Source organism: Indicator indicator, chromosome 10, assembly GCF_027791375.1.
Source record: "Indicator indicator isolate 239-I01 chromosome 10, UM_Iind_1.1, whole genome shotgun sequence".
NCBI lineage: Eukaryota > Metazoa > Chordata > Aves > Piciformes > Indicatoridae > Indicator > Indicator indicator.
In genome coordinates, this window is record NC_072019.1 from 22,262,918 (window position 1) to 22,330,543 (window position 67,626).

Genomic DNA, 67,626 nt, shown 5'->3' on the forward strand with positions numbered 1-67,626 from the left:
TTTTTTTTGTATAAAGTAACATTTTCCAGCTGCCAAGGTTGGGGGCTTTTTTGCCTTGTTTTCTACTCCAAGTGGAGGAAGGAGTTATTTCACAGATCACAGAATGATTGAAGTTGTAAGGGACCTCAAGGCCATATTGTCTAACACTCATGCTCAAAAGCAAGGTCACCTAGACCTGACTGTCAAGGACCATAACCAGATGGTTTTTGAGTCTATCCAAGACAGAGATAGACATTGGCTGAGACAAGAGGGGTTTGCAACAACGCCCAGTGAAATAAACTGCCTGGCCAGAGATCTGCAGGAAGACACAGAAGCTCACTTAACTGTCCCACTTACAATATTCCAACTGAGAAGATGGCAAGAGTCAGACTACCTGCAAATGCAGCTGTTGAACCAGTCTCATGTGTCACTTCACTGTGGTGCCCCTTCCTCAAATAAACAGAGCAGTGACAAGAAAAACTGTACTCTGCCTGAATCAGGGAAGAAAACCCTACTTGTGCTGTGAAAGAAATCTTACTGGGCAGGGGCTGAACTGCTTAGTTCAAGCTGATGGGTTTTGTGCTGCTCCTGTGTCCATCACATGACACTGATGTAGTCAGCAAAGGCCTGTGAGGAGTCCCACGAGTCGTTGACCACACTGCACACAGCTTTGAGACGCCGAAGTGCTTCTTGAGCTGTTTCAGCATCCTGGTCCAGCCAATTTTGGAAGAGGCGGAGGTGTGTGAATTGAATCTGCCCCCCTCTCTGCTGGATGTGGCCCTCCAGCTTCTTTGTGAACTCCAGGAGCCCATCAGGCTTGATGCAATTTGAGCTTTCCAGGGAAAGGAGGATACACAAACACACACCCCAAAAAAAAAAAAAAAAAAAAAAAAAAGGCATTATGAAGGGCCTGGAAACTTTTTCATACAAAGATGGTAACCACTGTCAAGTTAAACTTGTTATCCTGGCCTCCTTACTACTGACTTAAGTAGATGTATCTATGGCCTTAAAATGTTGCTGGACCCAGGTGGCTGCTAAGCAGTGCCAGGAGCACTTCTGTCTCATAGCAGCTGCCAACTGCCCAGCCCAACCTATAGGTCTCAGTGCAAGCCTCACCAGTAAGTGATCATTTATCTCTTCCTTCTGGGAAAATCTGGACAGCATGTGTCAAGTCCTGGTATCTGACACAAAAAGGTCATTTCCCCTGCACAAATGTGTAAATAAATATGAAGTTGCATGCTGGACTTCATCCTGTAAGAGGCACCATAGCAATCAAGATTGAAGGCTGCTGAAGCAGTAGCTATGGTTAAATAAATTGGCAAGCCTGTGTACTCTTAGCAACCTGAGCCATTCAGATGTAAAGAAGGGGGGGGGGAAAAAAATCAAACAAAACTATCAATAGTATTGCAGAAATGTCACCTTCCATGTGCTTCATGAAGGTCACTGCCTATCAGGCTCAAGAAGAGAGCAGCATTTCACAGGATCTGATGGGGCAGTGACAGCATTCTATCACTATGCAGGGGCAGTGGGAACAGTGCTGGTCACACTGAGGTCTAAGACTAAATGTACACAGGGGTGTCCTAACTTGCTGGAAGTCTCTGAGAGAGAGCAGCAGAATACCTGACATCCAGCTGGCAAAGAGCAGAGGTGGAATCTTCAGAGAAAATGTCTGCAAGGGCAACCAGCCTGTGATTCCCTAAGAGGGAAGAAATGCACCTGTTAGATGCAAATTGAGAACTGTCTTAAACATTTAAATTGCCACAGGGCTGGCATCATGGTGCAGAAAGGAGGCTGTGAACATGTGGATACAGCACAAAGGGCTCATCTCTGCACCCTCAGTGGCCTAAAGCAAATGCACCCTGATGAGCATAGCATTCAAGGCAATGGAAATCTGACAGTGCAGTCCTGGGTTCGAGAATTCAATGGCCAACAGTAAAAGTCTAAACTCAAGCCTTGGAAATCAGGTGTATTTTAGGTAATCCCAAGCCTTCCCATTTAATTAACAGAACAGAAAACTGTATTCTGGATTTACCTGAAATTCGTTTCTCAGACATTTCTACATTTGTGATCCAAAAAGCCTATAATTTTTGTAAATTCAGTTTCATGTCTTTGACACAAACCTTCCTTTACTTATCCCCATCACTCTAGTGGCTGCCAAGAGCTTTTAAGGCACAAAATCCCCAAATTCAGGCAAGATCTGTGCCTCGGGGTAAGAGGCACTGCATTTGCTCCTGGATCTTTTCCTGTTAAAGAGGCTGAAGCAGATCAGTGTTCAGTCAAACCTGGAATCCTGCTGATACCTGCTTTTGCTGCAGAGAAAAGCAATCATAATGCTCATACAGCACCCAGGCTCTTGGTACACTGGAGAACATTGCTGAAATTGCGCCTTAAAAAAATTAACTCTGTTCTGATTTTTGTGAGCTAAATCCACTCTGTTCATCCATGTGTTTAGTTCACCTGCCAGCAATGGTCCTAACTGCAACCCTCAAAGTTATGCCCAAGGGAGCTGGTCTGAGGCCAAGGTCTCACAGCAAGGTACCCACCAAGGCGATTCCCAGGCAGTTTGAGGCTCTTCAAAGATGAATTTCTTTTCACTGCATTGATTATTTCTGACAAAAACTCATTAGTAGAGCTTTCAAACAGTCGGCAGAAGGAAAATGTGATTTCTGCAGAAGAAATAGATTGAGAATACGCATTAGTACTCCCTGCACACTTCATTGTTCCACAATTACATCTTACAGGCAACTCTAGACCTTAGTCTGTGTGCAAGAACAAAGCCTCCCCATCAGTAGATTTCATACAACAGCTCTGCCCTTCTGTCACAGGAAGAGAGCAGAGATCACACCCAGGGAAGTAGCTTTGCCAGCTGACCCAATTAAAGACTGATGTGCTCTGCAGGTTAGAAACCTGTGTTTTACAGCCAAGACCATGGACTCTGCAGCATACACCAGGTTTGCAGCTGCTCCTCTCTGCCCTGCTGACACAAAGAACCAGACATGTTCCCTCTCTGCCAACAGCTACAGATCTGCTCCAGGGACAGTGACGTTTGGCTGAAACTTACACCTCCGAAGATCACCTCTTAACCGTCAGCCAGCCAAAAGCAACCACCTGCAGCACCTTTCAAGGCATCAGCACCCAGGAGTTTGCTGTACCTTGCAGGACAGGATCCTGAAGCAAAAGCAGAACTTCTTTCTGATGCTCAGCCAGGTTCACATCATGAAAGCTCAGTTTCTTCAGACTTGGATTACACTCTAAAAGCAAAACAAGTTGTCAGGTAAAGTGCTGTACATCCCTGGGATAAAAAGACCTTTACCCACCTACCAGCTAATGCCCAGAAACTGAGTTGGACTGGATAATTTGTGCTGGATTGTAGGTAATTAAAAGGAACCATCCTGCTGTGCAGGATCACTCACATACTCAGCACAGAAAGTGGGGTAGCTGACACCCATTTCCTTTTCTCAGATGATTGCAAGGATGCCCACATTGAAGAACTGGACCTACCTAAGCTGGTTTAGGATGGAGGATCACAGCAAGGAAGCTACTCTGTGTGTCCTAGTGATGCTACCTATCTACAGGGTAGCAGAGTACCTTTGATTGCCTCCAGAAGGAGCCCAAGCTCCTGAGAACAGGGCAGTGTGGCACTGTCAAGGGACAGCTGCTGGAGGAACTTTGATGCCTTGAGCACTGGCAGCAGGAGCTTGGTGTGCAGAGGTTCCCTGGGGAATCTGATCTCCAGCTGCTCCAAGCAGCTCTCTAAGGGAAGAAAAACAGAACAATGAAATAACTCAGTCTGAAGTGCCCATCTTCAACATAGCTAGGTCCCAGAGCAAGCAAGAAGTCTCTACGCCTGACATGACTGTTGTTTAAGTTGGTAGAAAGTGTCTGTGTGATGCACCCTTCCCCACAGAGCTCAGGCAACTCAGACCTATGGTAATGTAAAGCACTTAAGGCTTGTTTCAGGACTCCTGCCACATCACAGCCACTGATTTCTGCTTTGTTCTGACAGTGAAACAACAGTTGACAAAAGGTCACCCTTTATGCACAAACCAGTCTGTTTGCCCACAGCACAGAAACTCTCTGACCCTACTCCATACTCACTCAAACTTTGCTTGCTGCTTTTCTGGCCATTCAAGGGTTAGTCAGGGTCATGAGAAACCTGTGAGCTGAGAGCGTGCTGCTCTGTCTCCCAGACTGTAATCCAGAGACTTGGACACTGCTTTGCCATGATCTGTGGTATTGTGATGATCAAGAGATACCTTTCCTCTGCTTAAGGGTCTAAAAGCTTAGAGCCTCACAGACAATAGGCTGGACAATGCAGAAGCTCCCAACCAGCTGACAGATCTGGTGGGATATGCTCCCAGCAGGCTCTGATGACAGTCACTGCTAGCAGATTATGACTGGCATTGTACAGGGCTGATGCTGCAGCAGGCTGGCATACAGCAATAAAATGCTTTGTCCAAGATTCAGACTTCACTGAGCACATGAGACTGGAAATGACAAACTTCCACACCATCTAAATCAGAAAGCTGAGGCTGTAATTGCTCAGTTACACATCACTGTAACAATCAAGTTCAAATGTGCATGCCAGGCCTTTACAGCTCTATCTGCCCGCCGCATCCTGTCAATCACTTAGAATAATGATTCCTACCTGGGATTTCTACCTCGCTGCAGCTTGGATTCCCCTCTGGTCTGTTTCCCTCCAGCTGGTTTTTGAGGTCGAAGCTGACTGAGAGCGTGTGGAGCTGGGGAAAGGCGCCCAGGATGCAGTGAACAAGCTCCATGCAAGGCATGTGGGAGAAGACGTCGCTGACGCGCACCACGCGGAGGTGGCAGTCTGAGCGGCGGGAGAGGGCCCGGAGCCCAGACAGGATGCAGAAGATGTTAGCACCCAGGCCTAGAACAGCATTTGTATAGAGAGGTGTTAGCTGTGCCTGTACAGACACTCACACGTGCAGCTGGAGCTGTGCCAAGGACCCTAAGTCAAAGGCTAAACTCACAGACTGCATTATCCACACATTAAGCTAGACTCTGTATATGGGAGATGGGAGATCTGGCTCTTCCCTTTCCCTCTCTGCATGGCATTTAACCATAAGGCCAGTGGCTGTTCCGAGGCAGAAAGGCCCCATTCTCACCTACAAAGAAGTCCTCACACTCATTAAACATCTCTATGGGTGACATTCTCAAGAGTTATGCTCTTACAACGCCCATTACATTAAACAAAATCAAGGTAAAGCTGAGTAGTCTGGAAGGAAGCAACCTGTTTACACCACTAACCATTATAAGACAGCACCAAGTTTTCTAAAGACACCCAGGAGCTCAGCAGGTTACTCAAAGTCCGACATGTCTCCCCAGTCAAAGGAATGGAAAACAATTCCAGTGTGGACACACTTCGGAAGCGGCGAGCAGCTTTCAGAGAAAAGATCCCAGCAGATCCTCCTCTTTTCTTAGAGCCAGCATGGCCAGCGCACAGAGACCCTGGGGAGGAGCTGGTCCAGTTATCAGCATTTTCTCCCTCTGTGGCACTGTTTTTGTCAAGTAACCCTGAATTATCCTCTTTAGCAACAGTAAAAACAAAATCATACAGATCTTCTGGGTCAGCATACGGTCCCCTGCTTCGTCTGAGGCAGCGACGTCTCTTCCCCAGGGCAGATTTCACCCGCCTGCGTGTCTTTCGAAGAATGGAGCCACAGGACAGCTGGCTTGAGATGCAACGAGAATATCCCCCCTGAATGCCAGTATGATCACAGGGCACATTGCTGCTACCATCCTTGCATGCTTGGTTTTGCAGAGGAGGACTTCTTGGTCTGGAGAGGACAGAGTTCAGGCAAGCATCAGCCCCGTATCTATTCACCTCTGCATTGGCCTCCTCTGGGGCCCTGGGGGATCCTACCTGGTTCTCACCATCACTCTGCTCCCTCTCATCATAACAGCCCCTTTCTGCTCGCTCTTGTGCTGACTCCTGGCTTTGGGCTTTGTCCTCCTCTCTGCAAAGGCCACATGGGCTGCTGTGATAAGCAAGGGCATTTCCTGAACGCCAAAATCCAGCACTCATGCTCAAAATGAGAACAAGAAGAACTGTATCAGGAACAGGCCAGGAATACATGGACACTTGGCTGACAGAGCCGTGGTGAATCAGCCGGTGAAGAAGAAGAACCAGGGAATGCCTGATGGACTGGTCAGAGGAGAGGAGATGCTGGAACTTCAGGATCTGCAGGGAGCTAGCCAAGTTTTCAAGCACTTTCTGGTTGTGCTCAGCAGTGAGCTCCACCGCACCCTGCAGCATGTTGCAGAGGGTAAGCTGGGAAACATGTGGGGAGCTGTGGAGCAGAGGTGAAAAGTGATGGTCGTTGAGACGCCAGTCAGAGGAAATATCCAAGACACCATGAAGAACGTTTGAGAAGAAAGTTTCAAGGAACTTCTTCCTCCAACAGGTTATATTCTGCAATTAAGCAACAGGAATGTATTAATAAAAAGCCAGACAAAAAAAATCTTTTTCTTAAGTTAAATTATTATTATCTGCTACCCTTGTAAATGCAGTGTCCTAAAGAAACTACTGTGAGCACAACTCAGACTGCCTTGCCAGTTCTCAGCATCCTTCCTCAGTTTTTGTATATTGAAACACTGAGTTACTCAAATCTCTTTCTTCATCCTGCTTCTGGCCTAATTAAAACACATTCAGTCATTTGAAGCTAACTCATGGTTTTGCCTATTAAACACCACGTCATTGGGAATTTTCTTCCCGAGCAGGTACTTAGAGGCTATGATTAAGTTGTCTGTTGACAATTCTTTTGTGATGCTGAATCAGTGCAGCTGCTTCAGTTTTCTTAAAACCATTCTTTCAAAGTCACTGTCTTAAGTATTTTTCTCGCACTTTCTAAGATACCAGCACATTTTTTTGCCAGCATAGGTGTAAGCATGACATAAGATACTGTTTTTATCCTCTCTTCCCCTAAGAATTACATCTCTTAGGAGAGGATTTATTCTTTCAGCAAACTCACTGTTGTGAGACAAAGAGTGTGGCTGTACACCACAGTTCTTTTCATGAACCCTGTTTCCCAAAATGATCGTACTACTAGGGTCATGCCTCAGTCTGGAGCTGTAGAAGTGCTTGTAAACAAGCACACAAAGGTGCCCAGCAGCCCCAGCAAGCTTAGGGAGAAGGTGGCAGAAACAGAGTGGCTCTGTCATGCTCCTTCTCCCTCTGGCAGTGTCCCCTCACCTCTGAGTTGGGTGGCCTGGTTTTCATCACATCATCCCACAGCTTGCGCCAGATGGGCTGTGTTGAGAGGCCTGGGGGTAAAAAAATAATCATCTGGGATTATTAATCAGCTGGGGACTCCTGTCCTGAATCTCACAGGGCCACTGGGCAGACAAGGGGCAGCACTGGGGGGCAGGGACCCAGAACCCTTCAGCAAAAGGATGGTGCTTTGCAGTGAAGATGCCATCTTTTAATAGAATGGCTTAGGTTGGAAGGGATTTTCAAGATCATCTACTCTAACCTCCCCACCATGGGTAGGGATGCCTCTCTGCTAGATTTGCCTGTTCAAGGACTGTTTAAACCTGGCCTTAAACACCCCCAGAGAGGAGGCATCCCTGGGCAGCCCATTACCAGAGTCCTACCACCCTTGTCCTGAAGAACTCCTTCCTAAGATCCAGTCTACCTTCCCTCAGCTTAAAACCATTCACTATTGCTAGACACCCTTATGAAAAGTCCCTCTCCAGCCTTACTGTAGGATCCCTTCAGGTATTGGAAGGCACCTCTAAGGTCCTCCTGGAGTCTTCTCTTAGCCGCTAATCAACCTCAGCTCCCTCAGCCTGTCCTCATAGCAGAGGTGTTCCAGCCCTTGGGATCGTTTTTGTGGCTCTCCTCTGGACTTGCTCCAACTGCTCAGAGGCCTTCTTGTGGTGGGGCTGAAAATGGGCTAGGAAATGGCCGGTTTTATTGGTCCTCAAAAGGAGCAAGATGCATGAATGCATGTCCCCTGGCTGTGGGACAGGGCTCAAGGTTTTGAATGCAGGGTAGCGTTCAAGCCTCGGTGTCAGAGACTGTGCTCCGGGGGGTGTCGCCGTCGCAGGGTGTCATGTCCCACACCCTCACAGAGAAGCTGACCCCGCCAGTCCAGGGCTCCCATCTCCAACCGGCGGAGGTTCGTCCCTCCAGCGGGGGTTCCTCTCTCTAGCTGGGGGGGCCTCCTGCGTCGGGCTCACCTCTCCAGGTCTACGTGTATGCCCTCGTTATGGGTGGAGTTTGTCTACCCCATCAGTTTCGGAGGGCTCGTCCCTCCCTCGTGGGGGTCCCCCCGATGGTTTGTCGCCATCCCCGCCGGTGTCACCTGCTCTCCGCGCGGCGTCCTCGGCCCGCTCGAGGCGGAAGACGGAGAGAAGCGGCAGGAGTCCCCGCAGGAGGTGCCCGGGCAGCGCTGCGGGGAGAGCCAGAGGGAGACGGTGGCAGGGTGCGGGCAGGCCCCAGGCCCCGCGTCCTGCCGCCCCGCGCCGCCCCGCTCCTTACCCCAGACGTCCTGCTCCAGGGCTCCCATGCTGCAGCTCACCGCGGCCGCGCTCAGCGCGAACAGGCTCCGTGGACCTTCCGCCGCCATTGCCGCGCTCAGCACCGCCTCCGCGCCGCCGCCATCTTGGGAAGGGACACACCCCCCCTTACCTCCCTCGCCCCGCCGCCGCCATCTTGTGAGGAGGCTGGAGCGAGCGGCCATCTTGGGGAGGTCACGGCAAGTGACATACTTTCCAAGCGGGGCCGGTCAGGCCGACAGCGATAGCCACAGTAAGCCGGCTTCCAGGTTGCGATCCCTGGGAAGAAGGGCGTAAAGAAAGCAGAGAAAAGAACGGTAGACATCTTGAGACGGCCACAGATCCTTTTTTGGGGAGAGACGCGCCCAGTGCCTAATCACCGCCCCTTGCAGGGGCGACCATAACGCACTGCGAGCGCATTTCCGCTTCTGGGGAGAACAGCGGCGCTTCCGGCGGGTGACCCTGTCGAGTCCTTCTGGGTGGCGGGAGCGGAGCGATGGGGCTGCACGATAGTGTCGTTCACGCCGGGGAGCCCGAGGTGAGCTGGGCTGGACTGGGCTGAGGTCGGCCGGCGGGGCCCGCGACGGATCCCCGCGTGACGTGGGCAGATCGGTAACTGTGTGTTCTCTGTTTTTTTATTTTCCCTAGGAAGAGGAAGAAGAGCTGGTGGTAAGTCGAGAGGCCTTGGGCCGCCACTGCTGGGGGAGGTAGTGGCCTCGGCGGCGGCGGGGACGGCTGGGGCTCCCTGCAAGGGCTGGATGACCCGATGTCTTCAGGCAGTGACAAGCTTGTAGGGAACTGGGTCCCCATCACTATCCTGTGCTGTCGGTCCAAAGCTTAGTGAGGAGCCAGCTTGAATCCGGGCTTCGGCGTAGATTGTAGAACCATAAAAAGGCTTGGGTTGGACATAAAGGTCATCTAGTTCCAATCCCTTTGCCATGAGCAGAGACACCTTTCACTAAGTGCAGACTGCACAAAGCCCCATCCAGCCTGGCCTTGATCACTTAGGAGGTTGAGGCATCCACAGGCTGTAAGAGCAACAGATCCCAATACCCCACCACTCCCACAGTAAAGAATAAATTTATTCCTTATGTTTAAATCTACTCTCTGTCAGTTTAAAACCATTAGCCCTTGTCTTATCACTGCACTCCCTGATAAAGTGTCTCCCAGTCTTACTTGTAGGTCCCTCTAGAGTACTGGAAGGCCTGTAATAAGGTCTTCTCAGAGCCTTCTGTTGTACAGGCTGAACAATCTCAACTTTCTCAACCTGTCCTCATAGGGAGGGTGTTCCAGCCTTATGATAATTTTTGTGGCCCTTCTCAGGACCTGCTCAAGCAGGTCCATGTCTTTCTTAAACTGGGGCCCCCAGAACTCCACACTACTTCAAGTAGGGTCTCAGGAGGATGGAACAGAGGGGATGAATCACCTCCCTCCACCTCCTAACCACACTTGTTTTGAAGCAGCCCAGGATATGGCTGGCTGCCTGTGCTGTGAGAGTGTGTTTTAAGCTCATGTACAGCTTTTCATCCACCACTACCCCCAAGTCCTCTGCAGAGCTGCTCTCAATCTTTTCACACAGCCCCCAGACTGTAATTTCTGCTTGGGATTGCCTCAATCCGTGTACAGAACTTTGTACTTGGCCTTGTTGAACTTCATGATGTTGTTGTGGGCCCACTTCTCAAGCCTGTCCAGGTCTTCCTGGATGTTCGTCTAGCATGCTATCTGTGCAGTATATGACTCACTCTTAAAGCAGTGGGTCTTGGGGTGAAGCAGCTTTGGAATCTCCCAGTTTTCACAGCAGCCCTGTTTCTGCAGGACCCTTTAGAAACAATCCGGGAGCAGTGTGAGCAGACGGAGAAATGCGTGAAGGCACGGGAGCAGCTGGAGCTGTGTGATGCACGGGTGTCCTCCAGGTCCCAGACAGAAGAGCAGTGCACAGAGGAGCTTTTTGATTTCCTGCATGCCAGGGACCACTGTGTAAGTGCAGCACCTGTGGGTGCTACTGGGAGCCCAGCTGCCTTTAGCTGCCCTTCTGAGAGTGCAGACAGTTGAAGTGTGAGGTATGGCAGCTCTTTAGTCACAGTGAGCTCTGAAGAACTGTGAGCCCTGATGTTTTTTCTGTTAAATATTTGGTTCCTCCTTGTACAACAGTTCAGCAAGTTGGTAGGTTATTAGATTAAGTCATAAATCAAACGTTTCTGCCTGCAATTGACCCTTCTGCTGTTTCAGTTTTGTGTTTGTCCTTTTAAGGTTAGAATTTCTTAATCTGAGGTAAAACTCCATGAGAAATCTCCACTTGTTAGTTGTCTGGAGTGACTTGCTGCCAAGCAGTGAGCAGAGTGGAGGGCTGAGGGGCCAGCTGTGTTAGTGGCCCAGAAGACCACAATGCAGGTGGTAACACTGCTGTTTTCCAGCCCTAAACTACACATTGCTGTATTCTCTTCTTTTCAGGTTGCTCACAAACTCTTCAAGAGCCTGAAGTGAAGGTGGGTATGATTGTCCATCTGCTTCCACAGCCAGTGTTGGCAGTTCCTGGATCCACAGTACTGCTTCCTGCCTGTTCATGCTCCATGCCCAGTATAAACAAAATGGCTTCCTGGCAGTGACAGAGTGTCAACGTGTCACTGCATCTGTTCTCCTGGAAGAAGATGTGCAGCTACACAAAAAATGTGTTGATGTTCTGTGATTTTCCATAGTAAACATTGAGAATTCACATGGAAATATCCTCTGTTTATTTCCTCATCCCTGTGTTTCTGATTTATACTGGATGAAGATGAAATTAGTGAGGGTCAGAACCCAGTCTGAGGGGCAGACTTTTTCTCACTTGTGTGGGAATGTCCTTTATGTGCAGCCTGATCCCACAGGGAAGAATCTGTCTCCTGGAGCCGCAAGCCCCACAAAGCCCATATTGTTTAAGCAGTAAGCTCTAACTCAATGAAAGGGAGTGAGCCTTTTCCAGGAGAGAAATTTCCCCCCCCACCTTGGAGGAGGACTGTTAGCTGTCCTTTGCTGCCAGCAGCTGGAAGGAACCTTTGTGTTCTTGCCCAGAGCAATGGATCATGTGGCTGCAGACTGGCAGGGTGGTGGTTCCACCTGCTCAAACCCCAAGTAGAGTATTGAAGGGTCATCTGAGGCAGCTAAAGCCTGCCTATGTGAGTCAATAGCCCCTTCTGCTGGCCTGGGACTGTCCTGTGGCAAGGTCAAGTTCATCCTCTTTCTGTCTTCAAGTAGGATTTTTTTACGAGTAGGAAACCTGGTGTTTCGCAGTGTAGCAAACCCTTTCTCAACCAGCATTAAAAATGTGTGGGGGGAGGGAATCACTTTTTAAATGTGACTGTACTGTATTAATGTAGCAGTCCATAAGCCTTTTGCTGGTGGATTTCCAGTTTAATCCCTGGTGGGCTTAAGTGAAGCTTTTCTGGGGTACGTGTAGCATGTCAATTTCGGAGGTTTTGGTTGTTGGTTGGATGGGTTTGGTGTTTGTTTTTTTTTTCCCCTTGAGGCACACTGAAGCCGCGCGTGTGTTCCTCCCGCCGCAAGCCTCTGGTTTCCAGCCGCAGATGCCCAAACCCGGTTCTCCAGACCCCAATGACCGCATGCAGGGTTTACTCGCCCAGGCGGGGGCGGTGCAGAGCTCCGCGGGGGCTGCTCCGGCGGCGGAGCGGTGCCGGTGCTAGTGCCGGTCCCGCCCCGGAAGGCGAGCGACGGCGGCGGCGCAGAGCGATGGCGGCGCTGGGCGGCTGCGGGCGGGTAGCGGCAGCACTGCTGCGGCGGGGGCCGCCGCCGGCGCTGGCGCCGGGGCCTCGTCGGCACCGCTACAAGGAGAAGTGGGTGAGCGGGTCCGGAGTGGGTCCCTGCCCTGCGGGCGCCGACCCCGCCGCCGGGGCTCGCCCGCATCGCGCTGCTCCCCCGCTTCTGTCCCCGTTAACCCTTTTGTACTCCACTGGTCTTCCCGTTTCACCCCCGCGGCTCTCTGCGCTCTGTAATACTCCCTTACCTGTCACACCGCTGCGCACACAGGCGGGCCCCTCCGTGCATGCTCGCCTCGGGTCCCCAGCGGTTCCCGGCGCCACCAGCTAGCCCATGGGTGCCAGGAGCGCAGTAAGGCTCTGGGGCTGCAGAAAGGCCCCAGGGACTTTCAGCAGTGCAGAACTTGGCAATGAATTCCCATTGGAAAATCGTTGAGGCTGGGGGGACTCTTGGGCTGTGGAGGTATTTTGTCCTTTAACAGGGGAGGTTTAGGCTGGAGGTGAGGAGAAAGTTCTTCACAGAGAGAGTGGTTGGCCATTGGAATGGGCTGCCCAGGGAGGTGGTGGAGTCACCATCCCTGGAGGTGTTCAAGAGGGGATTGGACGTGGCACTTGGTGCCATGGTTTAGATAGTCATGAGGTTTAGGGTGACAGGTTGGACTCAATGATCTTTGAGGTCTCTTCCAACCTTCTTGATTCTATGATTCTATGATCTCTGATACTTTTTTCCCCCAAGGCTGCCACGGCTCCCCGCATCCCCTCGACACGCCTGGCCCTGCACCACTTTGATGTGAACTACAGCCTGCACCTGAAGGACTTGTGGCCCTCTGTCCGCATTGGCCTGCTCTGTGAGCAGAAGTATGGTGCCCTCATCAACAACTTCTCTTCTGCTGACCATGTCACCCAAGAGCTGGAGCTACTGAATGCCACTGATTTTGTTTCTGAAGCCCCCCAAAAGGAGAAGGTTGCAGCTGTGGAAGAGACGGAGAGAGGGAAAAGTAGGTCGCAGGAGGGGTCTGGCGAAGGCAGGACAGTGATGCAGGCAGAGATGATGACACAGGCAGAGATGTCACCACCGCTCCGTGCCTCCATCCGCTCCAACATCAAGTGTTACACCTTCCCCAGGGGTGACATCACACGCTTTCGCCCTGCACGGTGAGACATCCCTGGCACAGACTGCATGCTCTCATTGCCATCCATGGGAGCTGCATGTGTGTGAGCACTTGCTGCTTCTCTGCGCTCCCATCCTCATTTCTAACTGCTGTTTTCCCTTCGCATGTTTGCTTTATCCATGCAAACTGATGATTTCCAGGCCAGACATTCTGGGACTCTTTGACTATTATCTCCTGGATGCAGCATCTCTCCTGCCTGTCCTGGCACTCAACGTGCAGCCAGGTGACTGCGTCCTTGACCTCTGTGCTGCTCCAGGCGGCAAGACTCTGGCTCTGCTGCAGACCGGTGTTTGTGGTAAGTGGAGGTGGGTGTTTCCTGTCCCCATGCATAAAAGGGGGCTGGAAGAGTGTGCTGTGCCCATTGATGTCTGATCATTAATCACTTCTGGGCATCAGGTGTGTTTTTGCAAGTGACTCTCACAGGGTGCCTGTTTTGTCCTTTCAGGGCATCTGGCAGCCAACGACGTTTCCGTTTCCCGGACAAAGAGGCTGTGCCAGGTTCTCCGTAACTATGTTCCCAAAGAAATCAGGGAAACTGTGAGTGTCACATCTTATGATGGAAGGGACTGGCAGCAGGTGGAAGGTGGCACTTTCCATAAGGTAGGTGGTTTGGAACTGGTGAAGATAAACTCATTTAGGTGAATTTCTTCCTGTTTCAGAGGAAGACAGCAGCTTATCCTGCAGTGTAATTGTGTAGTTTTCCATAATCTTAAATGGCAGAGAAAGAGAGAAAACTAAGCCATATCTAGAGTAATCCATCCTCCTGCTATGCCCTTTCTGCAGAATCTGGTGCATATGGGCATCTGTAGTTGTACCTTTGTTTACCTGTGTAATAGCCCCTAAACCCCCTGTTTTAATCCTTCACCTGGAGGAGGTTAAATGTGAAGATTAAACAATTCTTGTTCCTCAGCCATGTCCAGTTGTGGGACCTGGGGTTGTTAGTCTGGGAGGTTTCACTGCAGGAGCTCTGGCCATGTATGATTGTGGATGTAGGTGCTGCATTAACACCTACCAGGAAGACACATGGAGTCTTAATGTTAAATGAGGACACATGAGTGTGGCGTTGTCCACCTTTTCTGTGTCTGTGTGCACATTCCCAAATGCAAAAGCAGCCAGATGAGTTACAGGCTAGTGTGGGTTCACACCTGTGCTCAGGCAGCTTCAGCATGGCAAGGAACCAAGAGCTGCTTGGTATGTGCCAAGGGTGGAGGAGTTGGGTAAGGGGCAGGCTGTTCTGGGAGGTTTGCTGGGCGTGTCCTGGGCTCAGAACTGAAGCAGGAGCTCTGCTGCTGCAGGTCCTGGTGGATGTACCCTGCACAACAGACAGGCACTCTGTCATGGAGAATGAGAACAACATCTTCCACAAGATGCGAACCAAGGAGCGTCAGATGTTGCCCATGCTGCAGCTGCAGTTGCTGGTGTAAGTGAACTTGATGTTGTGGTTTGGTGCTCTTTGTGTTACAGTAGCAGCTCTCCATGGCCAGCAATGAAACCTCTTGGTGCTCTGTGTGTCCCTGACTGGGAAATGTGGAAATTGTGACTAGTTTTCTGGAATGGCAGCAGTTGAATACATCAAAGGTGTTCAGCCATTAACATAAGCATAAGAAGGTGCAATTGGTTTTGGTCAAATCAAATGTCCTTCTGGACCCCAGCAGCAGCCATAGGAGGTAGGGAGGAGGGTCTAAGGCACAGGATGGGTACAGCGTTGTCCTTTGGTGTGATGATCTCCAGTCAGCCCTGGAGGATTCCTAAATGTGCTCTCCCAGCACACAGGAAGACATGGAGGTGCTTCATCACCCCATTTTGCTGGGAAGTCTGAATGGGCTGTGAGCTGGGACAATAAGGAAGCAGATTAGAGAGAGACCCATGGTAGTGCCTGAACTGTGAGAGCCTCTTCCCCTGTACATACTCTTAGCCCATTCCTTTGAAGGTGAGTGTACATTACTCCCTCCAGCTGCTCTCCAGTAGCATCTCCCCCATGTTAAGTACTTTATCAATCTAAGAATCTGTTTTACCCATACTGCCCTGGTCTAAAACAGTCAAGTTGCAGTGACACAGTGAGATTGCTGAGCCTGCAGAGTTTAAGGAGATTTCTCTCTCACCTCCTATGAGTTACACACTGGTTTCCCAGTTGTGGTGGTTGGGAATGCTGATGTCCCTCACAGCCCTCTGCTTCCTGTGATGGGGTGTGTGTGTTCATCTTGCCTGCAGGGCTGGGATCCTCGCCACCAAGCCAGGAGGAGAGGTGGTGTATTCTACGTGCTCCCTCTCCCCGCTGCAGAACGAGTACGTGATTGAGAGAGCAGCAGAAATTGTAGAAACCCAGTTTAACATCAGTGTCCAGGTGGAGGACTTGAGCCCCTTCCGGACGCTCTTCCAAGACACGTTTTCCTTCTTCTCGGAGTGCCGGCTGGGAGAGCTTGTGCTGCCTCACCTCACAGCCAACTTTGGACCTACCTATTTCTGCAAATTACGGCGCCGCTAGAAGCAGCAACAGACTCCTGTCTGCTGGCTGTCAGGAAATGCCTTGAATTTCCAGGGAAAGCAAAACTGCTGCTTTGTATTTATTTTTCTTTTCAAAAGTGTCTCAGAGGAAGTCTGCTTTTTTTTCCTGCAGACACAGAGAATAAATGAGAAAGACCTGCTGTGGAGTCTTCTGACTGTTTATCTGCTTGAGACTGAGGTGTTTAATCTAGGAAAGAGAAGGTGGTCTTAATAGAGTGATCTATCCATCCATCTTGGGATGGAGTAAATGCTCTTGTGTGGATCCTGCTCTCTCCCTCCTGTCTGACTGCTTTGATCCTACATGAGCAAGTTTGGGTTAACAAACACCACCTGGAGATCTCAGCCTTTATGTCCCTAATCTCACCATCTCCATAATTGAGTTGCATTTGTCTCTTCTTATCTCCTACCTTCAGAAAGAGCAGAATGAGGTCCTGAAATAAGAATAAGAATGCTTGTGCTGTGACATTGGAAATGGGCTTGGGCTGCTTGATATCTGGTGGTGGAAAGAGCATGGTGCTGTGGAAAGGTCAGTGACTGTGGCATCCCTTGCAGACAGGAAAGCTGTGGTTGAGAGGGAAGGTGTGAACACTCCCATGCTAGACACCATTTAATGCCTGAGGGGAAGGTGATTGTATGATTTTAAGTATTAACTGTGGATTCATACAATCTTAGCCATCAGTGAGAGATTGATGGAGTTTATGGTGAGTTGCTTAATAACTAGATTTTTATTTTTGTGAGCAAAATAGGGTGAGGGGGAGGGCAGACATGGCTCTGTTCCCTACAGGGCAGTCCACAGTTACATCCGTATGAAGTTACACCAGTGTCAGCAACAAAATACTGACCTTTTGTAATCCTTTTCTTTCAGCATCACCCTTTCTACAAGAGGCAACATAGATGAAAATGAGGGTGAACGCCCACACATGTCCATCCTTCCAGGAAGGTGCAGTTCATGGGTTTGTCATCACTTAAACCCAGTTTAAGCCAGTCCCGCCCTCTAGGTGGCATCTTGCTTCCTTACAGGATTCGTGCTCGTTGGCAAGAATCACAGAAGGGGTGTCAGGAAATGAATTTTCTTTCCTCCTTTCCTCCTTGCTGTAATGTGATTGCAGAACAGAAGTCCTTTTGCCTCACCCCTGGTCCTGCAGAGCATGGGACTGTAGAAGCTATGCTGCTCTCTTCTTACGGCTGAGGGTCTCCACCTCCTTCATCAGCCGCAGGCACAGCTCCTCCTGCCATGGCAAGGCCACACACTGCACTGCCACTGGCAGCCCCACAGCTCCTGCCACAGCCTGCAGTGGGAACACAGGTGGTGAGGGCTTACCTGGGGGGGCTCAGATCTCCAGTAGCTTTTGGGAGCTTGGTTGAGGCATGTGGCTTGTTCTGGGGAGTAGGGGAGGTTAAAAGCTGAGCCCTGCCCTTCAAGCAGTGTTAGCGTGCTGGAGCAGAAGGCAGGCTCTTGCTGTTCTTGGGGTAGAAATGGTTGTCAGCTCTGGCTAGTGCATTCAAGATGTTCCCACCCAACTCTGCTTTGAGATCGCTCTTGCAGCCAGATCCCTTTTCCTTCAGTGTGCTCATTCCTGATCCATTCTCTACTGATGGCCTGGGCCTAGTGAAGGTGTCACAAAGCAGAAGGAACGTGCAGCACAGTGCTGTCAGCTGTGGCTGTCACAAGGACCTACTCAAAGAAGCTTTGCTGCATGGCTCCTTTTTGGTTTCAGCCTGTAATCCAGCCTTGGGGTGCTAACCCAGTCCCCTCAAAACTAAGTGACTTATGTTTCTGGGGGACTTGAGATAAAAGGGAGTTGCAAGGTGTATGCAAAGTAGAGGTGCAATCTTTTGCATTGTGCCCATATTGATGGAGATGTTTATGAGGCCCTGATTTCAGTGAAACTGAGTTGAACATCCTTCAGCGGTCTTGCTCCACCACTTTCCATATCAAATACCTGTTTCAGCATTTGGTCCCAGGGGTCACCACAGCATCCTTGGTAGAGCTTTAGCTCTTCCTCATCAGCTTCTGTCACCGTGCTGACCGGTACAACCCCAGCAGGGAAGTTCAAGACATTGTACAGCATTGTGGAGGAGATGGCCGCTGAGAGAAGCAGAAGAAAGAATGTAGATAGATAGATAGCTACAGCCTCTTGTCTTCAAGGTTACACATTACACATTCAGTAAATCCCCTGAGAACAAGAGGAAATATTGCACAGGGCTGGTCCTCTGCAGGCTCAGGTTCAGCACGGAACAAGTGCCACCAGATCACATAATCCACGTTTGACTCTGTCGGCTCACATGCCTTCATGGTAGTTATTTCTTTTCCTAATGCCCATAAAATGCCAGGTGGGCCATGAAGCTTCACAGTGGTGGATGTTTCTGTCCAGTCTCAAACACTTGTGGTCCTTTACTCTCCCAGGAAGGCCCCAGACCTACTTACTGAGGAGTTTCCCAGGGTATCCTGTGGTGAAGGCAGGCCCCAGGACAGGGCACAGCACAACATCCAGCTGCAGTTCCCTCCACCGGCTGATGAATTCAGTGCGGTACACCTTGGGGAGGGAAGAGGAGGCGACATGGAGGTCATGTAGATACCTGGAGCATCTTGGCTTCTCCAGGGTATACACCAGGCTCTAGCATGGGGCTAAGGAGGCAGCAGCAGGCAGCTGTATTCAAGAGAAAAGGCAAGGGAGCGGGTGTCTGCCTATTCAGCACGTGGCCAGACTGTGGCCAGGAGCTGGGAAGAATCCTCATTAGTCATTCCCACTCCCAGTGTAGCCTTTGTTGTGCTGGGATTGTTGAATGTGGGTGTTTGAGCTTGAGCAAAGTGGGTAACCAACAAAGTCCTGGTAAGGTTGACTGAAAAGCCCATCTACCCCATTCTTACCTCTCTTTTGTGTCTTTGTCCTGTCTCCTCCCCAGCACAGCCCCTTTCCTAACTCACGACCCTCCAACCTGACACACCCTCAACTTTTAGCATAATGCTGGAGTGATAAGTCCTCGAAACATACCTCTATCTGATGGTGGTGATTCCACATCTCCTTCACTGACCTGGAGGTGGAAATCATAGTAACATTTTTAAACTTGAGGAGGAATTGCTAGGTAATCCTCCAGGTTGATAAGATGCCATGATTTTAGCAATGGCTTAAAACAAGACATCTTTCACAGTTTGTTTGAAGTTTCCTTTGGCATATGGCCAAGCACCAAATGTCTAGAAGTGGTGGAAGGTTTCTCCTGTGAGGTTGGATTTAGTGCTCATCCACCACAGGCTTCCTGTATGACCTGATTCATCTAAGTCACTCAATCCTTTCACGACGACACTAGGGGCAGTGCAAGACAAGGAAGATGTTTTCCTGAAGGCTGAAGCCATGTCCAAAGTGGTGGGACAGCCTCTGCAGAGAGCAGAGCAGAGCCTGTTGTGAATGCAGTCCTCCTCACCATGGACACTTAGAGGCACTGGTGCCATCTTACCGCATTCCGGCCAAAGCGCTCAGGTAGTCAGCCAGGCGGGGAAACTGGGGAGGCAAGAGGTTCCTGTTAGGGACATGATGCAGGGGGGCAGTAACTTGTGTCATCCCAGGAACCCCCTGGTCCTGTCCTGCCTGTGTCCCAAGGGATGCTGCACTGAAGGTGAAGGATGGTGACGATTAAAAACATTCCTTGTGATTCTGAATTGATCTTGCTTCCAACTCCTGGGTGTTGGTTCCCAATTAGTTTCTCCCATCCCAGTATTTCCTGCACATGGAGGAATGCTCTGACTTGAACCATGTTGCCTTCCATTATTTTCAGTAAATCAAACATTTTTTTTAGCTTGGTATCAACACAGAAACAAGACCTCTGGAAGTGATTTGATTGCCTCTGACTTGTTGCTACCTTTTCCATCCTGTCAGCTGAGAACTCAACTGGACAGAGAAGCAGAGAAAATGGAGGATGATGGAGAGAAGCCCTGAACAAGGATGCTCAGTTGGCAAAATGGGTACAGTGAGGACCAGCCTTTACTAATCACCAGGAATTCCCATGAAGGTGTGATCTTTGGGAGGCTTCCTGCACAGTGATAGAGCTTCAACCTGAAGTCCATCTGCTGCAGTAATCCCAGTGCATGAATCTGTAGGAAACTGGGCACTGCTAGGTTTAGCATATGAAGAACCACTTGCTATGGGCTCTGCATGAATCTTTTTTCAGCTTTTATCTGGTCCTTCTCTCCTTTCCCTTTGTGCTGGACAAATCCCAGCAGGGGTCTAGAACAGACTTTCCAAAGTGCTAGCTTGTGTCTTGGCCTGAAATTCCAGTCTTGCTAGTTAAAAGTGTCTCTCAGTACCACCACTGGGGTTTCAGGCATCTCATGGTCTTCCTGACACCACTCTGCTTCAAGTCTGAGGCCAGGGACTCACCAGAGGTTTAAGAATCAGACCCAGCAGCTTCTTCCCCAGCCTTGGGATCTTGCAGTAAATCACCTGTGGTTTCAAGCATGGATCTACAATATCTCCTGTGCTGAGAGATGACAAGAGAAGGGGAATCAAGCCAGAGAAGCTGTTTGCCCTTTCTCAGAAACCTCAGTATTTGGGATGGGAGAGGGGAGCTTGTTTTGCCTGTGTGCTGTGCTCATGGGTATGGGGATGGAGGTGTTTCACAGCGCTCCTGCCAGAGGGCTCCTACTTACAACACATCCAACCAGGCACGGCCTCCATCAGCAAAAAAGGTCTTCAAAAACAGTTCGTTCATGACATAGTGGATCCGAGGTGGAGAAAAAGGAACCAGCTGCACCAGAACACAAGATTATGTGGCAGCCTGGGGTTGTGAATAATTTCCAGGGCTCAACTGTGGCTATACCTCAAAGACAGAGCAGCACCACCCTTGGTTCCACATTCCAACAGAACCCGCAGCTCAATTCTTTACTAGCCCAGGCACCTCTCCCTGGGATTATTCCTCCCTGACTGCTGTTTGGCTCAGCTCTGAGGTCTCTCCAGAGCTGTCTCCTCCTCCATCCTGCTCCAAGCAGTCACTGGGCCAGAAACTGCACCAGGTTCCCACCCATGCCAGCAGAATTGACACCTGCTCAGCCATGGATTCCCTTTGCTATAAAAAGCACCCCGGCACATTTCCACATGCCACCCCATTTCCCATAGTCCTTTTCCCTCAGTGGTCCAAGAAGGATAGAAGTCTCCATGGACATCGGGGAAGAAGGGGCAAAACACCTGTGAAAGCCCTCCTGAGGAACAACAGACCTAAAAAATGCCAGAACAACATTCCAGAGCCAAATGCAGCATTTTATGGATGCTGCTGTCTGGAGTAGACCACAGTCACCAGGTCAGAGATGGATTTGTTTTACCCCTGTCCCCTTGAATCACAGAACTGATCAAGAAAAAACTTTAAGATCAAGTCCAACCATCAACCTGGCACTGCTAAGTCCATCACTAAACTACATCATAAGCACCACAGCTATGTGTCTGTTAAATATTTCCAGGGCCAGTGACTCCACTGCTTTCCTGGCCAACACTTGACAACCCTTTTGATGAAGACTTCTTTTTTTAATGCCCGATCTAAACCTCTCCTGGTGGAACTTGAGGCCATTTTTTCTTGTCCTATCACTTGTTACTTGAGAGGAGAGACCAACACCCTGCTCACTACAACCTCCTTTCAGATAATTGTAGAGAGCAAGAAGGTCTCCTGTGAGCCTCCTTTTCTCCAGGCTAAATAACCCCAGTTCTCTCAGCCACTCTTCCTAAGACCTGTTCTCTAGACCCCTCATCAGCTTTGTTGCCTTTCTTTTGACACACTCCAGCCCCTCATGTCCTTCTTGTAGCAAGGGGCCCAAAACTGAGCACAGTATGTGAGGTGCAGCCACACCAGTGCTGAGTACAGTTTAAAAAGGTACCAGCTTGCTAACTGCCTGTGCTATTTCCCTAGGACTTGCACTGCCAGCCAGGGTAGGCAGAGTGTCTGCATTGTGTGCGTGGCTGGAGTAACTTCATCCCTTATCTCTGGTAGCTCATTTATCCCACAGCTAGGCTTGGGGTCTGTGTCTGGTTTCTGAAGGGTGATTTCAGCAGCAAGGGGCAAAGCTGGGGACACCTGGGGGAGAAGAGGGTGGGGTGGCTGTGCTCACCTGGTGCCCAGCTGCCTGCAGAGCCGCCCTGGTTTCCTGCACTGCCCGCCGCATGCAGGGGGGCAGCGGGAAGTAGCCGTCCGTGTCGTAGTACCCGACCCGCAGGGGAGCAGAGCTGGAGTACACCTGGAGCAAAGAGCCACCAAGGAAGCATTTCTAACCCTGCTGGCAGCAGGACTGTCCCCACGCTGAAGCCCAGTGTGGAAGGGGACAAAAGGTCCAGATATTAAGAAGTAACTAATTTTCTGGCTTGCTGTTTGTAGGTTACCCTTTCCTTCACCCTTGCCTTTTTCACCAGCCTCCCCTTCCTCCCTCCCTTCAGATAGATTCAACTCTTGCTAAAAAAGATGGAGGTGGAAAAAAAACTCCTGAAGTTCATCTGCTGCAAAAGGAAAAGACATGAATTGTCAGGAGTGTGCTGCAGGAGTTTCTGATCCTGTCTCATCTTCTCCTTAAAATCTCCAACTTTTTACTCCTGGTATTGCTTTCCTCCTCACTCTTTTCTGGGGTCCCTCAATCTGATAAACTACATGTCAGCTGGGAAGGCAGAAAGGATATCTACTTATTAACCTCTTTTTTTTTCCTAATGATTATGAATTATGCCCTCAAAAAGAGTTAACAAGTTGCTGGGAACCAGCACTGTAAAGGTAACTGGCCCCTTATAAAACACGTGTGGAGCATGAAGCACCCTTAGAAGAACCAGGGCCCTTAAGGACTTACCTCCTCATTAAAGGGCATGGGAGGCACAGTGGGGTCCAGCTGGAACATCTCCTGGCAGAGCAGTGCCTTCATGCACAGGGCCAGGCTGTCCACATCCCTTGCCATTGGACCCAGAGCACAAGAAACTGGAGTGGGATGAGAGCAAATGTCTACACTGAGAAAATGTGTGCATCAAACATGGGTTTACCCCTCTGCACAGCCATGCTGGCTGCAAGGGATGACCAGGCAGTGAAGTGGGATGTTTCAGAGGGACTCCAGATGTATCTTGGTTGTCTTAAGTCTAGAGGAGGACATAGGACTCCTCACAGCATCTAGAGAAAAGCAATGAAAAATTCATATACCTGCCAGGATCCCATTGATTGGGCCACCCACTCCAGACAAGCTGTGGGAAAAGAAAAAGAAGTATATTGGCCTCTCAGTAATGGTGAGATGCTCCTGATGCCTTTGAATAGCACAGTGAGGTCTTTGCTTCAGGACCCAAGCCAGAAGGGATAAAATGTTGGTCAAAATGAAAACTAAACCAAACCAAGAAATCTTTGTTCCATTTTGGCATAACGTAACCACCTTAGACCCCTTTCCCCTTTTAACTCCAGGCCACATTTACAAGGAAAACCTGGCCACTTCCCCACAAATCCTAACAACACTGCCTCTTGGGAGATGAGCACAGTAAGCCAGCCTTTAAGAGACTGTCCTCTCTTTTGCCCCCAGGTACTCACTGAGTACCTTGCCCCTTCTGCTGAGTTTAATACTTGGCAGGCTCCTTGCAGAGTGGGAAAGGCAGACCCCAGCACCTACCTGAGCCTTTGGGCTGTGGGTTTGAGCCCACAAAGCCCACAGAAGCTGGATGGCAAGCGGATGCTGCCACCAGAGTCTGAGCCAATGCCCAGAATGGAGCCTCCTGCTGCGATCAGAGCTCCCTCTCCTCCTGAGGAGCCCCCGGAGCTCTTCTGGTGGTTGAAAGGGTTCAAGGTCTTGCCAAAGATGGGATTGCTGCAGTCATAGCTGGGGAGAAGAAAACCAAACAAGTGGGTGATCTAATGTTTAACACCTTGAGCTTGTTGGCTCTTCTTTGCAGTGAGCTTATGTGGCAGAGCCAGCCCCATCCTGCCTTCCTGTAAATCCCTCAGGACACAGCTCTTTCCCATGAGCCTCAGCTCCCCCTCCCATGCACAAGTGCACTTGATTTCTCTTGTCTTGGTAGGGTTTGGGGTTTTTTCCTTTTAATCTTATCTTAAATCTATATGCAGTTGAACTGAGATTGTTGGCAGCTGTTGGAAGAGGCACTCATCTTAGGAGACAGGAATGAAGAATCCTGTCTCAGGACCTACAGGCTGGGGTTTAACTTCAGGAGCACAACCAGGGGAAGATTTTCTAATGACATATATTACCAGAAGAGGGTTTGTGGCACATTGGTCATTGCAAATGGGATGGCTCCCTGTTTCTTCAGAACCTTGACTAGGACGCTGTCATCCTGCACTGGAGTGCCCAGGCATTGCACGAGCCCACAGGTTAACAGATGCCCCTGCAGAGAGGAAAAGTGACAATGGACACAGCCAGTGCAGCTGTCCTGCAGTTTTGGAAGGCTGATTTGGTGTCCCCTTTTTGGGAGAGGGGTTGGTACTAACCCACTCCCTTTTGCAAGCTCTTCGCAAAGGACCAAGTCCTCTCCCTCCTTTAATCCTTGACAGAGGGCTGCCAAGAACTCACAGGGTTAAGGCTTGGGCTGAAGCTGTCCTTGCTCATTTCTATGCTATTTCTCTCCCCTGACCCATGTGCAACTCCATAGAAAGTTCAGGATCAAGCCAGGTCTTTGTTCATGCATTCAAGAAGAAACTACACATTCCAGGCAAACACAGTGTGATCCTTTTCAGGTAGCCTTGGTGTCTGGGACTTGCTTTGGGCTTACAGCACTCTAGACAGTGTTGGTAAAGCAAACATAGAATCATAGAATCAGTCAGGGTTGGAAGGGACCACAAGGATCAGCCAGTTCCAACCCCCCTGCCATGGCCAGGGACACCTCACACTACAGCAGGCTGGCCACAGCCTCATCCAGCCTGGCCTTAAACACCTCCAGGGATGGGGCCTCAACCACCTCCCTGCACAACCCATTCCAGGCTCTCACCACTCTCATGGGGAAGAACTTCTTCCTCATGTCCAGCCTGAATCTCCCCACTTCCATCTTGATTCCATTCCCCCTAGTCCTGTCACTCCCTGATAGCCTAAAAAGTCCCTCCCCAGCTTTCTTGTAGCCCCCTTCAGATATTGGAAGGCCACAAGAAGGTCACCTCAGAGCCTTCTCTTCTCCAGACTGAACAGCCCCAACTCTTTCAGTCTGTCCTCATAGCAGAGGTGCTCCAGCCCTCTGCTCATCCTGGTGGCCCTTCTCTGGACACCTTCCAGCATGTCCAGATCCCTCTTGTAATAGGGGCTCCAGAACTGGATGCAGTACTCCAGGTGGGGTCTCAGCAGAGCTGAGCAGAGGGGGAGAATCACCTCCCTTGACCTGCTGGCCACACTTCTCCTGATGCAGCCCAGGCTCTAGTTGGCTTTCTGGGCTGCAAGTGCACATTGACAGCTCATGGTGAGCTTCTCATCCACCAGCACCCCCAAGTCCCTCTCCTCAGGGCTGCTTTCCAGCCAGTCACTGCCCAGCCTGGATTTGTGCTTGGGATTGCCTCGACCCAGCTGCAGGACCCTGCCCTTGGTCTTGTTGAACCTCCTGAGGTTGGCTTGTGCTCACCTCTCCAGCCTGGAGGAGACTGCCTAACAAATTCAGCTCATGTGTGATCAGCCCTCATGAGGGCTTGTCTGTGAGGTGGTCCCTGGTGCATCTCATGCACAGGCCCCTGTCTAAGGGGCTCAGTGGCAAGGCTACAGCACAAGAGGTTTTTGAGGTTAACAGTTCCTGCTACTAATGACTTTCTAGAAGCTGAGTCATGTTCTTACCCTTGATACTGCAAACCTCAGAGCAGAAGCCTGAGTTACAGATTAAATGACCATGTAGCCCAGCTTGTGCTGCCTCCCAGGAGCAATCATTTGGGTGCATAACTATTCATTCCCTGTTGTTTGGTGGAAGATGGCTTCTAAATGCCAGGCTTTGAGCTGCAATGAGATGTGGGGCCATAGCCTCTGACCCACCCAGGCTTCCCATAGTGCAAGCAGAGAGGGATTGGGCCCCTTCCCCATTTTCTGTGTCCCACCACCTCAGTACCCAGCCCAGAGGGTACCTTGTGGCCGATGTGATCCTTGATGCTGATGGGGATGCCATAGAGCAGCCCTTTCTCCTTCTGCTGTTCTATTTTCTGGAGCTGCTCCTCACACTCTGGGATAAAATGTCGCAAGCAGTTTGTTTGCTGGGTCACTTCCAGAGCCTTTTCAGACACATGGGGAACGAGGTATTAGTTGAGAACAGCACTGTGACACAGCTGCATTCAGTAGCTACCTGGGTCTTCAAAACAAGAGCTGGTGGCTTGGCATGAATGGTAACCTCATTCCCAGAGCATTCCAACTCAAGCCTTCTCAAAGATCTGCCCAGTGATGGGTCAGACCCAGGAGACAGACTGATCCTTGCCTCTTTGTATCTTTCTCCTGCTATCTGATAAATACTGAAGACTTGTCATAATCACCAGCTCCAACAAGCATCCTCAGCCACCACACCACACATCATGGCATGGAGAGCACAAGTGATTTGCCCACCACACTGCAAAAAGGCACTCACCTTCTCTAGGTAGGTGTAGAGGACAGTCCTGGGGGACAGAGACCCTTCCTGCAGTCTCCCAGCGAGTTCCAGCAGGGGCAGGGACAGGATAGCATCTGTCTGGACACTAGGGATCTGCAAGGGAAGGTGAAGAGGGTGTCAGAACAGCAGCTCCAGTTAGCCTTTGGCTCAGAGGGTGTCTTAAGCTTTGCCAACGTTATCAACAGAGCTTGATGGAAAGGCAGACCCTGCATGTGAGGGTTCAAACCTTGAGCTGCTGAGTGTTTCATCCTGAGTTTGGATGACATGAACATGATGCAAAACCAGGAGCCTGCCTGCCTCTGAAGGTATAGAAGAGCTTCATGAAGCCACTGCAGAAGAAGACAAGGCAATTCCTTGTAACAGAGCCTTCTCTCTGGCACTACAGGGGGAGTCAGTGGATAAGTCCACCAAGAGCTAATCTCTGTTGAGCAAACACCAGCCTGGGCAGAAGGCACCCAAGTCCTTGCACACAAAGCTCAGGCTGGTCCCTCACCCCTCAGAACAGGTACAGGCAGTGTGAGTCAGCCTGGTGTGAGGACAAACATCCAACAGCTGTAGCCCAGCACACTTCAAAGAACTTTGTAGGGGCTCACAGGAGAGTCAGGTCTACTCACATGAAGAAAATTGGCACTTCTCAGTGCCACCAGCTTATGTTAAGATTTTCTGTCATCTTTATGTATATATATTTAAGAAAAAGGGTTGTATAGATACATCTCAGATGGAGGTGATATGCTTTATCTCCAGGTCCATTACCTGTGGAAACATGAGCTGGTTTAACCATTACCTACTCAGAAGAAGCAAAGGAGCAGGAAGTAAAGGTGGTTAGAAAGCAGTGCTGCAGTAGGAATTTGGGGCCACATCCATACTGGTTTGGTGCTTGCCTTGTTCATCCCCATGTTGTGTCCTTGTTGTTGCCAAGGGACACTGAATGCCTTGTGCGTCATTATTGTTAAGTTAGGCCAAGCATCTTCTGAGCAGCCTGCTGGGCCAGATGGCCTCACTTGCTGGGAAATGTAGTGAAAACTCTTTTAAAGGCTCTCCAAGAGCCATCCAGAAGCCAGGTTTTAAAGAAAAGGAAACAGGGGTGACAGATGTGTAAACAGTACTAGGAAGAGAAAAAATCCTTCTTGTTTCTACCCACGTAGGCAACAGACATTTCTAGATCCCCAAAGAACTTTTGGATCAATGAAGGGCTAGTTCTTCATGACCTGCACTGTCCAGAAAAGTCTTCCCAGTGAGTGATTCACACTCTCCTGGCCATAGACTCCCACCACATCTCAGCCAGCTTGAGGAGAACACTGATCTCCTTTCTTCCCAAGGCAAACTTTCCTCTTGTTACTGGGACACCTCCCCCAGATTCCTCATTATAAAAGCTATGGAGGGATGATCTGGAAAGAAGAGCTGAGAACCAATCAGCAGACACCTTGGTGGAGCTCAGATCCCCCAGAAGGATGGGTTACCTGCTCCCTGAACTGCTGGACAATCTTTGCCATTTTCTTCACACCTTCATCCCGGGTCCTCCGAGCCTCTTCCATTTTCTTTTCGATTTGCCTTTTGCTCAGCCATTTCCAGACCACCACAGCTGCTGCTGAGCCACAGAGCAAGACTAGGACAGCAGAAGGATCCACCTCTCTCCCTGGCAGGAGCTGTTTTAGCTGTTGCTGGATCATAACGTGGCCTTTTGCTCTCCAGGGTTGGAGTGAGAAAGAAAAGCAAGGCAGGAGAAAAACACCTTCCCTGATTCTCCAGACTTGTCCCTCCTCCCAGCACCACTGACCTGGGTCAGCAAATAGTTTGTAAGTCCAAAGCTGACCCCTGCAAAGCTGCCCTCAGTGGAGCATGCAGTGGAGAATGATTGGGAAATGGAAAAGGTGGTGTTCAGCCAGTGAACCCTGGCACCTCAGGTTCAGGGGAGCTTTCTGGAGGGTGGGAAGTTCTCCAGTGGGGAGGAAGGGCTGTGATAGCAGCTGAACAAAAGTAGTGAGGAAACAGCTGCTCTCCTATTTCCTGTGTAGTCTGAGAGGACAATGGGAGAAGGGGAAAAAACAGCTTGAAATCAGCAAACTGCCCTGCATGGGAATGGGGAATGGTATGATGAGAGGATACACAGCTGTGGGGCTCTCACTCACTCTTGCAAATCCCTTAGGCTATGCTGCTCCCATGGTGGCCAGAGGCTGTTTCAGGAGGCCTCTGGAATAGGGCTCAGCACTACCATGATGTCTCATGCACCAGAAGGGAAGGCTGTTCCACCATGTGACAGAGCATGCTGGTATTGCCTTAGGAGTGGAAAATCCCAGAGAACTGCAGGCCAAAAGGAAACTATTCCCAACAGATATTAGGACAACTAGTGTGTGAGGTCTTTCCAGCACAGATGCTTCTCACTACAAGCATGCAAGAACCATGAGCTGAGCTGAAGGCAACAAACCAGCCAACATCAGGCCCCAAACTAATGTCACATTCTGTCTGTAATCTCTGCTGGCTGTGGATGGTGTGTCCTCCTATGGGTACTGCCTTGAAAAAATGCTTTTGGGCAGAGAGATTGTGCATTATAGAACTTTGTGAGGTTGCACTTGATGCCTACAGGCCCAGAACCTGATCCTGTTCCAACAGAGCATGGAACTGGCTATGGAAAGGAAGATAAGAGCCTTCTCCCATCAGTTCTAGGCAGTCTTCTAATGCTTGATTTTTCATCCATTGTCATGCTCATTCTTAGCAGTTCTAAGAATTCTCCATTGTTTTCTGTGTCCATAGGGAATATTCTTCTCTCTGTTCTTAACTGGGGGAATTTGTGAAGGACTCTCTACAAAATTGTCTTTGGCACCCTCTAAGAAACTCTGACTGGAGAGTGAGATTGAGGCACCCTCAGCAAATGTGCAGATGATAGCAAGCTGAGTGGTGCATAAGACTGAAAGATGGGATGCCATCCAGGGGGACCTGGACAGGCTGAAGTGGGCTGAGGAGAATCTCATGAGGTTAAATAAGACAAAGTGTAAGGTCCTGCACCTAGGTTGGGAGTAATCCTCAATGTCAATACCGGCTGGGGAATGATGAAATTGAGAGCAGCTCTATAGAAAAGGACTTTGGGGTACTGGTGGGCAAGAAGCTGGACATGAGCCAACAGTGTGCACTTGCAGCCCAGATGGTCAATGGCATCCTGGGCTGCATGAAAAGAAGCATGGCCAGCAGATCAAGAGAGGTGATTCTGCCACTCTACTCTGTTCTGGTGAAACCTCACCTGAAGTACTGTGTCCAGCTCTAGAGCCCCAAACACGAGAGAGACATGGACCTCCTGGAGCTGGTGGAGGGGAGGGCCACAAAGATGATCAGAGGGCTGGAACACCTCTCCTGTGAAGACAGGCTGAAAGAATTGGGGCTGTTCAGCCTGGAGAAGAGAAGGCTCTGGTGAGACCTTAAAACTACATTTCAATATCTGAAGGGGACCTACAGGAAGGCTGAGGAAGGACTAGTTAGAAGGGCTTGTAGTGATAGGACGAGGGGCAATGGTTTGAAACTGGAGCAGGGTAGATTTAAGAGGAATTTCTTTACAATGAGAGTGGTAAAATACTGAAACAGGTTGCCCAGGGATGTGGATGAGGCCCCATTCCTGGGGGCATTCAGAAACAGACTCGATGAGGCCCTGGGCAGCCTTATCTAGGGGGAGGTGTCCCTGCTAGTATACTGCAGGGGATTTGGGCGAGGTGACGTTTGAGGATCCCTTCCAGCCCAATGCAACCTGTGAATTTATGAAGCTGACAGCTGTTAGCTACATGGTAACAGATTCAGCTGGTCGTTTTCTGTGTTCTGTGCCTCCTCAGCTATGGCACTGCTGGCTTTATGAGAGCAGCAGTGTGGGGACATGCTTGCAGCCCACCAGCTCTTGCACCACGGAGCAGCTGCCTCCAGAAGCTGTGTGTGAATGGGATCAGCAAGCAGCCACGCTCAGCCCTCTCCCAGCCTCCAAGGGCTTCCTGAGGCAGAGGTGGGCTCTTTCTCTACAGGACAGCAACATAACCTCTACTGTGGGCTGAGCAGATGTGGGAGGTTTTTTTTCCCCCCATGATGGGAAATGCCAGGGTATTGGCTTCTCCCATCAGCTTGTGCACTGGGACCTGTGTTCCCATCCTGCCCTTTAGACGCTTGGCAAATGTTTAATGGAGGCAGAGCTGGCAGTGTGCAGCGGATGTTTCAAAGTGCAAAATTACAAGCATGCAGCTGCCTTTTCAGATGGCTGGATGCTGCTGAGGAAGCCCCTTTTCCTATCAGTGTGCAAGCACCTCCACCTCCTTCAGGTATGGATCCTCCTGCCACAGCACGGTCATAGACAGCCCCAAGGTTCCTACCAAAGCCTGCAGCAGGGACACAGGCAGTGGGGAGTGAAGGGTGAATCCATCCTCAGGACTGTGATGGTTTCAAAATCCAAGCCTTTTTTGCATCCTCTGAATAGACCTGCTGAGATACTCCAAGATCCATGTGAAAGTAAAAGAGTCCCTGCCACTGAGAGGAGCAGCTACACAGAGGTGGACGGACTGGGTCACAGCGGTGGCTTTGTGTGGAGCCACAAAGAGGAGCAAGGGATGCTTGGGAGAAAAGTCTGCTGAGAAAGAGGCCACTGCCCCTATGGAGAAACCAAGGCAGAGAAGCAAAGGGATGTCTCAAAGCAAATCTCAAGTCCATAGCAGAAGGGAGAGAACTGCCTGACTTGCAGGTCTGTGTTCACTCCTCCATATTTCACTGGTGTGCCCTAAACAGAAAGAACAAGGGCAACAGTTCACAATGTTTTTCTTGCCTGAATTGATCCAGATCCGAGACCAAACTCCCTAGAGATGTCAAAATGAAAACCAAGACCCTTTTCACAAGAAGACTCAGCCTCTAGCAGCTGGTCTGGGATTTGATTGTGGCACCCACAACATCATCTTCACTTTGGACCAGCACAGAACAGACACAGTTAGACCAACTCCAACAGCCCACTCCTGTCCCCAGCAAGGGCTGCACTGTCTTTGCAAATCAAAACTGCACTGACTTGATGCCACCACACTCCATCCAACACCTTCAATCCTCAAGCAGGCAGGGCTGTGACAGAAACTTCCTATAACTAAACTCTCTTTCATCTAAATGTGTAATAATTACAAGTCACCTTGGATTCAGTTGTGATTAAAATGACAAAGAATAAACCCTGACAGCTGTATCTCATGGTGGTGTGTTTGGAACCAAACACTGATGCACTTTTTCACAACAGTTTACAAAATGAGCTATGTTAACTGTGCTGCTCTGAGGGAATCTTAAAGCCATTTCACAAAATGCTGAAATCACAGTGAAATAGACTAGCCCCCTCTGGAGAGGTTGTTCCAGTTGGCTCAGAGGGCTGAATAACTAAATTGTACTCTGGGAACTCTCCAGTTTCTGACTCATTTCAGCCTGGAATATCTAATGGAAGCATAAAACTTTCCTCAAGTCCAGTCCAACTGCACCAACACTCACAGGACCTAACAGCTGGTTAGAGACTTGCCATTACTTAATCTACACCTCTCCAACAACCAAGAACGCTGGCTCAAAGGTGAGAGTCTCTTTCTGGCAACTCCTTTTAACATCACTCAGCCAGGACCCTGTTGACTCTCCCTGAGCAAACTGCAATAGGATGGAGAAAGAATCCTCCCATACTAACCTCCAACAGCAGGGGCTGCTTTCTCTCCTGACCGTCCCTACATCTTTCCCACATTCATGCATATTGCACTATTTTCCTTGGGCCTCTCCATAGCTGAGTAGGTTGTATGGATCCTACTCACAACTTACAACAGCACCAAAGGAGAGATAAAAGTCCAGGAGCATCCCTACTTCTTCCTTCATGCCTGGTGTCTTGCACAGGTCTGCACGAAGTGACAGCAGGGAGCTCAGCACCCTGATGATCAAGGACTGGGATATTCCTATCTGCTTCATGGGTGAGCACAAAGCTTACAGCAAGAAGTTGGGCTGGGATTTTCACTGGTCTCACCATGGGCAAGCAGGGTAGGGGAGGAGCCAGGTCATTTGAGTGCAAAGCAAGAGAATGATAAGGGGGAAAAAAAAAAAGGAAAAAGATAAAAATTTTTAAAAAGAAAACAAAAGAGGGGGGAAATAGGAGGGGGGAAGGAAAGGAAGGAAAGGAAGGAAAGGAAGGAAAGGAAGGAAAGGAAGGAAAGGAAGGAAAGGAAGGAAAGGAAGGAAAGGAAGGAAAGGAAGGAAAGGAAGGAAAGGAAGGAAAGGAAGGAAAGGAAGGAAAGGAAGGAAAGGAAGGAAAGGAAGGAAAGGAAGGAAAGGAAGGAAAAAGAGGAAAAAAGAGGAAAAAAGAGGAAAAAGAGGAAAAAAGGAACAAAAAAGAAGAAAAAAAAAAGAAAAAAGAGAGCAGATTAAGACTGTTTGGGAAGATGAGGATTTATGCAGCAGTTTCATAGTGAAAGAGGTACCAACCCTAATTCTTGCTTTTTTTGTGTGTTTTCAAGGGTGAGCCCTGCTATGTTTGTTTCATTTCTCCTATTTTTTTTTTTAACATTTGCTTTTAGCTGCTTCAGCTAGCTCCTCCCTTGAAACTTGTTTGCAATGAATGTCTGGGCTCCTGGTGCTGGTGTCTCTAATGCAAATATCCTAAGAGGTCAACAGACTTGACCTAACACCTCCTTGTTGAGACTATACAAAGTTTGATTTGCACACACCCAAAAGCAAACCACAAATAAAACCTTGCAAATCAAGGTAAAGATGAATAAAGATAGATTGTCTGATCACTCCATCTCTCAACTTTGTTCAGTTGCTTACCTGGATGTAAAATGAAACATGAGTTGGGGAGAACATATTTAAATTCTTATTAGAATCAGGAGGAATGAAGAAAAATTATCTAAGCAAAGACTGCAGCCAGAACTTTGTTGCTGCAGATGAGGGAAAGAAGTGGAAACAAAGCCCTTTTTGGCCCAAGCAGAATTTCTTCCTTATTCTCCAAGCAGACCAAAGCCTGGACTTTGGTCAGTGTCAGGCAACTGAGCAAGCACTCTGCAAAACAGGGAAATCTTAGCAGCCCAGGGGAGGTCTGGAGGAAGAATTTTCCTGCAAACCTAAAGTTATGTCCTACTAAAAAGCCTTTTTCTCCTTGAGTCTCATCACTTGAGATCAGCAGACTGCTCTCAGCATCCACTCCACTTTCCCCCCCATGTTCTTGCAGCAGTGCCAGCTGACATCATGGACAATCTGTCTTAAGAAGGACCATGAGTTTTATTCAGGAATGTGCTTTGCTCTCTGCCAAGCCAAGGCACTTAGGCGCTCTTTAAATTCTTTGAAGAGACCCCCTACCTCTGGTCCAAACATGAATCTTGTCTCCCTGATGCCTCTTCCATCTTTTTATGGACCTATCTCCACCTCATCCACTTGAGCATTCAGGAAAGCTCCAACTGAGCTGCAGACCAGGGCTGAGAGCAGCTGTGCACTCTGCTTCAGTATCTGTTGGATCATAGTGTGGATTTCCCTTTGGGTGCTGGGTCCTGGTTGCTAAGGATGAGAGATCCTGAGATCTAATGACCAGCAGGATGCAGGAGAGGGAAGGGCAGGAGGAACAGTAAATCACTTTGAGACCTACCCACAAAGAGCAGCTGGAATGCAGAGCAGAAGTATGCATGGGGGAATTCCTTTTAGACATAGGACACTTGAAGTTCAGTCAACCTTACAAAGATATGGAGGCATAGACAAACAAAGGAAACTGTCCTTACCTGGCAAAACAAGGTCTGTGCCTGCTCAGATCTAGACAGGAATACTACATGGGCAGGCTACCCTGCTTAATGGTGAGCTCCCATCTTTCCCGTGAGAGGACAGCTCCTGGCCTGAGATAGTCACAGTCACTTGGCAGACTCCCATCAGGCAGGAGCTATGTGCACAGGCAGGGCATCTTCCAGGCACAAGAGGGCTGTGCAGTGGACTTTATTCCTGCTCTGTGCTGAAGAGAGGAAGGTGAGTCAAGCTGAGGAGCCAGGACTCACTGCACGACTCAGCATCCCTGCATAGCCCCAGGGAGGTAGATAGGTAATGAGAGTTGTGTCACCCCTTGGCTCCCTCCTCCAGTTGGGGAAACGCTGCCTTCCAGCTATGCTAGTGTTGATGACTGTTTTCAAGGCATGCTTGCTTATTCAAAGCATTTCCAGCTCTCTCACCATCCCTTCCATCCGCTTCCTCCACCTTGAGAGGATGAGTCAGAAAGAGCACACGATGGCTAAAAGCACCAAACAGTGCAAATAGTCTAAATGTAGCCACAGAAATGCTACATTTATTTTTTCCCCTCAAGTGCTTATAGGCAATAAAAATTCCCCAACCTTCTTTTCCCATTGCTTAACTGGAACAATGAGGAAAAAGAGTGAAAACAAACCAGTTACCATTTCTCACACCTTACCCTTAAACAGAAAAAACGAAGCTTTGCACTACTCAGTACACAAACTGAAGACTGGATGGTGTGGAGGTCAAGAGAGTAAACGTGTTCAGGAAGGGGCCCAACAAGCTGATGAAGGAGAGCTTGCTTGGCAGCTCTTAAAAACGATGGCCTGACTGCAAGTTTCAGCCAAATATCTTCTTAGCCAACCAGTGGCATAGCCAGAGAGGGAGCCCTGCACTTACCACATGATGCTCTCCCACAAACATCTGCTCCATTCTTGGAAGTAAAACATTGGAGTAAACAGCTCTTCAGTCTCATGTCATACACAGATACAGTTACACTAGAGCTATTGGACTCCTTTGGTCCAGAATTAATTCTCATTCCTTCTCCTTTAGCTTGGTTTTTTTTGACTCAGATTAACTCTAACAAAGAAGGACGGTTTGGAAAGAGAGGAGATTGTTTTGCTGGCTATTTTTAAACAGCATCTAATGCCAGTTTATTGAAACAGTGGCTCAGAGGCTGAAGGTCACCCTCTGTTTTATGCATCAGGTAGAAGGTGGCAGGGAATGAAAAGTCAGCATAATGAAGGCAGGTTCCCAGAAATCACATGTTTCTCCTTGTGCTGTGGGCAAGTGCCTCCACCTCCTTCATGAAACGCAGGCACAGCTCATCCTGCCATGGCAGAGCTACACATTGGACAGCTACTGGTAGCCCCACGGCTCCTTCCACAGCCTGCAAGAAGAAAGCACAGTGCTGAGTCAGAGCACTAGAGCACCTGGGGAGGCAAAGAGGAAGAGAAGACAAAAGAAGACACCCAAGGGGATGGCTGCCAGGCTGATGTAGACCAGCCGAGCTGCACCACATGCAGGGTAGTAATGGTGTTTGCAAATTGCATTACTGAAAAACAAACCCCACTCTCATCAGGAGATGCAGACAAGCCTTGGGACACTGTGCCAGTCAGAACCTGCTAAACTTAGCCTCTTGTCCTGCTGACCTCTTTCAGCCTTTGATCCCAAGGGTCTCCGTAGTGCCCTCGGTAATGCTTCAGCTCTTCTTCGTCGGCTCTTGTGACTGTGCCAACTGGCACCACCCCAGCAGGGAAGTTCAAGACATTGTATAAATTGGTATAGGAGGTTGCAGCTGGAAGAGATCACACAGAGCATGCAAAATGGCCAAATTTAGTTGTGCCGGACCAGACATGACTTTTGGAGGATAATTCAGATTGCAGGGATTGTAGACTGGAATTGCTGGACCTGAAGGGACCATGAAAAGAGACCATGCTGCTTTCAAAGGGACTTTTGATGGAGAGCTTTGAGGCTCTGCTGAGACCAGAGACCCATGCCTTCACCTGTCAGTCAGCTACAGGTTAGATCTGCTGGGGGGGGGACAGATAGAAGTATTTGATCTGATTCAGAGTCTGCATCTTTGTCTTCCATAACACAGGAAAAATCCCAGCTGTCTTTTCAAGATAATCCAGAACACAGAATCATAGAATGGTTTGATTTGGAAGCAACTGAGTTCAAAACCCCCTGTCATGGGCAGGAACACCTTCCACTAGACCAGGTTGCTCAAGGCCCTGTCCAACCTGGCCTTGAACACCTCCAGGGAAGGAGCATCCACAAGCTCCCTGAGCAACCTGTTCCAGTGTCTCACCACCCTCACTGTAAAGAATCTCTTCCTAATATCCTACAAGGTCCAGCTCTGTAACATCATCTTGGGGATTCTGGATCCATTTGTAGAGAGATGGAGGGCCTTGGCTGTTTGCTGAAAGCTATTAAAACTTTGCCTTTTTCTGCACATCACAGACAATGACCTATTTGAAAAGTCTTGGGAAACGCAAGATGGCCACATACAGAAGAGCCTGGCCTTGCACTAAGGTCTAACACCCCTCCAGCAACTATCCTCACAACCACTTTCTGCTGCAAGAGTAGCTCTTGGGCTTTCTACAGGACAGACAACACAGAGGAAACTCACCCACGAATGACTGAGACAGATGTGCCACTAATTGCTGTCCCATAATAATCCAAACACCTGCATCTCAAATAAGGTGGAAGCTCAAAAAGACCCACCCAGAGAAGACCTTTCCTTTACTTTCTTCCCCAGAGGGAATACCAAGCACTGCACATGGTTTGGGGAATGTTCAAGAGACCAAAATATCTTGCTCCAGCTCTGCCCACAAATACCACCACAGATGCACCCAGAGATGCCTCAAGGGACATTACCAAATAGCTTTCCAGCATAGCCATGGTTAAAGGCTGGCCCCAGCACAGGACAAAGAACCACATCCAGCCTTAGCTTCCTCCATTTAGCAATGAATTCGGTGCAGTAAGCCTAGAAGGAAAGAGAGCCTAGATGACAAAAAAGGTCTGTTGAACAGAAGGGGCAGATCAATGCTGACAGCATGGCAAAAGGAGGGGAAAAAACCTTCCTGGGTACAACTGAAAACTCCAGTGAAATCTTTTGTTCTTTCACCCTTAGGTTTCCTGTCTGAATACCATGTGTGCTGCCCAGACCCACACACTAATGCTAAGTGGGCACTTCAGAATTGATTTCTTTGAGTATTACCCCAAATCCTTCCCACAAATAGTTTTGTCTGAACTTTACTGAATGGAGATCAACAGCAGTTTGTCTACCTGACTAAATAGTTGGGTTATTTTGGAAAAAAAAAAAACCAACAATAAAACTAGAAGACATGGATTGAAAAATATATTCACAAAGCCTTCTTTCATTCTGCAGCAGGATACAGGCAAGAAAAAGAAGCAGCAAGAGACAGCTAGGCAAGCTAGGTAAAGTGATCTCCCCCCCACAATACAGGAGAAACAGCTTCAGGCTTGAACTACAAATCCAAAGAGATCTAGATGTGTTGTCTGATTCACCACAGCTTTGCTGAACATCAGGCAGTGAATGAATCCATCCTCAAAGAGCTGTTTCACTTTGTCATAGTAAGTAGACATTGATGGCCTACATTATAGCTGCTTCTGTAGCTGTAGTCTGGTTACGGAGACACATCTGTCACATGGGCCAGCCTCTGTTCTGCCACAACTCTGTCACTCCAAGATTTCTGCACCAGGGTCTTCCACATCTCTCGTGAAAGCTCCAGCCACGAGACTAATTTCCAGTCTGACTTCAATTTCCTTCTGCAGTCTGAGTCTTTCCTGCTTGAAGTTCAACAAATGAGATGGGTTTCCTAGAAATACAGTCAGAGGAGCTAACCTGATTTTTTTTTTTTTTTTTTTTTTTTTTTTTTTTTTTTTTTTGGTCTGAGAGAAAAGCTGGTTGCTAGCCAAAAGTTTTGAATCAGCTCTTGTTTGTAGTAGATGAAAAAATGTGATGTGGTTTCCCTGAAGAAAAACAGTACAGAACACATCTCTGAGGCTGACAAACCTTTTTGAGCATTTCCTTTTTGGTTGGTTTTGTTGTTGGTTTGGGTTTGTTTTAGTTTGGTTTTGCAGGGGAAGGAGGGGGGAATCTGTTTCCACTTGAAAAGAACACTCCCATCAGCCCAGTGACCAGGCAGAGTTTTCCCTCTGCCCTATAATCTGTCAGACCTGCTGCCAAAGAGTGTGCATGACCACTGAGGGACTGGCACCCATGCAGGATGTGTGGTGCAAGCTGGGGGCATGTTTCTGCTTGGGCAGGGTTGCAAGAGTGTCCTAGGGGAACACAGATCCCCTCCTTGTGGGAGGACAGCAGAACAGCTCAGCTCCCTTAGCTTTGCAAAACACCAGCTGAAAGGGGATACCAGGGCTCTCTATAAATAGATCACGAATGAGGGCAGCAGTGGAAAATAGTAGAGAGGAGAGGCACTATGTAAGCTCAAGGACAGGAATAAAATCAGGATAAACTGGAAGGGAAAAAACAGCACAGAAAATATGAAAGTTTCCAACCGTGAGAGCAGTGGGGAGAGGAGCCAGCGAATAGAAACAAAAGACAAAAACAAAACTGAACTTGTTTTAAAGAGGAACCTGCTCAATTTGTGAACAGCACTGGACTGTTTTCCAGGAGAATGTGTGCTGTCCGATGCTCCTGAGCCCAAATAAGTTCACACAATATCCACCCAAGCCAACAAGTTTACAACTACAATTTCTGACTCCTAAGAGCTTTGTTCAAGCATCAAGTCTTGGCTATTGACAATAACATCTAATGTCTGACAGGAAGGATTTGCACCAAGAGATGGAAGGAAGAAAAAATGAGGCCCCATCTGTAGTGGCTTTTCTTATGCTATTTCTGCTAAGAAAGTGCAGGGCAAGGGATAATTTTTCCTCCCCATCCCCCAGTAAGTAGAGACCTCAAAATGAACATCTGTTGCCTTGAGCTATTATCACTCCTTGCAAAGACTTTCAAAGAAAAACCCAGCTGCTTTACTTCCACATGATCCATTTCCAAGCCTGAATCCACCCCTGAGCTCACAGCAATTGCTTAGAAACTTGAGAGATCTCTCACTATACTCAGTAAGGGAAAAACCCCACCAGACAAATAAACAAATGACATTACCGCCACTGCTCCATGCTGGTCCCAGAGGTTTTTGGCAGACCTGGAAAAGTGGCAGAATTCATGAGCTTTGGGACTGTGGCCACAGAACGTGACAACATGCACAGACAGCCCATTCTTATGGGAACCTCAAGACCCTTCTTGGGAACAAGCTACAGGATCACCCAGCTGATCCCATGGGGTTCACAGTCTCACAGTATATCAGAGGTTGGAAGGGACCTCAAAGATCATCAGGTCCAACCCCCTGCCAGAGCAGGATCACTTAGGGGAGTCTGCACAGGAATGCATCCAGGTGGGTTTTGAAAGTCTCCAGAGAAGGAGACTCCACAACCCCCCTGGACAGCCTGTTCCAGTGCTCTGTCACCCTCACTGTAAAGAAGTTTCTCCTCATGTTGAGCTGAAATCTTCTATGTTCTAGTTTGAACCCATTGTTCCTTGTCCTATCACTGTGTACCACTGAAAAGAGCCTGGCCCCCTCCTCCTGACACCCACCCCTCAGATATTGATAGCCATTGATCAGATCCCCTCTCAGTCTTCTCTTCTCCAGACTAAACAGCCCCGTGCTTACATGAGCAAAGAGCTTCTGTTGAAAACATGCCACCACGGCTAGGTGCTCTGGCACCTAGACAAAAATCATGGCAGTGTTCTCAATTCTGTTGCTCCCAGTTCTCTGTGTCTCTGTCTCTCTTAAAGGAGCAGGTTCTTCATCTTAAAGGGGCAGGTGCTTCATCTTAAAGGGGCAAATGCTTCTTCTTAAAGGGGCAGGTGCTCCACACCACACTGCACTTGCATGCAGAGGCCTCTGCATGCACTTGGCACATGATGCTCTGGGTACCAGAGTCCACCTGCTGGGGAAAGCAGCCTGTGGCTCTCTGTGCTGATCTCCATGGAGACATCCCAGCCCTGCTACAATGATCCTCCAACTTGCAAAATAATCTCTGGCTGTATAGCCCTGGGTAACACTGTGCTAACCCTGGGAGGTGGGTAGCACATACTCATCTGGCTCAGGCTGTGTTGAGCAAATCTCTGACAGGGCTTTGCATGGCAAGCTGGCATCTACGAGCATGAACTGGTGGACTCACCCACATGCACCCTCTTTCTCTAGAGCTACTTCACTGCATCTTACCCCACTCCACAGAGAGCGCTGAGATCTCGAGCGATTCGTGGGTACTTTGGGAGAAAAGAGGAATATTTGGGATTAGTCAATGACAGAGCAGCTGAAATAGCTGGCTGCCACAGGATTGTACTTGGGGCACAACTCTCATCCTAGGAAAAGTGGCTCTGAAGAAAGGTTATGGTTTCCAGTGCAGTAGTTTTGCCCACACATTAATTTATACATTTAATAACAACAACCTGTGCCAACAAGACTCTAGACCACACTGCTAGCCATGGAGAGTGTGCTCTGGATGTGGGGATGATGTTTGGATCCTTGCTAGTGATATCCATTCTCTTGGAGCCCATTGCTGGATGAGCTGTATGGCTCATGGGGTTCTAGGAACACCTGATATTTCAAACTCCCACAAAAGCCTGTCAGATCCACTTGATAAGTTCACCCTGGGTTTAGGAACTCAGTGTATCTAAGTATCATCATCATAGAATGGTTAGGGTTGGAAGGGACATTAAAGATCATCTAGTTTCAACTCCTCCCCTCCCATGGGTAAGGACACACTCCACTAGACCAGGTTGCTCAAGGCTTTGTCCAACCTGGCCTTGAACACCTCCAGGAAGGAGGCATCCACAACCTCCCTGGGCAACCTATTCCAGTGTCTCACCACCCTCACTGTAAAGAATTCCTTCCTCATACCCAGTCTAAATCTACCCTCCTCAAGCTTCAATCCATTGCCTAGCCCTTGTAAAAAGTCCCTCCCACTTAGGGGGGACCAAGTCCATCAGACCCTTAGCATGAAGCAATAATCACTCCCAGAAGGAAGCACCCTACCTCCTAGGATGCAGAAACTTCCCCACCTTGCAGATTTCCTATGCCACAGATGAGACATGTCCATACACTTACTATGGGTTTCAAAATGATAGACAAGATCCTTTTCACCAGAGTAGGAAGCCTGTAAGTGTTGAACTGGGATCTCAGGTTGGGATCCACAATGTCTCCTTTGCTGGAAGGGCAAAGAGTGAAGAAGTCAGGACAAGCCATCTGTGCTACTGCTACAGCAATAGCAGTGCTGTCCCCACAGCAGGGTTTGTCCTAGAGGGGCGTTGCTAGAAGTCAAAATCTGCCTGTTTCAATCCAAAACACTGAACAAGAGACGTTCAGGTGGGGTTTAGATGCTCAGGTGTAAATGCTCACTGCAAAAGCTATAGAGAAATAAATACTTCACTGCCTTTGTGGTCACTGTCTGATGGCTCTGGAGTGCTTTGCAGGGATAACCACTTACAACCCTGGGCATGTTTCACCTTGAAGCGAGCAAACAGCTGGGTGGATGTTTGGCTGCTAGCCAGGGCAACCCACCACACCTCCACAGAAAGTTCTACAATGTGTGGTTTTCCCTGTGCAATGGAATAACCTCACACATAAAACCAGCTGCCACAGCACTGCTGAGACATCTTACTTCCCCTCCACATTATCTGTGGGTGTGAACTGCTGTATCAGTGTGAGCTTTTCAAACCATCACAACTGCTTTTGTGAATGCTCATGATAAATTCATCCCTCCAGAAATTGCTCCTCTGCTGCCCACTATTCAATTTGCACCCCCAGGAAGATAAACATTCTGGACACAACCACTGGCTAGACAGTGCTAGATCTTACATTCCACACTAAAATGGGGTTTTTACTCACAAGCAGTCCACCAAGTGAGCAGCACCATCTGAGAAAAGCCCTCTGGTAAACAGCTCATCCACCACATAGTCAATCTTGGGTGGTGCAAAGGGAACAAGCTGCAAGAAAAAACATCCCCATTCAAGAGGCAACAAAGACAAAGGCTTCACAGAACCCTCTGTGAGGAACCTTGCCTCACTAGTGAGGTGAGTGGAAAGTGGTGGGAAGCTTAGGCACTCCTTGCTGTTGCAGGACAGCAGGGATTCTTTTTCAAGGGGCCCAGGGTTAGCAGCATCTGCCCACCATCCTTTCCTATCTGTAAGCCATTAACACATGTGGTACAGCCTCTACTCCCCCACACCTTAGAGAATAACTTTCAGAGGCTTCAAAGCACAAAGGTTTGGTTTTTTTTGTTTTTTTTTTTAATTAATTTGCATCATTGGATTAGCTCCCTTGTAAAAATCCCCACTGGGGGAACCACAGAATAATTTAGGCTAGAAGAAGTGGGAGATCAACTGCTTCAACTCCCTTCACACTTACCCACCAAGAAATCTATAAACTGTGTTTAACAACTGAGGGGTTGTGGAAACTGTGTTGAGTTTGATATTTATGGGAACATCAAACACAATGGAAAAAACAGTGCTTTAGAAAAGGCTGGCTTGGAGATAAACTGAAGGTGATTTTCCTGTCTTCTAGGCCAGGAACATAAGCAAGATCCCTTCAGTTTGGGAAACAAGCTGTTGCATTTGCCTGCCTCTTTGGGGTCTGTGCAGCAGGGAGGGATGGTTCCTGCTTTACAGGCACCAGAAGTGGAGATGGGAATCCACTCGTCCAAACTCTGTAAGGAGCAGAATAACAGCTGCAGGCAGCCACAGCCATGAAAACCCACTGTATGCCCTGCATCCTGGAGGAGCTTCCTTGTCTGCTGGATGGCCCTTTTCATGCTGGGGGAGGGCTGGAAGTAGCCATCTCCTTCATAATATCCAATCCGAAGTGGCTTGGAACTGGTGTAAACCTGTGGAGAACAGGAGATATCACACATGAGACATACAAGATTGGACCATTCCCAAGGCTTAAGGAGGCAGCAACTGAGGTCTCCTGGGTTGGAGGAATCATGGGAGCAACATGGCTGGTGGAAAGCAGTGTTGTCCAGAACACAAGCCTACAGAAGTGGTCATGGGTAATGGTCCTTCTGACACCATCTCCTGCCATGTGAACGTGTCCCAGCTTTGATATAGCAGATGTGACAGCACCTGTACAGACCACATGCCTGGCTACGGACAGAGGTCAGGGGCTGTTCCTCTAGAGCACACAACTGGGGTCTGTGTTGTCTGAGTGTCAGGGACAACTGAAGGGTCCTAGGACCTGAGCCACAGACACATTCAGATGGCAGAAGCACAAAGAGAATGACAAAGGGCAATGATTTCTTAGGTCAGTGACTGTTAAGTCAGGCTCTTTAATTAAAGGTGATGAATTCCTCTGATGAGCAGAAATCAGCTCCTTTAGAGATTGGGCCAGGAGGGAGCCAACAAGCTTGTTCTGGGCATTGCCAGGAGGAAATCAGCATCCAGAAGGTCTCATCAGCCAGCAGCAGCCTGCCAACCCTGGCTGTGTGGCCACTTATTGGAGCTGCTCATGCTGGCTGGCCTGGGCACACAGACACATAGGATTGCCTCTGAGCTTTACCTCCTCATCAAAGGGGAGTGGGGGCACAGTGGGATCCAGCTGGAACATCTCCTCACAGAGCAGTGCCTTCATGCAGAGGGCCAGGCTGTCCACATCTCTCGCCATTGGCCCCAGCGTTCCTGTCACTGCAAGCAGAAAGGTCCTGTCACTGCAGGTGGTGTCTCTTGGTTACTGACAGGGACCCAGTGTGGAAGAGTTTGTCAGGTCAGGGACAATGTGTAATGTGCAAGAGATGAGCAAGGAGATCCATCAGGGACAATCTGCAAGTCTAAGAGCAGAGACAACCTACTGAAGCCAACCCTCAGGGCCAAACTTCTGCAGGCAGAAGACCAACTCAAGAGGGGTGACAACTGGAAAGCAGCTCCACAGAGAAAGACCTTGGAGTGCTGGTGGACAGCAAGTTCTCCATGGAACAACAATGTGCTCTTGTGGCCAAGAGAGCCAATGGGATCCTGGGATGGATCAGGAAAGCTGTGTCCAGCAGGGCTAGGGAAGTTCTTCTACTTCTCTACTCTGCCCTGCTGAGACCACACCTGCAATCCTGTGTCCAGTTTGGGGCTCCCCAGTTCAAGAGAGACAGAGACCTGCTGGAGAGAATCCAAGGGAGAGCCATGAGGATGAGTAGGGGACTTGAGCATCTCCCCTGTGAAGAGAGACTGAGAGCCCTGGGGCTGTTTAGTCTGGAGAAGAGAAGACTGAGAGGGGATCTGATCAATGTCTATAAATATGTGAGAAGGAGAGGGGCCAGGCTCTTTTCAGTGGTTCACAGTAATAAGACATGGAACAATGGGTTCAAACTAGAAAATTTCACCTCAACATGAGGAGAAACTTCTTTCCAGTGAGGGTGACAGAGCACTGGAACAGGCTGCCCAGGGGGATTGTGGAGTCTCCTTCTCTGGAGACCTTCCAAACCCACCTGGATGCATTCCTGTGCAGACTCCCCTAAGTGATCCTACTCTGGCAGGGGGTTGGACCTGATGATCTCTTGAGGCCCCTTCCAACCTCTGACATACTGTGATACTGTGAACTGCAGCCCTCCTGCCATCAGCAACACTGTTTGACAGCAGCTGAAGCCAGCAGAGTCTCTTGGAAGGATCTCCAGTGAAATACCCCAAGCTTTTAGGATGCACATTTCACACATCTCAGTGATGTGCATGGCACTGCCTTGCCTGAACAGGTGTTGCTTTGATCCTGCTCAGATTCAGCTAACTCCTACTGCCACCTAGAACAGAACAAATGGGCCAAAAAGGTAACAGCACCAGGATGGCCCTGGTCTAACAGAACATCTGTTTTGACAGGCTATAAGACACAACAGTTCAGCAAGCACATTTGCTGGCATTTCAATAGTAGGAGGAGAGGTAAGAAGTGAAGGCTTGACAATAGTATCTTTTGGATGGACTTACCTGATTTCATTCCTATGATAGGAGAAACCACACCCAGTTTGCTGGGAACACAACGAGAGAAGCAGATTAGAAGCAGCTCTTTTCCTAAGGCAGGTCAACATGCTGAGTTGCAGACTTCCCACTTGTCCCCAGTCAACATACAGTAGGGCAAAAAGGTCCTGCAAAGACTTAGCACTTTCTAGGCTAGGAAGATGTCCATGGGCTGTAAGCTGCTTCTTGTCTTTCTTCCTTCTGCCAGGGGGGTCTGGGGAAGGCAGGGAAGGGGGAGGCAGTGGGGCAGCTTTCCTGGCTTTGGCCAGGAGGGGTTTGTGCTGTTTCTGTTAACTGTACATATTTGTAAATATTGTAAATATTGTATATTTGTACATATTCATTGCATTCCATTGTAGACTGTAGTTTTTGCTTTGTAAATGCAGCTCCATTTGCTTCCAAACTGAGCTAGTCTGGAGTTGTTATCATGGGAGGGGAATTTCAGCCCACCACATTACAACAAGGGGCTAGAGATATTTTTTAGCATTCCCTTTCCCTGCTGCATCTAATTCCCCATCTGTGAGCAAACCATTGCTGATAAACAGAACACTCTTACAAACAAAGCAAGGACTGGAAAACATCTGGAAAGGAGATGACATTGTAGTATTTGTTTTCAGCTTCCTGAACAGGGCTATTAAATCCGGAATGAGTCTTTGCTGTGTTAATAGAGATCACCACACATCATTAGCAGAGCCCTTAGCCCTAACTGACAGAAGGGAACAGGCAGGTTAGGTGCTGACTTAAACCTGGACTAACTCAGACACTACTGCAGAGTTTGGTGCACCTTGGGGCACACTTTGTAGCCTTTGTGGTGGGTGGAAGAAGAGGACAAATGTCATCACGTACCTGATCCTGTTTCCTGTGGGTTTGAGCCCACAGAGCCCACAGAAGCTGGATGGCAGGCGAATGCTGCCAGCTATATCTGAGCCAATGCCCAGGATGGAGCCCCCTGCTGCAATCAGAGCTGCCTCCCCTCCTGAGGAGCCCCCAGGGCTCTTCTGATGGTTGAGAGGGTTCAGGGTCTGGCCAAAGATGAGGTTGCTGCAGTCATAGCTGGAGAAAAGATGATCAGCAGGTGAGTGAGGTATTTTGGTATCTACAAACCACAAATACAGGGCATAGAGTGTCCATGCAGGGATTAGAGTGGAATAAATCCCAGCAGGTAGGAAGTAGATTTGTTGGGTCAGCTGAATTTAACAAGGAAGAGGCATCAAATATAAGAGAAATGATTGGCTTGGACAAAGGTGGGAAGAATCCCATGTTTTATGAAGGTGAACACACAATTACTTTAGCATTGTCTGTGGGATGTTGGTTTTCACAAAAGGAATTGCCCCCTGGCTCTTTAGGACCTGGACGATGACGCTGTCTTCTTCCTTCACTTGGCCCAGAAACTTCACCATCCCTCCAGAGGAGATGTGGCCCTTGGGGATTGGAAACAAAGCTCTTTAGGTACCAGGAAAGATGCTGTTTGGAGCTGTGACAATGATAGACATAAGTCTTGATGCCTCCTGTAACAAAACATCCACACCACCTAACTTTTCTCAGAGGCAGAACAGGAGCTGACTATCCCAGGGAACACCAAATGAGAGCAAGCCAGGAATTTCTGCAGAAATCAGAAGAAAAGCAGGTTTGCTGGTCCCACAGTATTTGGTCCAGAACATCGTTGTCTGAGGGAACTCTTAACTACCCCTGATGAGGGCAGGACAATCTGGTCTGTTCCCAGACCAAGGCAGGGGAATTAGGGATGTACCTTGCAGTTAACGTGGTCCTTGATGCTGATGGGGATGCCATAGAGCAGCCCCTTCTCCTTCTGCTGCTTTATTTTCTGGAGCTGATCCTCACAGCCATGAATGAAGTCTATCACACAGTTCACCTCCTGAGTCACCTCCAAAGCCTCTCCAGAAGAACAGCAAGACAGATGAATGGACAGAAGAAAGGAAGCACTATTTACATTGAGTTTTCAAGATGAAAAGAAAAAAAAAAAAATCAGTCTCCTCAAACCTTTGGCACTCATTAGTCAAACCTTACCTATAAACTTTAGATGTTCCTTGCTGGGATAATTTTCTGCCCTAGATTTCTGTCCTACTTATTCCTTTAAACCGCCCTTCAGACATCACAGTTTTGAGAGATTGTAATCCCCAGTACTGCCAGTTCTCTCACCAAATTAGCTGGGTTTTAATTTGAAAGCCTTCACTGGAGAGGAGCCCCCCAGCATCTCTCCCAGGCTGGAGACACCACTCACTTTACCCATGTAGGAGTAGAGGACACTTTCTGGGGACAGGGACCCCTCCTTCAGCTTCTCCACCAGTTCCATCATTGTCAGCGAGAGGATATGTGCAGTCTGGGTGCCTGGCTTCTGCAAAGGGTAGGGAATTGGGTGCAGAGGGAAGAAAATGACAGAAAAGTCTGGTAATGGTCCTGCAAATATCCAGTAATAACATCTACCCAGCAACAATCTTGAGAGGAGGATTTTAGGAGACATTCCCTGTGGGAATGCACACCTCCTACATTGCACTGAGCACGCTGGAGCAGGGAATTTGCTGACGGCAAATTTGCTGAGTCTTAGTTCATCAAAAACACAACCAAAACAGGCAGAAAGCTGCCTCTTGACTGCAGGCTTGCATGAACATGAGGTTTGACCTATCTCTGTTTACTCTCCCAGAGGCCTTCACCCCCCTTCTAACTTACAAGACAGCATGTTGCACAGCAATTCAGCCAGCTGAAGTTTTACACAATTTATCATTAACATGGGGAAAAAAAACCCAAACATGTGGGCTGTTTGCAACCTCACCCCCAAGAGAAGACCAGCAGGAGGTGTTTATTGTGGGTTTAAGGTCCAAGGACCTGGCTTTCTAAAATCCAAATGCTTCTTCAGCTGGGAGTGGGCAGGAAGAAATGGCTTTTGGTCACTAATGTGCAGATGTTGGAAGGATATGAAGCCCCCTCCCCGTACTCTAAGGATGGAGAGGCAGACAGGTCCTTATGGAAGGGCAGGCAGGTCCTTATGGAGGGGCAGAGGTGAGGAGGATGAAAGAGGAAAGGCTTGAGGAGAATGAAAGAGGAAAGGCTTGAGGAGAATGAAAGAGGAAAGGCTTGCCAGTAGGGACAGATGAGGAGAAAAGGGCACAGAAAGGTCTACTGTTGGTGACCTGATTTTGAGGGTCCTAGACTCTGATCCATCTTTCATCCTGAGGATTCCCTCAACAGGTCTGCATTAAGAAATCCTTCCTTTACACTGTCTTTAGGAGGGAGTGTTATTTTGGTGACAAGGGGGAGTGGTGACCCTCAACAAAACCTGGTGATGATCCAAAACATGCACATGTCCTAACCACCATTCAGAGAGTGATTGATCAGCCCTCTCCTATTTTATTGGTTACTCAAAAGACAATCCCTTCCTCCCACACATGCTTCCCCCAAATTACCTCTTGCTTCAATCTGTGAGCTGCCTTCTCCATTCGCTCCAGGGCCAGATCCCGTGCCCTCCTCACCTCTTCCATCTTCTGCTGGATCTGCCTATGTCCCAGCCACCTCAGCAGCACAATGGCTGCAGCTGAACTGCAAAGCACAGCTGAGAGGGTGTGAAGGCCTCCCCATGATGGATCTAGGATCTGCCACAGTCGCTCTTGGGCCATGATTTCTCCACCAGTCCTTCCTGTTCTGGCTGAGCTACAGCTACCTGGGTGTTCCACCTTCTCCTAAGGAGGTCTGATGAATGCAGACTGTGTGATTGCCTGCTGCACAAGATCAGCTCTGAAGCAGAATTGCATTAACAAAGTCCAGGAACAGACTTGTTAGACCATGGACTTTGAAAGGGTCTGCCTGCTGGAGCAGCATTATGGGCTGGGCTGCAAAGCAGGACTCAGCTCACAGTGGGTTTGGTGGGGTGTCCTCCAAGGCAGCCCCCCCAAGCCACTGCTGTACTGGGCTACACACAGGGAACAGAGCTGATTAACAAAGCTGAATGCTTGTAAAACCCAGGCCTGCTATCCCCACATCTAATAATTAATTAGCACTTAAGCCCATTAACTAGAGGTGCTCAGCCATCAGCCCCATCCCTCAGCCAGCAGGTGCAGCCTTCTGAGCATGGAACAACAGATCTCTGCTTGTCCTGGGGAACCTGGTGCAGGGAGTGAAATTGCACCTCTTGGAGAGGAGGGAGATCAGGAGGTCAAAGACTATGAAGGTGCAAGCAAGGCATGGTGAATCTGAAAAGGCAATGGGGAAGGGGCTATCTGGAGGTGCCTCCAGAGCATGGTGATGGGCACTCTGTATGTGTAACCAGATGCATAAAAGGAGTGTGTCATTTTCAAGCCCAGTTCCTTTGAGAACCATTCACACAACCTAGATCAGGGGCCCAAGCCCTTTCCCTTTTGGAAAATCTTCTCTGATGGACCCAGTATCCTACCTGCTCTCCAGTTTCCAAGCCAGCACAAGCCAAAAGAGCTGGACCTTGCTCCCCACCCATGGGGAGTGTCCCCAAAAACACAGAAAAGAGGAACTAAACCCTCAAACTTCAACTTCAGACTCTCAAACCCCAGAGGTCTGCAAGCCTACAGGGAATGAACAGGAGATGTCTCTGAAAACTCATTGCCAGGATGCAAGGCAGAATTGCTGTATCTGGAGAGATCTAGGCAGTGGGGATGGCTCACTGGAGCTCTTCACTCAAGGCCTCTCAAGTGGTTCAGGTCCACTGGTGTCTCTGTCTTTTGGACTCTTGCACCCTGCCCACCTCCCTGCCAGGAAGAGAGTGGCTAAACTAACAGTGATGCAGTGCTTGGCTCTCCACGAGCATGTGTGCAGCTGGCATTTTCTCTAGGCTAGAACTTTAAAACATAAACAGATAAACCTAATCTGGCAGTTTCTGTGTGGGCATGGAGTAGCTGCATCTGATGAAACACCCCACCCATGCTCTGCTGGGGCTTGGCTTTACATAAGTGTTCAGTCTTGGGCTGTCTGGAACTCCCTCCCCTTTTTTTTTCAGTCTGCTGATAAAGAAGCAGGGTCCAGGAGATTGCCTTCTCCTAGGCTGGGCTCAACACCCCAGCCCTTAAAAAGGGCTCAGCCCTTAAAGACACCATGCTTTTGCATGACTCTGGTTTATACCAAAATAATGTTAAAACAAACAAACAAACAAACAAACAAAAAAAACCCAACAAAAACATAAATCCTGCCAGAGCTTTGTCACAATTGGCTTGTGACCTCACTGCATGGGGAAAATGCTTTGTGTTACAATATCCCTTTCTAGGTCACCCTTGGAAGCCTGCTGGGTGCACAGCCAGCACTGCTCCTCTGTATCTGGAGCTGGGAAACCCCATTGGAAAATCTGGCATGGGCCCTTCCACCAAAGAGCAGGAGAGGCCATGCAGGGCAGGCTGTCTAACCCTGGTGTGCTGCTTTATGAATGCAACACCGAGCTCAAGCACTTCGTAGCCCTGCCCTTGGGTAGGGCACATGAGTGTCTGAAGGTGATGGGAGCTCATCACTCTGGATTTGCTTTCCATGGTGTGCAGGGTGCTAGCAGCCCTGCACGGTGGGAAGCAGGCCAGCTTCCTCCCTGCTTGCCAGAGCTTGCAGGCAGGCTCAGCTCTGACCTCAGATTGCTGGCCTGTGTCAGGGAAAACACCACATTTTGTCCTCAGAGGTGAAAACAAAGGGGGAAATCCCTTTTCCTACAGCACTCCAAGTGCTGAAGGAACTGCAAGGAGCCTGATGGTGGTGGTGAAGATCGCTTCTCGTGCCCCAGTTTCCCCATCTGTAGATCATGCTCCTGTCCTTCCATGGGGGTGGCAGAGGGTAATAAAAATCCACCCCCAACCCAAACACAGACCTGAAACAACAGACTTCCCAGTAACAAAAAGTACTGTATTAGGACACAGTGCTTCACCACTGAGGAGCACGCCTCGCTCGCCCCTTGCGCCCCAAAGCCAGCAGCGAGCCCAGCCACAGCTGCAGCCTTGCGGAGGGGAGCAGGAGTCCTGCGGGCAAGTCAGACCAGAGGGTGACCTGTGCTGACGTTAGCTGGCGTCCTGCTCAGGGCAAGTGTGTGGAATTCAGACGATTTCATTTTTCTTCAGGGCAAGGGTCTCCACCTCCTTCATGAGCCGCAGGCACAGCTCCTCCTGCCACGGCAAGGCCACACACTGCACGGCCACTGGCAGCCCCGCGCTGCCCTGAAAAGCCTGTGGCACAAACAGAGAGGGCGAGGGCAAGGAGGATGCCCAGGGGAAGGGATGGGGATGATTGCATCTCTTGGGAACCTGGCGCCACTCACCTTTGCCAGGGTTCGGTCCCACGAATCCTGGAAGTACCCGCGGTAGCCCTTCAGCTCCTCCTCGTCCTCGTCAGTCACCAAGGTGACAGGGACCACACCAGCAGGGAAGTCCAAGGCGTTGTAGAGCATGGTGTAGCTGACTGCCACTGGGGGAGAGGGGTTGCTCGCAGGGCCAGCCCACCGCAGGGAAAGCCTTCGTCCCCCTCTGCCTACGCAAGCTTCCAGCTAACAGGGCACCTGCACTGGGAACTCAAGGGCTGCAGGATGGAAACCTGCCCCTTGGCTCCCATAGGCACCACAGGGAGCGTCCTGGGTGATTCCCACAGGCTGGGGCTGAAGCTGTCCCAAGAGCCGAGCTCTTCCCACTGCTGGCCACTGTCTTGGGGATGTGAGGGGAGGAAGGCTTCTCACTGAGTGCTGCAACAGGGTCACGCTGGAGGCAGAGGTCCCCCGTTGGCAGTCCTACCTGAGACCTTCGCAGGGTAGCCAATGCCAAGAGCCGGGCCCAGCATGGGACAAAGCATGACATCCAGATTCAGCTTTTTCCACTGGGCGATGAACTGGTGGCAAAACTCCTGAGGAGGAAACACACTGATGGAGTCAATGTACTGTCCCACAGATGCTGACTGAGGCTCTCCTTGAGTGGCCCTTCCCCAGGAGTAGCCATCAGGCTGCATCAGCCCTGATCCTGCTGAAATCCACCAACCCTTTGCCAGCAGCCTTCTCAGCATTTAAAGCATTCTTCCCTCTGCTAAAACTGGAGGTGGGGTAAGATTGAATGAAGGGGCACATAGCAACCTGGGACATGGGCATGGGTCTTGTAGAAACCAGAATGGTAATAAAAGCAAGTCTGCTTTAGCTGATTGCCTATATTTTCAAGTGTAGGACTTAAAAATTCAGGTCTGATTTGGGATCACGAACATGTCTATGTGACACCCTAATTCTAAGTGTGCTGAGAGCTTGCACCTCCAAGTAAGATCTGTTGAGAAGAGATATATATTCCTACCTCACATCACCAGTGACTTGATCATCTCCTAACATTAATGGGTACTGAAAATCCAGCTCTTCCCAAAGAGAAATGAAACAAAACCTATCCAACCTCAAATTGCAATACTTTACCTCAATTTCATGATGAAGACTCCAGACTTCATCCACTGTGCTGAAAAAAAATGGTAACAATGAAAGGCATTGAGAGGTGCAGCAAAGGACACATTTAGAGGCAACAAGCAGATGGGCACAGGGTAGCTCTGCTCGTGGAGCTGTAGCCAAGGGGAAAAATGACTTAGACAAACGTCCTGGCTTTCCTCTGAAGGGCTGGGGTCTTAATTCTGCTTCTGCCCATGATGGATGGCCAAAACCAAAAGGCAGATTGGTGAAGTGCTGCTTTGGCCTGACAAGTGTCCAGCCCTGTTACTGCTGCTGTGCAGGGGGTGGATGCCCAGGCACACTGTTTCACAAAGGCCAGGCTGTGAGAGGTAGGCTGATCCTCTGATGTGGGGACAGACATACTGCCTTAGACATGAATCATAGAATTGTTTTGGCTGGAAAAAAACTTTAAGATCACTGAGTCCAACCATTCTCTAACTCTGCCAAGTCTGGAGGTAAACATCTGTCCCTTCGCGCCACATCTCTTCTCTTTTGAACACCTCCAGGGATGGTGACTCAACCACCTCCCTGAGGAGCCTATTCCAGCGTTTGATAACCCTTTCAGTGAAGAAGTTTCTTCTAATATCCAACCTAAACCTCCTCTGGTACAACCTGAGGCCATTTGTGTCTTGTCCTATCACCTGGTACCTGGGAGAAGAGAACAACACCCACCTCACTACAACCTCCTTTCAGGGAATTGTAGAGAGCAAGAAGGTCCTGCCTCAGCCTCCTTTTCTGCTGACTAAACAATCGCAGTTCCCTCAGCCACTCCTTGGAATACCTGTTCTCCAGATCCTTCATCAGCTTCACTGCCCTTTTCTGGACCTGCTCCAGCAACTCAGTGTCTTTCTTGTAGTGAGGAGCCCCAAACCTGAGCATAGTACTAAAGGTTCAACCTCACCACTGCTGCGTACAGGGGGACAATCATTTCCTTGGTCCTGCTTATCACACTGTTCTTCATGGAGGCCAGGATGCTGTTGGCCTTTTTGATCACATGAGCACACATAATGGCTCATAATCAGCAAGCAGTCAATCAACACACCCAGGTCTTTCTCTACTGGGCAGCCTTTCAGCCACTCTTCCCTAAGCCTGTAGTGTTGTATGGGGTTGTTGTGACCCAAGTGCAGAATCTGGCACTTGGCTAGGTTGAATCTCATCCAATTAACCTCACCCCACTGATCCAGCCTGTCCCTCTGTAGAGCCCTCCTACCCTCAAGGAGATCAACACTCCCTCCCAGCTGTGTCCTCTGCAGCCTTACTGAGGGTGCATTCGATCCCCTCATCCAGTGATAAAGATACTGAAGAGAACTGTCCCAAATACTGAGCACTAGGGAACACCACTTCTGACCAGCCACCACAAAGCACACCCTCTCTGCTATGGGATTTGAGTCTTTTCTCACCACTAACTGTCCACCACTGACATGGTAGCAAGGAAGAGCAAGCCTCCTTCCCTGAGCATTTGCCTGCCTTCTGTCTGATGGGGTCCCTACCTCATGGCATGACTGATGCATTAAGCAGTGCTGAAGCTGACACTGTATTTCATTCCTACTAGCTTCATTCAGTTCCTAAGCAAGAGGCTGTGAGCCCCTGCCCTTATTCCCTTCCTCAGTACTAGAAGAGTTTATCAAACCCTGAGAGGTTATGGTATTGACATAAACTGTTCTTGGCTTGCTCGCACCCTTGTGTTTTCTGCCTTGTATTTTCTCAGACTTGTGCAGCTGGAGCAGTATCCATAATGCAGCAAACACTGCTGCTCTCCAAAAGAGAGATCCAAATCTTCACACACTTGCCCAGGTTCAGATTTACTCACTTTGCTCTCATACTTCTTAGGAGAGCTGACAACCGAGGCACCTGAGAAGGAGAAAGAAAAGAAAATAACTTTGGTTAATCCCAGGCCTGTCCTCTGAGCTCTGTCACAAATATGTTGACTCTGCTCATGCAGGACTTGTGGATTTTCCTCAAAGCAGGGAGAGGATGAACAGAAACACCACCACTCCAGCTTGGAGATTTGTCTAAGCCCAGACTTCTCTATGATAAAGCCTTACTGCAAAGTGAGACAAGTTATTTACTCCTTATAGTCTAACTCCATCCATGCTAGAAAGAAATGAACCTTACAAAGGGTTTGGTGATCCAAGAGAGGACAGTTTTCAGCCAGCCTGGTGACTTCAACAACCAGAATAACACCCCAGTGCCACTTCTCTCCAGCTCCCCTTTGCTGAAAGAGAAAAGGATGTTTAGCTCAGCAGTGTTAGGAAGCAACCACAGCAGATCAGATTTCACAAGGCCAGCTCCTCTGAACAGCAGTATCTAAGTGACAAAGAGAGCTTTGCCCCTGCTCATCTGGGCTCCCCTGATTCTCACAGTATTTATAGCATATAAACACCCTGTTTCCTCCTGTTCCTGTTCATCTGTGAAGGATGGTAAAAATGCCAGAGACCCAAGGTCCAGCTGACTCACTTGATGGTAAGCTCCCCAGTAAATCCCAGTGCATATCAGCCACTATCTACATCCAGTAGGACTGCTAGCTGTACCCCGATGATAGCCAGACCCCAGGGAGGACTTTCATAGAAGAGCACCAATAAAACCAATGCATTCCAGGCTATACTTACAATTTCCTGACAAAAGAGGCACCTCCATCTGCAAACATGCCCCTAAGGCAGAAGTTAAAGATTGCATAGTCCACATTCATGAGTTCAAACGGCACCAGCTGGAGGGACAACAAAAGAATCAGTGGCACAAGCACAGGTAAGCTGTGTAGGAAAAGCCATTGAGGGCTCATAATGGGCCAAGCTGGGTTGAGGATCTCCTGAGAAGCCCTCAGGAAAGTCTCTAGCATCTGAGACCACTATGTTCCTCCCCATCTTATCTATCCTTCCCCTGAAAACAGTTTCCCTTTGATAATCAACAGAAGGGTCAAAAGATACAGGATGGACTTGGACCACTGATGTCCAAGAATCCTCAAAGCCCAAAGGTCCCTCCAAAACTAGCAGGAATGTTAGAGAGCGTATGTTTGCACTCCCCACTTCTCTCCTGATCCTTGTGCAAGTGAAGGGGAAAGAGTGCAGCTATGACCATGCCTCACACACAGGAGATGACTTGCTGAAATGGCAGAAAGGAGGAAGGAGACAGCCTCTGTTCAGCACCCCAGAAACCTGAGACCCTACAAACATGTCTTGGTCAATATGGGATTTCTTGGCTATAAAAAATCTGCCACATGCAACTTCCCCTTTTTTTTTTTTTTTTTTTTTTTTTTTTTCCTCTTTAGGTCCTCACTTCCAGATACAAAACCAGAAAGTGGCTTTCCATGCAACATGCAGTAGTTCTGTGGAACTGCTTGCCAAATAATATGATGCAGAAGAGGTGAAACTGGCTTGAGCACAGATAAAATAAATGCTTGGCAACAGCTCTTCACAGCCATTGCAGAGAGGTAAGTCCATCAGGCTCAGGAAATGTGCTGAGCTGACTGTAATCACACACCACCAAGACTGCAAGCTCCCTGCAGGCACTGCCTCAGGGCCCAGATTACACAGCATCTAGCACAATGCAGATCTCAGCCAGTGTGTGAGCAAATGCGCTCACCACAGACAAGTCATACAGCAGTGTGCCTACTCCCCACCACGTGTTACTGGGCTCCCCTTTGTGTCTACCAGTACCTAAAGAGCACTGATGTCTTGCCAAGAGGAGAAATCAAGTTGCAACATGAAAGAATTTCTCTTTTCCAAAAGCTGCTATCTACTTTCATCAAAGCTGTAGGAAGCTAAGTGGATTTGAGGTTCTCTTTCCTTGCCAAATTTGCTTGGTATTCACCCACGTGTCCTAAAGACATGGTAGGTAGGTAGGAAGAAAGGAAGAAGAGATGCCACACAACTACTGGGTTCACTCAACACCCTACCGTGTGGCCAGCATCCTCCAACATCTGCTTCACCTCCCGGACGGCACGCCTCATGGCTGGGCTTGGCATGGTGAAGAAATCGGTTTCGTAGTAACCTATGCGAAGGGGCTGAGTGCCAGAATACACCTGCAGAGCAAGGGAGGGTGCCAGCTGGAAGGATGGCTGTGCTATCGGAAGCCAACAGTACACCCACGCTACAGAGCAGGTCTGGAAAGCAGCACTTCTCCCACTCACTTAGAATGGTCCAGGCTGGAAGAGACCTCCAAAGGTCATCCAGTCTGACCTCCCCACAGTCAGCAGGGACATCCTCAACTAGACCAGGCTGCCCATGGCTTCGTCGAGCCTCACCTTGAATATGGCCAGGGAAGGGGTCTCAACCACCTCCCTGGGCAATCTGTTCCAGTGTTCCACCACCCTCATAATGAAGAGCTTCCTGATATCCCGTCTAAATCTGCTCTTCTCTAGTTTGAAGCCATTGCCCCTTGTCCTGTCACCGCATGCCCTTGTAGTCTCTCTCTATCCTTCCTGCAGGCTCACTTCAGGTATTGGAAGGCTGCTATCAGGTCTCCCTGGAACCTCCTCTTCTCCAGGCTGAACAAGCCCAGCTCCCTCAGCCTGTCCTCGTAGCACAGGTGCTCCAACCCCCTGATCATTTTTGTGGCTCTCCTCTGAACCTTCTCCATCAGGTCCATGTTCCCCCATGAGTCATAGGGGAGGGCCCTCATGAGCTCCTGGCATTTTTCACCCGAGCAGAGACCTTTGCTCCCTTAGAGGTCCTTTACCTCTTCATTGAAGGGAAGGGGGGGCACTGTGCTGTCCAGGCTGAACATGTCCTCACACAGGAGTGCCCGCATGCACAGCGCCAGGCTGTCCACGTCTTTTGCTATTGGCCCCACTGCTGCAGCCACTGCAAGAGACCAGAAGAGAGCACTCATGGGTTGAGGTCTTTCAAGGGCACGTCCTGCAAAAGCAGGACCTTTTGGCATCGCTTTGAATTAGTCTCATCTTGGCAACAGTTCCTCTTTGTGACTTGGTCTGGAGGTGCCTACAAACATCTTCCCACCAGCAGACCTGTCAGTATGGACTTAGAGTTGTTGCCCATCAATATGTGTCCTGATGTCTCCACTCCATGATTTGCAGAATTAAACCAAAAGCTTCATCAACCAAGATGCAAGGACAGTGTAAGACACCCCCTCTGACTGCTAATCCCAACTCCCAGGAAGCAGTGGCCAAAAACACTCATCCTTGGGGTGAGAAGTGTGTTGAGGTTTGCGTTACACCGCTCCTCTTGGATCATGCATATTCCAGTTTCTCAGGAACCTGGGTATGGGAGTAGCTCTCTGAAAGAGTCCCTGCTTCTCTCAGCCCATAGCCAGCTGAAGGTCCTTCTCACCCCTGCCCTACTCCCCTCCCTGAAGGACAACCATCAATTCCTACCTGCTTTCTGCCCTACAACACCAGCAAGGATTCCTCTTTTACTGCACAGAAAAGAGAGACAGAAAATACATCAGCAGAACAGTTTTCATTGAAGGTAAAGGCTATAAGCAGTAGCAAATGGTAATGAAAGCACTGACCCTCATTTACAAATTCAGAGGTTGGCAGAAGAAGGGGAGGCCCAAGAGAGAACCAACCTAGACCAGAATGATTTATGCCCTGTCAGTCAGGAACAACTACTTCCCTAGCATGCAGATGGGTAGCTTCCCCTTCTCCTTTCTGGAAGAACTAATGCTTGCCTCCATACAGGCCCTGGAAAATGTCTGGGCAGGAGGAAGAAACAAGCCCTTCCCAGTTGCTCTGATATTTAACCTTGTCCACAGAAGCAGCAGCATGCCAGCACAGCAGATGGAAGGGTGATGCATGGGTCTCACCCAGAGACATCACTGCAGTACTCACAGTACCTGAGCCTGTTCCCGGTGGGTTTGAGTGCGCAGATCCCACAGAAGGCAGCAGGGAAACGCAGGCTTCCTCCTACATCCGTCCCAATGCCCAAGATGGACCCACCTCCTCCTACAAGTGCCCCTTCTCCACCAGAGGAGCCTCCAGGGGTTCTGGTGTAGAGCAGAGGGTTGTATGTCTGACCAAAGATTAAGTTCCTGCAGTCATAGCTAAAGACAGAGGGGGAGATTGCAAATGAGAGGAATGTAGACTATCTACTGATGTTGATCCCAGTCATCACAGAAAGATCTTTAGAAGGCAGTTAGGTAATTCAATAGATGTTATGTTGATATTATTTAGTCTGAGGGAGCTTCCAAAGGTCCCATGAAGACCAGTAACCTTTTCATGGTGGTCCCAGGACCTGGATTCACTGCCAGCTAATTTCAGCGTTCAGTTCACCTGGTAGGTCACAGGGACACCACCAGAGTGGCTGTCCAGCAGAGTACATCTGACTTATCAGTAAGTACACCCCATATCAATTATATCCAGAGTGGTCTTGCCAGGTAGACAAGGAGGTTTGGGGGCAGGATAATATAAAGTCATTAGCTTAATTAGCTAACTAGCTTTCCCTTTCACAAAGATGTGCCTGCACTCTATAGTTCACAAGACTATTTCTGAGGAGTTAATTAAACAACAACAAAACATCAAACCAAAACAAAAAAACACACACACAAAAAAAATCCCAAGGCAAAAAAAGGTGATTTAAAAATACCCAGCACAGGAGAAAAGAGCAGTGATTTCTCTCCTCTTCTCCTTGTCTTTTGCTTATTTCATTTTAAACTAATCTTCATCATTAGTGTACGTGTGTTTAAGAAAAATTTAAAGACACCGAGGATGAGGAACCACTTAAAAAGAAGTGGGAAACGAAGACTTAACTTGATAGAAACTCTCTCTTGAGGTGAGGAAGGGAGGGATTCTGCCATGCTGAATGCCCACCTACCTGATAAGGGACTGGGGAACGTTGGTTTTGACAAATGGAATTGCCCCTTGCCTCTTGAGCACCTGCACCACCACGCTGTCCTCTGCTGCGGGTTTATTGAGGTTTTTTATAAATCCTAACGTGGAATCATGACCCTGGGAACATAGAACAGTGTGGTTTCCAAAGAGAACTGCAACTCCCCTTATTTTTATTTATATATATAAGCACAGAATTGTTTTGGTTGGAAAAGACTTGTAAGATCATCAAGTCCAGCCATCAACCCAACACCACCATAGCCATTAAATCACATCCCAAAGCACCAGATCCACACACTCCCTGAACACCTCCATGGCTGGTGATTCCATGGCCTCCCTGAGCAGCCTATTCCAATGCCTGACCACTCTAGCAGGAAATTATTCCTAATATCCAATCTAAACCTCTCTTGGCACAAATTCAGGACATTTCTTCTCATTCTGTCATCTGACACGAGGGAGAAGAGACCACCTGCATGCACATGTCACTCCTATAAGCTATCCATCACACACACATTGTGCAGTGTATTGGTAGTAGGTCTGACCAGCCTTGTCTGCTGGCTCATATGGGAGACGGCAAACCCCATCACCTGCCAGGGCAGGCCATCCTACACCAGCTAGGACAAAGTCAAGCCAAATGCTGAGGTCAAACCTCCCCTGCTATCAAACTTCAAACCACAGGGACCTCAGGATGCATGCAGCATTGTGCTACCTGGCAATTGATGGAGTCTTTGATGCTGACAGGCACCCCATACAGCAAACCCGGCTTCTCCGGCTTCGCTTTCCGGAGCTGGGTCTCGCTCTCCTGTAGATACTCCGTGATGCAGTTTGTTTCTGTGGCAATTTGGAGGGCCTTGGGGAAAAGCAGGCAAAGACTCCAGGTGAGACACAGTCTGCAGTGTTGCATAACAGTCTTCTCTTTTACAAAGCACACCTGCTTCTTCACCCTCCCCATCTGGGTAGTGGGTATTAGTGCAGCTCTTCCTGTTCCTTTCGAAGACATTTTCATGACAAACTCCAAAATGTTGTCTGGTAACAGGGAGGGGCCATAGTACCAGCTGGTATGTGATGAGGAGAGGCACTCAGCCCAGCAGAGTGCTGACTGAGCTTCTAGAATGGCATTAAATGATAACCCCAAAGTGACAACCCAGGAAGTGATTCCCTAACTATTACAACAAAAATAGAGAAATAAAATGGACACTGAGGTTTACCAACACATTTGGAGATGAAGGGAAGACAACAGCAGCACTCTGCAACTTTCCTGTAGCTATACTTGCTCCTGCAAAAGTATGGGCTCCCCTAGGAAGGTATGGGCTTGCTGGATGCTGAGCTTGCAGCTCCCTTTTGCTCTAAACCAAGCTGACAGCCATGGCAGCCACATGGTCAGCTCTCCCCTCACTCACAGAAAAATGTAGAAGGGCCGAGTACTAACCAGTGAGCAGTGCCAGCTCAGCAGCATTCGAACCAGGTTTAAACTAGCATTTGAACCTTACGCTGGGCTTTTCCCAAAAAGAGACAGACCCACCATGGGTGAAATGCTGCCCCACCACTCTTGCTTCTCACCTTGCCCACGTAGGCATAGAAGACATGCTCTGGAGGGAGCGAGCCATCCCGGAGCTTCTTGGAGAGTTCCAGCAAACGCAGAGAGAGGATGGAGACCATGTTCACAGAAGGATGCTACAGGAGAGGTTGAACATGCAATGACACACTTCTGTCTCAGCTTGTGGGCTCCTCCTCTCCCCTTGGTGCCTCTATAACCCATCCAAAAATGATCTGCCTTTTAGTGGCCAAGTGCCTTAACACCATAATCCTGCTCGTATCTAATACTAATGAACATAGCATGAAAACTGCAAGGCCAGTAATTCAGGCTTTCTAAAGCCTTGTTTTGGTGGCCAGACTGATCTCACCAAGCACCTTGCTTGTTAAGAGAACGTGTTTCATGCAGCCTTGTTCAAACAGGTCTTGGGCCCGGCCTGAGGGAAGTGCTCAGTGCAATGTTCTCTGCTGAATCACAGCGGGAACTTGGAGCATGGTTGCAGACGTCGCATGGTTGCAGCAAGAGACAAGACTGAGCCTGGTGCCAGCTCATCTAGCATCACCAAGATATCCTGAAGGAAGTGCACAAACCGGGGAGCCCCTCAGCTGAGAGCAGAAAGGCAATTTTGAGGTCAGCAGAGATTTCCTCAGCACTGACTAAATACCATGAAAAAAGGACCAAACCTCCTCCCCCAGGCTGGACTCTGACCCCGAGCATGGTGAGCGCAGCCACGGGCGCAGCAGCGGACGGGGGCGCGGCGGCCACGGCGCGGTTCTGGCCATCGCACCCACGTCCTCAGTTTGCGCCGCTGCACTTTGGTCCCTGCTTATAACAAATCGCCGTCTCCTGCCGCCTCCTCGGCAGGCGGGCTGAGCCTTCCCCCCTGGCGGAAGAGCCCAGGAAGCTTTCAGCTCAGGATTTTCCTCTCCTCGCTGCCGGTTCCCGTTTGCCAGCGCTTGCGCTGCTGCCCGTTATCGCCGCCGCACCGGCTGCCCCAGGAAGCGTTTCCTCCCTACAGAAGTGACCGCTGCATTGCTCGTGTGTGTGCGTGTGTATGTGCTTTCACACGTAGATTTAAAAAAGGAAAACAAAACATTAAATCCCCACAGCTCCATATAAGGCGCCGGCATGTCGTCTGGCAGCTATGCGAGAGCCGCCCAGCAGCTGCCCCTCGCATAGAGACCACACCCAGGGAGGGCTGCAAGACTGCTGTCGCCGGCGGTGTACTAGGAAGATGGGGCCGGGGGCCACGGTCAGGCGGAGGCTGCTTGACCATCCACAGCCTCCCCACACCTCGGCGGCGGAGAGGAGAAGCGCGGCTTAATGCACCCACCTGCTCCCGAAAGCTCCGTGCAGCCATCTCCATCTTCACCAAGCTCCGCTCCTGTCTCTGCTGAGCCACCCTCACCTTCTTCCAGAGCCCCCTTTGCCGCCGCCATCGCAGCAGCAGCAGCAGGAGGCTGGCGGCCGAGCAGCAGAGCACGGCGGGCACGGGCACCCGCATGGCGAGCGAGCCTGGCTGGCCGCTAACCCCCTCCACCGGGCAGGTCCAAGGGCACCCGCTCGGCGATGGGCAGGGTGGGGGAAGAGGGAGGCAAAACCTGGGGAGGATTCGCGGGCGGGAGGGGGTTAGGCTCTCTGGAAAAGGACTTAACCGGCTTGCTGCTTTGCACGGGTAGGGAGGAGGAGAGTGGGGAGCAGGAAAAGCGCTTAGATGAAAACTCGCCCCACCCTGTGCTGGGTGGTCTCTCCCTGATGAAGATTGTTCTCTCTGACGCCCTTCGAGTAAGGCTTTGAGCTCCCTCTATTTTACAGCCTCTCTAGGGATACTCTTGGCTAGGAGCATCAAGGAGATGAGAAGGAGTCCCAGAGACACCCGGCTTCTTTGCACTTCCTGAAGCCCAGAAGCTGTGTGGGAAAAAGAAACCATAAACGTCCCAGCCAGTGCCCAGCAGAGTTCACTTCATCACTGCTGGAGCATGGGTGTGTCTGCACTTTGCAAAGTACTGTGGTTTCCACCACGACTCTATCATCCCTGCTCAGGCCGGGGTGTGCCTGCTGTCACCTTGCACTCAGCTTTGAGGGAAACTCTGAAATATTTCCGTGCCACCAGCTCCAAATGAGGTCTGTCCTTAAAACACCTTCACCGCTTGCAAAAATGCATGAGGAAATATTTCACAGAATCCCAGAATGGTAGGGGTTGGAAGGGACCTCTGGGGGTCAAGCCCAACCTCATTGCTAAGGCAGGTTTGCCTAGAGCAGGTTATATAGGAATGTATCCAGGCAGGTTTTTAAAGTCTCCAAAGAAGGAGAATCCACAACCTCTCGGGACAATCTGTTTCAAGCTATCCAGTTTAGATGTGGGCCCTTCCCTGTGGGGAAGGGTTTGGGATGTTTTATCCCTCTGTGTCCCAGCAGGATGAGCTGTGCCAAGGTCACCCACAGGCAGGTGGGCAGGTGCTGAGCTAGAAAATGCAATGGAGTTACATGGTCCAGACCTGATTTTCCTGGTGTTTTTTCTCAGGTCAGCTGGCTTCACTTCAATCAGGGCTACTTTAGTAGCATGGGAGCACCCAGAGCCTGCCTGCCTGCTCTGAGGGGAATGTTACACGTAGACAGTGCCCTGGAACACTTTGCTGATGAGTTTTGAAGCCCCGGGAATATTCAGCCCTCACTGAACTTGTGGTGTGTGGCTTCTTGCTTTGCTTGAGGATGAGCAGCTCCCTATTACCTGAGTTAATGAAATTACATGCAAGAACAGCCTTTCCCTCCCACTGTTTTGTTTTATTTTCTCCTTTTTTTCCTTCCCCTCCCTTCTTTCAGACTTGGGGACTCAGAAGATGATCCAGCAATGTCAGTTTCAAGGGCACTGCAGCCCCCTGTGTGCAGACTACTCAAGGCATAAGAAACTGTGAGAGGAGTGAGGTGGATGGGGGAGCCCATGAAGTGAGCCAGGAGGATGGGGTCAGCTCAAGCTTAGTGAGAGCAGGTGCTCTGATCCCTATCTCTTCCTCCCTCTCTCTCACTCTGGAGGCTTCACACTGTCAGGTTCACTAATCTCACCCTGTGGCAGCACAATGCCAAAAAAAGGTTGTTTCCCTGCAGGTTGCAAAATCATGTTGCAGCCTTTTAAGGAGAGAGCAACAACAACAACTGAAACAAAACAGAAAAAAACCCAAACACAACAAAACAAAACAAACAAACAAAAAAAAACCCCAACAAAAACCCAACCCAAACCACCACCAAAACAACAACAACCCCCCCCAACAAAACAACACAAACATCCCCCCCTCCCCCAAAAAACCCCTCACAACCAAACCAAAACCAAACAAACAAACCCCAGACTACCATGGTGAACTTTGCAGAAGCAGAAGTTAAAAACAAGTTCTGGTGGAAGACAAAATTATTTCTCCAATCATCTTCCCACTAAGTTTAAATTCTGCTTAAAGTCTCTCATGCAGGAGCAGTTTTCAGCTTCTGCAGTTCAGCTTGTCAGAGGGAAGAATGCAAAGTACAAGCTTTATGCCTGGAGCAGCAGAGCCACCAGGATTTGCTGCTGGAGGGTCCCTTTCTCCCCTCTCCCAGGCAAGTGTATGGACATGAATAAATGGAGTTGAGGCATCAGACAGGGCAGTGGCAAGGCTTAGATTTCTGCTGTGGCCAGCCAGCTCCAGGAGGTTCACCCAGGGCATGGAAAATCCCATAATGCAGCAGATCTCTGCTGTGACTCAGCTGCTGGCAGAGGTAAGACAAGAGAGGACAGTGCTGGGGGTGGGGGCCATACTTCGTCCAGGAGAATGTTCCTGGGACCTGGGAGAGAGTATGGCCTTGCTCCCCATAGGCTGGGTTGGGGAACCAACTGCTGGCTTGTGGGGTGAGTGATGCCTTGATGTCCCTTTGGGACACTGGTGTGTCCTTGCCAAATGAACAAGTGGAGCTTTTCTGCTGTTACCTCCTGAGGGTTAGCTATATGCTGCAGCAAAGGGGGCTTCACTCTCCAGGTGCTGTAAATTAAGACAGATTCTGCACCTCCTCTACTACCTGTTGGGGCTGGAATCTGTGACTAGGAGAGATTGACAGGATCAGCTGGATCCACGAAGGCTTCATTCCCCATTGCCCACACCCCTCCCTATGCCCACAGAGCTGTGCCTGGGTGGGTACCACCACACCCAGGATATGCTGTAACCCTGAGGTTGCCAAAGGAGGGATAGAAAGGTGCACTCCTCTTCTAGCTGTCACACATCACACGTGATCTGCTGAACTGACTCAGGCTGTAGGACCAGCCTGTCTCCATTCATCTGATGCCAGAGCAGATGCCAAGAGCATGGCTAATACATGGCAATGTTTTCCTTAACACTGTCTCCTGGTGTCTGGAGAGCCGTGGCTTCTTAAGCCAGAGGTTAGGTTTCAGTGACTAATAGCTGCATGCTTGTACAGATATTTCTGGTGTGAAGTAATCCGATTGCGGCACTCACAGTGTCCAGCAGCAGGGCGATCCACAGTTTATCCATGTGCTACAGGGAAGCAACTTCTCCTCCACTGATTTCATTTGCTGCCCTTTATTTCAGAAGAGGCAATAAGAAATTGATTGCTGTTCACCTGGGAATTTATACACTTCTGTTCTTCCATTCCATCCTTCTGCTTTTGGACTGTTTCCCAGAGCTTAACAACCTGTTCCTGCTACCAGCTGCCAGTCACCCCTTTGCTGGGGTCTGGCCCGCTGAAAGAAGAAAATCCAAGCTTCATTTGTAACAGCAAACAGTCCCTCTTGCTTCATTTGTCCTGGTAGATTCCTAACTTCAGAATGGGCTTCATCAATGTTTGCAAGAAGGTGAAACAGCTCCTCTCAGAGCCTGAGTTTAACCCCTGCAAGAGTTGTCCAGCAGCTCAGGCAAGAGGTAGTGTTGCATTAGAGCAATTCCTTTGGCCTCTGCACAGAAATTGCTTGTTTCAACCAAGTTGTTCACTCACTGACACATTTATTGGACACTTCAGTCACCTCTGCCTGTAGAAGATGTTTGTCCTCACAGATTGTGTTCCAGACCTCTGCCAGTTGGAGGGCTGGTTTGAGGTCAATCTGCTTCAAGCTGGAGCATCAGAGTAGGCAGATTGAGTACATTACTTTGTGCCAGCTTTGTGTTGTGGACTCTGTTCTGAAGTAGATTAGACAGTGCCTCTGTATTTTTTTTACCAGCAGAGTGGAGGGGGAGCTGACCTGGAAGAGGCTGATAACTTGCATGTGCAACTTAATATTTGCACAAATTCTCTCACTCCTTGTGTACCTAGCAGCTGTTGCTTGATAATCTGATGGAGAATCAGGAAAAGTTGGAGAGATTGTAGCAGTGGGGTCTCTAGGGTGGCAGAGACCTTTTGGGAGAACCTCAGTATTTCTGAAAACATCTTAAGCAAATAGTTTCAGGTTTGGAAAACCTCCTTTCTATACAAATGAGAGAGTGGGGATTTATTTCTAATAGTGCCTGTGTTTCAGCATCCTAAGTCCAAAGAGCTTTGCTTTTCATGTGAGCATTAAAAAACAAGGAGAAAAAAAAAAAAGAAGAGAAAAAATTTAAGTGGTTAAAATTACTCATGTAGTTGTTTTACACAGCTGAATGAAGATAATTGTATTGGCAATTGTGAGTGATTACAGTATTATCTGCCATCAAAAAAGTTATTTTTTTGAATGCTAAAGGAATTAATGATACATAAAACGGTGCTTAGATTGAGTGCATTCATCAGCAGAAATGCCTGGTGCTGGCACTGCTGCACTGTAATTACTCCAGCAGCTCAGAAAGAGAGCAGGAGGTAAGGAGCTGTTATAGATACTGCCAAAGATTTACACATTTGCATGCTGAGCAGCTCTGGTGCTTGGGAAGGGCGAGCAGAGCCAGGGCAGCAAAGCTGGTGAGGTGAGGACAAGTTTTGCTCCTTCTTTTTCTTTATTGTGTATTACAAAGCAAAGAATGGAGAGTCATCTCTGTGCTGAAAACTTTTCAGGGTGAAGCTGGTGTGGAGAAGATGGTTAAATCCTTAGTGTAGCAAGGGATGAGCACAGGCTTTATAGGATGCTGCCTCGTGTAGTACTGAATTGATAAAATCATTGCTGGGATGACAGGCAGTGATTGCCTAGTCCCAGGGAGACTGGTGGTGGTGACAACAGCAGAGGTAGTGTCCCTGAGGGACATCTGCTGTGCCCTGTGCTTTGAGCAAGCCCATCATGCTGCTGCATTGGTGGGTCTGGGAGAATTGGGTACATCTCAGTGGACATGGAGTGAGGAAATCTAGAAGATGTGCTCCCCAGCTTGCACCACACCTTGTGGTCTTTCAGCAAGGAGATATGATATTGGGGAAGGAGGTTTACAGACTGGGGCATCGAAGGAAAGACTGTCACAGGGGCTGTGAGCAGTCTGTGCAGAGCAGCAGGATACTTGCCATGATGCAAAGGGTTTTAAAAGAAGGGCGGGAGGTTGCAGCCCCTCCTCTGGGCCCTCCAGATTGACCTATGCCCCCCTAAAGCAGGGAATCTTAAAACCTTCCATGATCTCCATCTTGTTGTGCACAGCTGCCTTCTGAGCTTTATTATGAGCTATATTAATGACAAAGGGGAGCCCAGGCCCTTTCCAGCGCATAGGGAATCCCGGGCCAGTCACGGTGTG

General features: G+C 49.3%; 6 protein-coding genes across 6 annotated transcripts; 2 read left to right on the forward strand and 4 right to left on the reverse strand.

Annotated features, from left to right (window-relative positions):
• Nucleotides 1–547: 547 nt before the first annotated feature.
• On the reverse strand, nt 548–8,925 carry LRRC41 (leucine rich repeat containing 41). Its single transcript, XM_054384549.1, has 12 exons — nt 8,886–8,925; nt 8,719–8,784; nt 8,489–8,611; nt 8,313–8,399; nt 7,199–7,269; nt 5,254–6,418; nt 4,628–4,873; nt 3,568–3,732; nt 3,132–3,230; nt 2,523–2,645; nt 1,600–1,675; nt 548–811 (listed from the first exon to the last, which is right to left on the reverse strand). The coding sequence occupies exons 1-12, from the start codon at nt 8,923–8,925 to the stop codon at nt 577–579; spliced, it is 2,496 nt and encodes an 831-aa protein (XP_054240524.1). The 3' UTR covers nt 548–576.
• Nucleotides 8,816–11,884, forward strand: LOC128969341 (cytochrome b-c1 complex subunit 6, mitochondrial). The gene is made up of 4 exons (XM_054384159.1): nt 8,816–9,043; nt 9,154–9,174; nt 10,321–10,482; nt 10,957–11,884. The coding sequence occupies exons 1-4, from the start codon at nt 9,002–9,004 to the stop codon at nt 10,987–10,989; spliced, it is 258 nt and encodes an 85-aa protein (XP_054240134.1). The 5' UTR covers nt 8,816–9,001; the 3' UTR covers nt 10,990–11,884.
• Nucleotides 11,885–12,228: 344 nt separating this feature from the next.
• NSUN4 (NOP2/Sun RNA methyltransferase 4) lies at nt 12,229–16,019 on the forward strand. The gene is made up of 6 exons (XM_054384550.1): nt 12,229–12,336; nt 12,991–13,409; nt 13,567–13,721; nt 13,872–14,026; nt 14,722–14,846; nt 15,638–16,019. The coding sequence occupies exons 1-6, from the start codon at nt 12,229–12,231 to the stop codon at nt 15,909–15,911; spliced, it is 1,236 nt and encodes a 411-aa protein (XP_054240525.1). The 3' UTR covers nt 15,912–16,019.
• Nucleotides 16,020–17,094: 1,075 nt separating this feature from the next.
• LOC128969327 (vitamin D3 hydroxylase-associated protein-like) lies at nt 17,095–28,151 on the reverse strand. Its single transcript, XM_054384143.1, has 15 exons — nt 27,942–28,151; nt 26,461–26,574; nt 25,970–26,113; nt 24,131–24,264; nt 23,538–23,744; nt 23,084–23,124; nt 22,743–22,867; nt 22,023–22,148; nt 20,577–20,674; nt 20,308–20,407; nt 19,388–19,431; nt 18,928–18,967; nt 18,360–18,468; nt 17,875–18,020; nt 17,095–17,220 (listed from the first exon to the last, which is right to left on the reverse strand). The coding sequence occupies exons 1-15, from the start codon at nt 28,149–28,151 to the stop codon at nt 17,095–17,097; spliced, it is 1,764 nt and encodes a 587-aa protein (XP_054240118.1).
• Nucleotides 28,152–35,464: 7,313 nt separating this feature from the next.
• On the reverse strand, nt 35,465–48,873 carry LOC128969324 (vitamin D3 hydroxylase-associated protein). Its single transcript, XM_054384140.1, has 15 exons — nt 48,664–48,873; nt 47,484–47,597; nt 46,992–47,135; nt 46,529–46,662; nt 46,088–46,294; nt 45,212–45,252; nt 43,809–43,933; nt 43,012–43,137; nt 42,144–42,241; nt 41,364–41,463; nt 40,479–40,522; nt 39,356–39,395; nt 37,084–37,192; nt 35,856–36,001; nt 35,465–35,593 (listed from the first exon to the last, which is right to left on the reverse strand). The coding sequence occupies exons 1-15, from the start codon at nt 48,871–48,873 to the stop codon at nt 35,465–35,467; spliced, it is 1,767 nt and encodes a 588-aa protein (XP_054240115.1).
• A 2,272-nt stretch (nt 48,874–51,145) lies between these two features.
• On the reverse strand, nt 51,146–62,477 carry LOC128969292 (fatty-acid amide hydrolase 1-like). The gene is made up of 15 exons (XM_054384087.1): nt 62,307–62,477; nt 61,000–61,113; nt 60,149–60,289; nt 59,426–59,559; nt 58,449–58,655; nt 57,988–58,028; nt 57,333–57,457; nt 56,551–56,676; nt 55,268–55,365; nt 54,774–54,873; nt 54,469–54,509; nt 52,632–52,671; nt 51,979–52,087; nt 51,513–51,658; nt 51,146–51,420 (listed from the first exon to the last, which is right to left on the reverse strand). The coding sequence occupies exons 1-15, from the start codon at nt 62,475–62,477 to the stop codon at nt 51,292–51,294; spliced, it is 1,722 nt and encodes a 573-aa protein (XP_054240062.1). The 3' UTR covers nt 51,146–51,291.
• Nucleotides 62,478–67,626: the final 5,149 nt, after the last annotated feature.

Bases quoted from the DNA above. Each gene is read 5' to 3' on its own strand.
- LRRC41 (XM_054384549.1), bottom strand. From the start codon at position 8,925: ATGCGCTCGCAGTGCGTTATGGTCGCCCCTGCAAGGGGCG. The intron at 8,400-8,488 runs GTAAGGAGCGGG...CTCTCCCCGCAG, and splicing joins CCTGGAGCAGGACGTCTGGG to CGCTGCCCGGGCACCTCCTG. The intron at 1,676-2,522 runs GTGGGTACCTTG...CTTCCCTCTTAG, and splicing joins ACTGCCTGGGAATCGCCTTG to GGAATCACAGGCTGGTTGCC.
- LOC128969327 (XM_054384143.1), bottom strand. From the start codon at position 28,151: ATGATCCAGCAACAGCTAAAACAGCTCCTGCCAGGGAGAGAGGTGGAT. The intron at 23,125-23,537 runs GTAGGTGCTGGG...CTTTTCCCACAG, and splicing joins CCCACAGCCCAAAGGCTCAG to CTTGTCTGGAGTGGGTGGCC. The intron at 18,968-19,387 runs GTAAGATGGCAC...TTCCACCTCCAG, and splicing joins AGCGCTTTGGCCGGAATGCG to GTCAGTGAAGGAGATGTGGA.
- LOC128969324 (XM_054384140.1), bottom strand. From the start codon at position 48,873: ATGGCCCAAGAGCGACTGTGGCAGATCCTAGATCCATCATGGGGAGGC. The intron at 41,464-42,143 runs GTGAGTAAAAAC...TTGCCCTTCCAG, and splicing joins GCTCACTTGGTGGACTGCTT to CAAAGGAGACATTGTGGATC. The intron at 35,594-35,855 runs GTCAGCAGGACA...TTCTTCTTGCAG, and splicing joins GGGATCAAAGGCTGAAAGAG to GCTGTGGAAGGAGCCGTGGG.
- LOC128969341 (XM_054384159.1), top strand. From the start codon at position 9,002: ATGGGGCTGCACGATAGTGTCGTTCACGCCGGGGAGCCCGAG. The intron at 9,044-9,153 runs GTGAGCTGGGCT...TATTTTCCCTAG, and splicing joins TTCACGCCGGGGAGCCCGAG to GAAGAGGAAGAAGAGCTGGT. The intron at 9,175-10,320 runs GTAAGTCGAGAG...CTGTTTCTGCAG, and splicing joins AAGAGGAAGAAGAGCTGGTG to GACCCTTTAGAAACAATCCG.
- NSUN4 (XM_054384550.1), top strand. From the start codon at position 12,229: ATGGCGGCGCTGGGCGGCTGCGGGCGGGTAGCGGCAGCACTGCTGCGG. The intron at 13,410-13,566 runs GTGAGACATCCC...GATGATTTCCAG, and splicing joins ACACGCTTTCGCCCTGCACG to GCCAGACATTCTGGGACTCT. The intron at 14,027-14,721 runs GTAGGTGGTTTG...CTGCTGCTGCAG, and splicing joins AAGGTGGCACTTTCCATAAG to GTCCTGGTGGATGTACCCTG.
- LOC128969292 (XM_054384087.1), bottom strand. From the start codon at position 62,477: ATGCGGGTGCCCGTGCCCGCCGTGCTCTGCTGCTCGGCCGCCAGCCTC. The intron at 58,656-59,425 runs GTAGGTGGGCAT...CTCTGTCTTTAG, and splicing joins GTTCCCCAGTCCCTTATCAG to CTATGACTGCAGGAACTTAA. The intron at 57,458-57,987 runs GTAGGAATTGAT...GGTCTCTTGCAG, and splicing joins TGTTGTAGGGCAGAAAGCAG to TGGCTGCAGCAGTGGGGCCA.